The sequence below is a fragment of the Hibiscus syriacus genome, unplaced genomic scaffold, assembly GCF_006381635.1.
Source record: "Hibiscus syriacus cultivar Baekdansim isolate YM2019G1 unplaced genomic scaffold, ASM638163v2 tig00116961_pilon, whole genome shotgun sequence".
Classification (NCBI taxonomy): domain Eukaryota; kingdom Viridiplantae; phylum Streptophyta; class Magnoliopsida; order Malvales; family Malvaceae; genus Hibiscus; species Hibiscus syriacus.
In genome coordinates, this window is record NW_024063487.1 from 1,177,651 (window position 1) to 1,249,739 (window position 72,089).

At 33.6% G+C, this 72,089-nt stretch overlaps 1 protein-coding gene and 1 pseudogene across 2 annotated transcripts; one reads left to right on the top strand and one right to left on the bottom strand.

Moving 5' to 3' along the window:
* Positions 1–24,542: 24,542 nt before the first annotated feature.
* Positions 24,543–49,642, bottom strand: LOC120189925 (annotated as a pseudogene).
* A 9,442-nt stretch (positions 49,643–59,084) lies between these two features.
* On the top strand, positions 59,085–64,644 carry LOC120189916 (ADP-ribosylation factor GTPase-activating protein AGD1-like). 2 transcript variants are annotated; one of them, XM_039193049.1, is made up of 12 exons: positions 59,085–59,430; positions 60,081–60,122; positions 60,259–60,474; positions 60,553–60,684; positions 60,767–60,991; positions 61,110–61,196; positions 61,327–61,617; positions 61,730–61,869; positions 61,932–62,025; positions 62,116–62,281; positions 62,374–62,608; positions 64,380–64,644. In XM_039193049.1, exons 2-12 carry the CDS (start codon positions 60,102–60,104, stop codon positions 64,483–64,485), a joined length of 1,713 nt encoding a protein of 570 aa, XP_039048980.1. In that variant the 5' UTR covers positions 59,085–59,430; positions 60,081–60,101; the 3' UTR covers positions 64,486–64,644. The 2 variants fall into 2 exon arrangements, with proteins under 2 accessions (XP_039048980.1, XP_039048981.1); XM_039193050.1 differs by lacking the exon at positions 64,380–64,644 and adding an exon at positions 62,834–63,436.
* The last annotated feature ends 7,445 nt before the right edge of the window (positions 64,645–72,089 follow it).

A 72,089-nucleotide genomic window follows, 5' to 3' on the forward strand; every position in this document is an offset into this window, starting at 1 on the left:
CATCCATTTAAATTCATATTTTTTTTAAGTTTGAATTATTTTATATAACTGATTAACCTAGTTTTTCTTTTTTTCTTGTTTTGATTGGCTTGTTGATGTTTAGTGCTGGTAGATAACTGTCACTATTCATTTTTTCCTTATTTTTTATATCGTATATTTAATTTTCTTTTTTAATTTTTTAATAATTATTTCTTTATGACACGTTTTCTTATGTCTTTATGGTACATTTTCGTCTGTCATTTGACACGTTTCAGTCTTTTTATCGGTTGTTTAGCCAATCTCATTATTTTGTTTTCTTAGGGTTGGATTTGACATCGCCTCAACTGATCAAGATGACGCTTATTGTTATCTTCCTGATCTGTCATGCTTTGGACCGTCGGATGAATTTTGATATGTGATTTACGTTCGAAGATAGTTTTCTCAAGACTTTCAATTTTGATTCGTGATTGTCGGTTCCGTAGTTTGATTATATGTTATGGTTCGTTTGCTGATGCAATCAGATCTATTCGTATCTTTATTTTATTAGAGTTCTTTAGATTGATTTTTAATATTTTCCTTATATAATCCTTATAATATCCTAATTGGCTAGTTTTGTGTTAATGATTATAGGAAATGTATTAATTATGTGTTTAGTTTACAATTATAGTTGTAAATTATTATTGTTATTTTGAATTTTCTTTTTTTTAAAAAAACTAGCGTCTTCTATTTACATAAAAAATATTTTCTTTACTCACTGTCATCAACCATTTTATACGGGTGGTAACACGTGGCTTTTTTCACACTATATAGAATATATAATAATATAATGGTTTTTAGTAAAAATTTAAATGTTTTGCATATATAGTATATAGTTTTCATGTTAAATGGACATATATCATATAGCATATAGTATATAATTTTCATTAGATAGTACATAATTGCAATCATATAATTCATATTAAATAGTTGCATATTTTATAGTTCATATTAAATAGATTACATATTATATTCCATGTAATAGTTGCATATTATATAGTCCATTATATAGTTAGCATATTATAAATAATAGCCTATATTATATAGTCCATATTAGAATATCAGTCCATTTTATTTTTTTTTAAATAATAAAGATTCAAAATAGAAATTCATTCTATTAAATAAATAGGTCCATTACATTTTTCAAGGACCATTTTCTTTTAGCCCGTGTGTTTTTAACAAATATATACAAATAAGTAAATAAAAATCTTAATTTTCCTAAGCAAGTCGTCGGTTTTTGCCTTGGCGAGGGGAGTTGTTTTTGCTTTGAAATTTAAAATGAGATAATGCATTAATTAGGGTCCTACTTTTAAGGTGTACTAGATTATGACAATTTGTTCATCCTTGTGAAGAGAACAAAGCAATTTTGAACCATTGATAAGCTTTAGATCCAATGGACTAGATTTTTGACACATCATCTATTCGAGAAGAAAGCCCAAATCCTTTAGAGCTCTTGGTTGAGAAGCTAGATCCAAAGGCTCTCATTGAGCCACGTCACCCATCCAAGTGAAGAAGCACAAATGAATTTCAACTATTGGATCTAGATTTGATCCAATGGCTAAGATTGAGTTGTGTGCTACGAGTACTATTAAATTGTATGCAAATGATGTGCAAGTATACACAATCATAATAAGTAATATAATGATAACTGAGTATCGTCCTCTGGATTGGTGGAAATTATGAGTTTGACCACATCACTACACTAATTTATCTAATTATAGAAATGATATATAAACTAATGATGCTTCAGCAATGGTGATGTGAGGGTGAATGAAATGATTCTAAAGAAATGTGATCGTGTCATGGCAAGAAAATATTTTATAATGAGAAATGACGAAAATGCCACGGCAATGTCAAATGGTAAGAATAGAAAACAGATAAAATAGCTTGATAATCCTTACACGGGAAACTACTTCGGGAATGAATGGAGGGGAGTCACTTAAGGAGATGAAAACTTATCTCTATAGTTGATCTAGTCTTCTAATGCTTTACTTGTTCAGCGGAGTTTGCTAAAAATGTTCCCGCTATCTCTAGTATAAGAACCTAACATAATAGAATGCCACGGCATCTCCTCTTGGTCTCAACTATGGCAACCTACACTATTGAAGAAGCACTACCCCTCTTAGTCGTTAAAATCCTAGCTTAGTCTCTCTCAAGTACTAAGAGATTAGGTTATTATGATTAACTATACCTCATTGCTTATGTTAATTATGCTTAACTTTCTCTCAAATACTTAAGAATTAGTGACTAGAATTCTCTCAAAGATCTAGTCTTCATCTGAGAAATGGATATTGTCATGCCTCCTATAATCTTAGAAGATGAAGCACACACAAACAAAACAAGTAAAAACAAAAGATAAATATTCATCAACCATTACAATAAAGTTTCAAGAATGTATCGAATGAACCCCACCAAATATAGCTTAGTTCATGGTGGGGTTCGAACAAACCATGGAGTATACCCAATTGTTCATTCAACCTTAAAACCCAAATAAAGTTTTAAGCTTTAACAATAGAGCAAAGGTTGGAGAAGAAATCACTAGGTGTGAATGGTCAGTACTTCCCTCGAGCCACCACGAATGACTAGAGCGTGAGCTCCTCTCCGATGCTACGCCACTCCCCGAGCTTCACCAATGGAGAAACACCGATAAAAATTAAGGAAAAAGAAAAGAAAAAGTTATTGTGTGCATTAATGAAGGTGGAGAAAATGGATAAGATGATGATGGATTTCTTCATCCCCCCTTTTCTCTCTCTTATGTGGTGTCCTTTAAATAAAAAATATCTAAGGGTATTCTTGGAAATTTTGCACTCAAAATACCCATTATACCCCCAAATTCATTCCTTATGCGTGATGTTTATCTCAATAGGTGGTAGTGGACCCCATTCATACGGTTACCAGCAGCAGACACATGCTTTGACAGTAGTCCTCTTGTGAAAATATATATTTGTCTTTTTCTGCGCCAGAAATTCCAAGGCATTGTAGTCTGCTTCACCAACATATGATACCGCGACATTCTTGATAGCTTACCCTATGCTCCTTGTTTCTTGTGCATCACTAACCAACCACACATTTCCCATCATATAACACCCTAACAAAGTAAAATTAACACAACTACCACAAATGCAACTACATGCAACTATATGAATCTAAAATGACATATATTAGACAAATAATAACTTAAGCGAAAAAAGCCTTAAAAGTAGCCTTTTTACGGAGCTATCACACCCCTAAACTTAAGTTATTGATTATCCTCAAACAATGGATAGCAATTAACACTATCAAAATGTCATGGCAGTTTTCAACATTAAGACAACAAGACAAAAATTGAATTTCAACCCTCAGAAAGAATTGGCTTCACATGTTATATCAAGAAATCAAGTACTTTTCCATAGTTCAGGATTCTTTGTAGTTTTGTGTGCATGATTATATCTAATCTATACTTAAAGAATTTAGGCAATTTCTAATTGAGTTCCCTAGTTTTGCCACGACATTTACTCATTCATTAAGCACGTTTATACTTCCTTTTTACTTAATACACACATTTTTTTGGTTGCTACGAGGAAAGTCAGCCCATCACAACTATAGTCTACACTTATTGTGGCCGTCATTGATTGAAAAGCAGTATCTAGGCATTTCCTCAATATTGCTAACACTTAGAGTTATCTCATGACTACTTTCATTCATTCGTATGCGCGTGGCTTCAATTTTTTAAAGAGAATTCCAAACAATGCCACGATAAAGAGGAGTGTCCCTCCACAGCTATGCCGAAGCATTTATTCATGACTAAAGAAAATTCAGAAATAACGGAGTTCTTTAAATAGTGATTTATCATTTAAACACAATACCAAATTTTAATGCCAATTCTAACCAGTGTTCTTTCAAAAAATCTTCCTTAATTCATTAAGTACAAAGAACATACAAATCGTGTAAGATTAATTCACAAAGCATCAAGTCTTAGAGTCAGTTATATCATTCTCAATAATTATTTACATTTAATTTCTAGCCTAAAATAATTTCATCATCATCGGGTATCATCTAACTTTCCTACCACTTTTTGATGCCATGGCATAATGTTATGCTAATACTATCATGCACATGTTCTACAAATAACACTACCTCCCCCAAACTTGAGAAAAGCATTATCTTTAATGCTTAAGAGAACTAAGTAACTAATGAAACTAAATGCAATGTCATGCTATACAAAAATGCATGCAAAATGAGGTACCTCGATTCCCATGGTGGTGGCGGTATTGCGATGGAAGAACTGGCAATTCCCCTCCTGGTATGCTTTCTTAGTGGGGCGCGGCTGGATTCCAGAGATGTTGACTAATATAAGGTAATAGAGGTGGTAATGTGCACTGCTAAAGTCTTGATACGATGGCGATTCTACGTGTCGAATGAGGCTTTGGTCCTATATCTTGGTTGTGGGATGTATAGGATGGCTCATCAAGAGAAACATATGATGGGGACTGGGTTTTGGGGTCTTGGACGGGCTTAGCATCAGTGGAATCAACATTATCAAGCTTTGGGGTTGCCTCGACATCGTTAAATGATGGCAAAATTTCATCCAGGAAATCTTGGAATTTTTGTTCCACGTAAGGGATCATCTCTTAAAAGATTGAATCCACAACAACATTCCTTTGCTTGACATAGCCAAAGTAATTCTTTAAATAACATGTGAAAACACTCAAGTGAGTTCTTGTTTGTTGGACAGATTCTTCGAGGGCAAGCAATCTTGCCTCAGTATTGTGGGGTTTATCTTCCTCGGACTCCTCGGTGTTTGTTATCTTGGATTTTAGATTAATAAATCCTGACATAATGGGAAGCCATGCTCTCATGATACCCAACACTCTAGAAAAAATCTTGTCAAACCCACTTTCAACCACCTTATTTTTCGACACAATGTCGTGATAAGATTTGGGAACACCAACGCACTAGATTTATTTCTTAAAGACTCATGAACATGCTCAACAATTATACAACCAACATCAATTGAACGAGTGACCGTAATAGAGTGTAATAACATTAGACGAGTAAGGGTTACCTTCGTGTTATGGGTAATCGATATTAACTTGTGTTTCATTAAGTGGTTCCACAATTTCATGCGAGGTTGAAAACACTCCCGGTTGATGAAATAACTGATAGTTTGATGATTATTACAGTCGATGTTTGGAAAACACAAATCTTCGAGTGTACCATCATACGTTTCACTATCGGCTTCCTTTTCAAAATAAACATGTTTGATCAACGACGTCCTACAAGTGAAAATAATGGTTAATCGTCGACGGTGTAAAACGAATATATTAACCTCTAACAAAAATAGCATGTTGGTTTGATTTTGAGATGCTCACATAAAACTCTTAACCAACGAAGCATTGACGGTGTTGGGATGTCGCGTAAATTTTTCCATTTATGGGGCTCAACGATGTTGATGACATCTAGCCCAAAATCGTTGTCTTGATCTTCGGTGAAAATAAGCCCCAACTCAAAACAGAGTTTTCAATTTTTAAAGTTTTGGAATCGTTGCTTCGTAGCTTCATCCATGAATTGTTGAAGGATAGTTGCTTCGGTTCTTGAAGGTCATGTGTGCACCATTTTTATAGTGATTTATAAGAAGAAAGAAAAAAAGGTTGAGAGTTTATCTTGCTTACAACAATGGAGTCGGTGTAGAGGGAGAGAGAAGAAGAAAAGGATGAAAAATTAAAAAAAATAGTAAAAAAGAGAGAATTAGTGGATGGTTGAAAAGAGGTGAGTGGATGGGGTTAAATGGGTAGGTGAAAAAGTAAACAGTAAGCATTAAATGATGGATAAATGGACAAATCAATGAAGGAAATAAAAATAAAATAAAGGAATAAAGTGTAAAGAGAATACTTCCCTACTAATTTTTTCTTTTCTTCCATTGGTAATCGTTTCATTGTTTAGGCATGAGCTCTAGTGGGTCCATATAGTACAAAACAATTTGTAAATATCCATTAATAAGAAAAATGAAAAATTATAAAAAAAATGATTTATTTATGCACAAACAGAAAAATCCAATGACATGGCATTGAAATTTGGTTCATGGGGTATGCACACTCAAATGTCGTGCAGGTAAAGCAACGACTTGTCGCGCAAAGGAAGAGATTCATTGTAAACTTTTAAGCACTGACCATTGACTTTAAAGATCGTCCCATCGTCTATATTTTTATATCAATTGATCCATGAAGATATATGTGATGCACCTCAAATGGTCCTTACCATCTATATTTGATCTTTCCCGAGAATAACTTACTCCTTGAATTGTAAAGTAATACTTGTTAGCCAACATAAAAATGACATGGCATCAACATTTGGTCATGCCACTTTTTAGTCTTTTCTTTGTATAGCTTGGCATTCTAATATGTTGGCGACCTAAACTCTTTCATCTCATTAAGCTCAATCAATCTTTGCTCCTCAGCTAATTGAACATCAAAATTTAACCTTTTAATGCCCCAGTACGCCTTATGTTCTAGCTCAACAGGGAGGTGACAAGCATTTCCCATACACAAACTTGAGGGTCACATTCCTAGAGGAATCTTAAAAGTTCCTCTATATGCCCATAGTCCCTCATCTAACTTTGGTGACCAATCATTCTGCCTCGGGTTCGCCACTCTTTCTAAGATTTGTTTATCTCGCGGTTGGATATTTCAGCTTGGTTATTCATCTGTGAATGATATGCCATGGAAATCTTGTGATGCACTCCATATCTCCTCCATGCCTTGGAAATCAACTTGTTATCAAAGTGGGTTCCCTTGTCACTAATGATGGCTTAAGGCATTCTAAACCGAGTAAATATGTTCTTGTGTAAAAACTTAAGAACGGTTTTGGAATCATTCTTTGATGTTGTAATCGCCTTCACCCACTTGGATACATAATCCACAGCAAGCAAAATGTACAAATCACCACAAGAAGATAAGAATGGTCCCATGAATTCAATACCCCAAACATCAAACAACTCAATCTCCATAAAACCTTGCAATGGCATTTCATGTTGCCTGGATATTTCCCAGTGCATTGGCATCGATCACAGGACTTGTAAAATGCTTCAGCATCCTTGAACAATGTTAGTCAATAAAAGTCTGACTGTAGAACCTTGGCAGCGATCCTCACTCCTCTAAAATGGCCTCCACTTGGGGTCGTGTATCAATGGTATAGGATATCATGTTGCTCCTCTTTAGGTACACATCGTCTAATGATTTGGTATGTGCAATGCTTGAATAAATATGACTCATCCCAAAAGTATAACCTTGCATCGTGCTTGAACTTTTTCTTGTCCTGGTTGTTCAATTCAAAAGGCAGTATTCCATTCACAAGAAAATTAACATGGCTAGCGTACCACAGCATTGCCATGGCATATGAGATTTTCTCATCAGGGAATTCCTTTTGAATATCTAAGATATCATGGAAATCAGAATTTTTTTGTAGTCTAGATAAATAATCGCCAACTTGATTCTCAACACCTTTTCTATCTACAACCTCTAAGTTAAATTTTTGCAAAAGTAAGATCCACCTAATAAGTCTAGGCTTTGCATCCTTTTTGTTCACTAAGTATCTTATATCTGAGTGATGAGTGTGAACAATAACCTTAGTGCTTATTAGGTATGGTCTAATCTTATCAAATGTAAATACCACAACAAGTAATTTCTTCTCGGCGGTTGTGTAATATATTTGTACCTCATTCAAGGTACAACTAGCATAATATATAACATTAAAAATTTTACCTTGTCGTTGCCCCAAAACAGCTCCTATATCATAATCACTTACATCACACATCAACTCAAATGGTGATGTACAGTCGGGAGGAACTAAAATGGCACTGAGATCAATCATTGCTTCAGCTCGGTAAATACACCTAGGTAAAACTTATCGAACACAAAGGGTTGGTTTTGTTGAAGCAATGTACATAAGGGCTTAGAGATTTTGGAGAAATCCTTGATGAATCTTCTATAAAAATCAGCGTGTCCAATAAAACTCCTGATTCCCATGGCAGAGGTAGGTGGGGGAAAATTTTCAATCACTTCAATCTTAGCTTTATCCACCTCAATGCCCTTGTGGGATATCTTGTGCCCTAATACAATGCCCTCAGTCACCATGAAGTGACATCTCTCCCAGTTTGAAACCAAGTCAATCTCCTCACATCTTTTAAGAACTTTTTCCAAATTGTTAAGTCATCACTCGAAGTCATCTCCAGAAACGGAGAAATCATCCATGAATACTCAAGAAAGTCCTCAACAATATCAAAAAAGATGGCTTGCATGCAACACTGAAAAGTTGTCGGGGCATTATAGAGTCCAAAAGGCATCCTCCTAAAGTCAAAAGTGCCATAGGGACATGTGAACGTGGTCTTCTCTTGGTCCTCTAGTATGATGGAAATTTAATTGTACTAGAATACCTATCTAAGAAGCAATATAATGTTTTGCCTAACAATCGATCCAACATTTTCTCAATGAAGGGTAGAGGAAAATGGTCCTTATTTGTAGCTTTGTTGAGCTTATAATAGTCCATGTGCGCTTGAGACATGTGCACTTGAGATCGAGATAGAGGTTCTCAAGAAGGTGCTAGGCGTGACTAATCCATTAGACTTAGCCCAATCCGTGGAGAAACCTAAGGAGCACATTCACATTGAACATGAAAATATGAGAAGTGACATCATATCAGGAGATGATCACAAGAGCTTGGAAAATAGGGCAAGGGATGATATCATATCAAGGAGCATTGTGGACGAATCTTTCCATATCCAAGGAGATCTTCAATCAAAGGAAAAAATGGGAGTAATTAATTTTTTATGGATGTTAATTTGGTTGAGTTTCCTTAGATAGGAAGATTTGTAATTAATAGGGCTCATCTTAGCCATTGATCTAGATTGATCTCATACGTCCATTATAAGGGTATTCAAATATAAATAGAAGCCTTCCCCACCTAATTTGTACTCATTTCACTTTTCATTTCATTTGGTGGAATAAAAACAACATTCACCCAACTCTCTCTTATTTGTGTGAGTTATCTCCTTCCCAAGTTCTTTTGTGTTTTTGAGTTGTACAAAGCCTTCTAGCTTAGTGTATTTCAGGCTGGCTTTGGTGCAAAATACCAAGAGTGGTTCCAAAGCATCTAAGGTCACACATTCCTGAGTTTAAGGCTCTAAGTACATGACAATATCCTCTAATCAGTGACAGTGCATGTGAGCAATAGCTCATTATCTTCATTGGTAACCACAGTCATGCCACCTTTTTTGGGCACACTTTGGACAGGGCACATCGATGAGCTATTAGATATGGGGTAAATCACTCCATGGTCAAGCCATTTGATTATTTCTTTCATCACCACTTTGTTCATGACTGAGTTGAGTCTTCGTTGTGGTTCTATCAAGTTTTTATGGCATTCTTCTAGTAGGATCTTATACATGCAAATCGTGGGACTAATCCCCTTCAAATCAGCCATAGTCCATCCAAGTGCTTTCTTATGCTACGAAAAAACACTTAACAAACTTTGTTCTTGTCTAGTAGTAAGGCTAGAGGAAATAATCACAAGAAAAGTATTATCAATACCCAAGTAAGCATATTTAAGATGCCCTGGAAAAGGCTTTATCTCTAGGATAGGTGCATGCAATAATGATGGCTTAGGAGGAATAAATTCATCAAAATCAACGGGTTCAAAGTGCATACCTGATCTAGCTAGTAGTAAGATAGATTGCTCCACCCCAATGGTGATTTGTCATGTTCATCTATGCTTTCATCATCAATATACCATTCATAGTCTGCTAGCTGAATGAAATTGATTTAGCAAAGTTGTTCAGTTTTTTCTTCAATCAAGGAGTTCATTTCAAAAATGCCTTGGCATTCTTCGGAGTCATCAGAATACTTGAGAGTATGAAAAACATTGACAGTCACATATTAGTTGGCAACTCTCATAGTAAGTTCACCTTTTTCACAACCAATCAAAATATGACCAGTGGCTATGAAAGGCCTACCCAAGATGATGGGCACCTTGACATCAACTTCACAATCAAGGATAAGGAAGTCGACTGGTAACACAAATTTATCCACCTTCACTATGACATCCTCAACTCTCCCTTCAGGTCTAACATGGGATAGGTCCGCAAGTTGTAAAATCAAAGCGGTGGGTCTGGCATTTCCCATACCAAGATTCAAGAATATAGATTTTGGCATTAAGTTCACACTTGAACCAAGATCACATAGTGTCTTTCAAACGAAATTAGTTCATATAAAACATGGAATAATAAAGCTACCTGGATCATTTTACTTTGGCGACAACTTGCTCAATGCGGAGTAATATTATTTCATCACGGTAATTGTCTCAAACTTCTCAACTTTCCTCTTCTTTGTACAAATTTCCTTAAGAAATTTGGCATAAGTTGGTATTTGTTCAATGGCTTCCAAGAGAGGTACAATAATGTGGATTTGATCAAGAATGTCCATAAACCTTTTGAATTGAACTTCATCATTGTGCTTCTTCAATCTTTGCGGGAAGAGCATGGGGGTCTAACTTCCTCAACTGAGGGAGCAGGAATTGCTTTTGCCTTTACATTGGAATTTAGTTCTTTGGTAGGTTCACTAGTAGAACCCTCATATTTGTACTTTTTAGCAATGATATCATCATGTAATTCAGGTTCAACTTGTTTAGAAGTTGGGGTAGAATCATCATGTTGATTTCCCCCAAACTTGACTTATTGATTAATCTGAGTTCCACTCCAAAGAGTCAATACATTGCATTATTCTTTTCCATAATATTTAGTGATTTTAGTGCAATTTGGGAATCATCATTGTTGACGCTCTTGCAATACCAGTGTAATCTGACCAACTTGACCTTCCAAAGCTCTCAAAGACAATTATATCCAAAATAGCAAATGCCTCAATAAGTGATTTATCAAGCAATGTCCCATTTGTCGAGGCATCGAGCGTCATTCTTGTGTGGGCATTGACTCAATCATAAAACATAACTACTTGAGTACAATCTTGAAAACCATGATTAGAACATTTGGGAAACAAACTCTTGTAACGATCTCAACATTCATACATTGATTCGTCATCTCCTTACCGGAAAGATGCTATGTTATTCCTTATATAAGTGTTCATGTTTGGCGGATTATAGCGCAATAGAAAACTTTTACAAAGATATACCTATAATTCCATCGAACCAAATAGAACACCACTTAACCAAGCCCTCACTCGGACACGCAAAGAGTATGGAAATAGCTTTAATTTCAAGAGATTATCATCCACTCCTTATTGGCGAAAAGAATTACAAACTTTAAAAAAGTTGCAAATGTATTATCTTCATCTTCAATTGGCATGCCTCCAAATTATCACACCCCAAATTTAATTTAAAATAATAAAATAATAATTTTATGAAATTAGGTACCAAATTACAAGTTTTTAAAAATTGTAGCTTGTTTAAAAGCTGTAGGAAGTTCAATGACTTAACCCCAAATTTCCTCATTTTATGTTAACAAAGAAAAAAAACAAAAAAAGTTATTGGTCGCGAGGTTCAAACCCTTGAACGCAGGATAAGGTCACCTATGCCCTAAACATTTAAGCTAGGTTACTATTGATGATAATTTTATTAAGTATATAATATATTGGTTTAAAACGGGTTATATTACCCAAATCCCTAACATTCTAGATTGTACCCTGCCAGTCCTCCCCAAATCCACCACTGTCCGACCTCTATAGCTGCCACTGCCACCTCCATTTGAACCGCCACCTCACTCCAACCAAAAGCCCACTTACCCCTCACCGGAATCGTCCGTCAATCTTAATGAAAAAATCGAAGAAGATTCACTAGAGAAACCCCTCTCAATGCCTCGGTAATTACAAAATTCGATAGCCACCATCGTCATTTCAGCTCACCGCCATCGTAGCTCTGCTCGTCATCCCCGGGTGCTCGAAACCCAACGATGAGCCATCGTGTCTTCGTCATTTTCTACGCTAACCATTTTGGGTAAGTCTCGGTGTTGTTACAAAATATGTTGGCTTGGTTTGCGTCAATTTTGGGTTGAAATCTAATTAATTGGAGAGTGTAGATAATCCAGGGAAGATTGGTCGGTCAAAATGAGCTTCATCACATTCGTATGTGTCGCAATGTGGCGACATGTACATGGGGCTCCTCCACCGATCAAGGAGCATTCTATAACCGATCCAGTCAGACCGAACCAGGTCGAGCTGAGTCAACTCACTGAGTCAACCTGATCGAGTCAACTCAAGCAAATTCAACTCGTTGACAGTTGACCTGACCGCTGACTTTAACCAGAGTTGATCATTGACTTTGACCATTGACTTTGACAAAAAAAAGTCAAATTTTTCAAAAAGTTATATTTTATATTTTCGACGTCCTGAGTCTGAATCCAAAGTTTATTTTTCCAGATTCAATCCCGTAAGCAGTTTTTCAGCATTTTACCTCCCAATTCAATACAAATTTTCACGTTTAAGTTCTATTTCTAATGTAATTGGTTTTGCCTTGTATATGATACATTATGGGATGTGGAATAAAAGTTTGAGGGAGAAAAATGGATTTTAATTGGTTAACTGATGTGGCTCGAAAAATCGAGGTAATACATTGTTACCTTATGTATCCTTTGTGGAACATGTTGGTATTGGTTAAATGTGTATAGTTAAAATTTCTAAACTCGATCCGAATTGGATGTAAACTAATAAACTGAATAACACTCAGATTACACGTGTAAGATACTAGAATATTGATAAGAAATAATTTCAGGTTCAGTGATTAACTGATAAAGTAATCAACCTCAGAATCTTTAAATTCTAATTATTTTCGTTAAAAGTTGTAATATCGAAATCACATGGTTAAGAAATTATAGAAATACCCTTCTGAGGTAAAAATGGTACAGACTAACCCTGATAGTGAAAATACTCTAAGAATTCATTTTTATTCTAATAAACTACTAATTCACCTGTTAAATTCCTGATATGTTCGAAAAATCACAAATAATCATATCCTAACATCTGAGAAGGTACAAGACCTAGAACTATTGATTTATCAGCAAATAACTAAAGACTAAAACATCGAGAATATTATTTATGTTGAATTGTTCAGAAAATTGAATTAAATGGAAATAATGAATTGAAAGAAATGACTAAAATACCCCTAAAGTGTAAAATAGCCCAAAATACCTCCAAGCCCTGCAATGACTAAATACCCTCAAGCTCCGAAATGAATAAATCAACCTTTAATAAAAAATGACCTAAAATTTCTATTTCCTGAGCAAACACCCGGAGGCTAGATTAACGAAAGTACTTTACACGTCTGAATTACTCGAAATGACTATATTATATGAAAAAGTTGTCTTGAATGGAAGTATTGTATGTATACGAATCGTTGAAACGACTGAAATACTCTGGAAACTCTGAAATGACCGGGATAAACTTGAATACTACATGACCTAAGTATCATTTATGACCTAGAATTAAGTGGATGACTTGGATAAGTCCGAAAACGCTGATGAACTTATATGTTGGACCGTCCATAAGGGTTATAAACCCCGAATCTAGCACGTTGACATTTCTTGATACTGTTGCAATATAGAAATGAAATAAATACCATTGGACTATATGTTCATCTCCCTAAGATCCATTCAACGATGATTCTAAAGATGGTCAGTTCAACTAGAGCAATCGTTATTAACAAGTGAATAATGGTGAAGTACATTGATATGAATTATTGGCAAGTATCGCATTGTTGGGATTGGGTAGTTTAATTGGAATCAAAATCTTAATAATTCGATTTAAATTCTAAATAATATAAATTGTTGTTTCACTCTCATTGGGTTAAATTACTAAGAATTCTTCAATAAACCAAAATGTCTAAAATGCCTCCGATTTCATGAATAATGGAATCATTCCTTTTATATATGAAATCTCAAGTAACTCTGATGTAATAGATTCTGAATACCTTCATGATTACTTAGCGCCTCCGAAAAATATCTGAATATTTTGTGATTGTTTTATTATGACTCTATGTGAGTAGGCTGGAGTATGGAGGTTCAGCTTTGATCAAGATGGTAATTCCTTATGGACCTAAGGTATTCCTTGGGTAGACCCCAAGGCACTCCTTTAGTAGGGGGACTATATGTTGGAGTACGGATGGAGGGCATTCATGGGATTTAAATAACTAAATTATAATTTTTACAACATTCTATTGTATCATGATTTTGATAATAAAGTTAATGCCAAATCTGATTTCTACTGGATATTATATGTAACACCCACAACCCTATACGTGAACTAATACGAGTTATAGATGTCACATTAAAAATTCAAAACATTTCTTTAATTGAATTGAGTAAAATCATGTTTCATTCAAACATCTCAAGTTTCATAACTTGAACAATTATTATAAAATAATTATTTAGAGGAAAATCATAATATAATATTGTTGGTTACCAATTAAAAACTAGTTTCAAGTAGTGATAGACAGTTTTGTTATGTTTCATAAAATAAAAACGGTTGTCCACCACATTTGATTTAAAACCCAAATTAATTTTATTCAATCATAGTTTAATATCATAATATTTAATAATACTATTAATTATATTTAATACTAACTATATTAAGAAATTGCAAACATTTCAATCTCGTATACATGGCAGCTATAACTTTTAAAACATAGTAGGATGTCATCATTGCTACGTGTAAATATTTCCTTGGTGAATGATTCCAAGCTCAGCTCCTTATTCCTTTTCTTCCTTTTTCCTACGCATGAAAATCATCAAACGCTAAGTATACACTTAATGTGATCATTTTACCTTCATTCCAACCATGTTACCATAATTTAACATGATATAATCGGATATAAAGTTTCTTACCAATATACTTGTCATTTATCCCATAAGCCCGTAAGCTTATTTGCTTATTTATCATATATTAACCAATAAGCCATAGTCCAACTTAAACCCTGAAGACCCTTGCACCGAAATGCATTACACATAAGGTCGTGCCCACCATATGCACCGAAGTGCTTAATCGATATGCAGTTGCTACTAGACTCTATTGCATGCCAACTATACGAAGTCCCTCAATGACTTACTTTGGCATATAGTTTGTTTTTTTCATCCATGGCAAAGTATATTATCATAATTTAACATTGGGCATTTTATACCCGAAATATCATTCATAATAAATATCATATATGTTCATGATAAACATCATATGTAATGATTAGTGATCAATGCATTTTATATTCAACCTTTGACATATTTACAATATGTCAAATATATGATATGTGACATAAATATCATGCTAATATAAACAAGGTAGACTTATCATAAGTCCTACCCAATAATGTATAAAAAATCCATGTATAATGTTATGTATGCATTGCACTCACGTTGACATTATATAAAAGTCAAAATATAAGTCTCATTAAGCTTTAACTTTAAAAAATATTATTATATAATAATATACACACTGAAAAATTGTTCTGTTTATACCAACGGAAACTATACTTAAATACAAATCTATCCATATAAGGCACTCAATCTAGTTCAATTTGTACATTTTATGGTAAATTTTCAAAGTTGACTGACATAATCTATTTTGAGCAGAATTTGCTGCCCCATTTTCTGACCTATCCTAGGTTAAAAATTCATATCTTTTTGTATACACCTAGAAATTAGTTTCCATTTGTTCTAAACAAAACTAGAATGGTATACTAGTCCAAAGGTATAAAATGCATCCTCTAATAATTTTTTTAGAATTCATGGTGATTTTATAAACTTGTTATCCATAACATATATTCTAAGCAGGTTTCACCAATTTGCATTTTCAACTTGTTAACTGATTCTATTAGCTCATCAAATGCACATATATGCATGCATCACAAATCACATAACATTTTAGGAGTCACTCTTTACCATAGTAACTTCGTAACTGGCTCATCGCAATCCAATATTTGTTCGATTACATAAGTACAAATTAAATTTGCACTCACCTGGTGTCCTTAGCTTGCAAACTTCCCTTAAGATTTCACATTCCATCCTTAAGCTTTTCCTTAGCTTTGATATTGCTTGATCTTGATTTCAAATAAGCATCATTACTGAACATATACAAATTCAAACCAAATGTTAGAATGTTACTAACATAGGCATACTTTGGAAAATAAATTCCTAACAATTCTTTTCCTATACTTATTCAATATTATTTCCATGTCACAACATAAATATTTACCTTAATACTTCCAATTTACAATTTAAGTTCCTTTTTATCCTAGCTTCACATAACATTTTCACTTAAGCTCCCAACTTTTTCAAATTTGTGATTTAAACCTCAACTTTTACAAGCTTTCCAAAATAATCCAATTTCACATCCTAACTTCAATTTCAACACTCAAACATTAATTTTTAGCATAGTACATAAACTATTGAATAATTACATAATAACCCAAAACTTTTCCAAAATTATTGACTTGGTACCCTAACTTTTCAAAAATTACAAAATGGTCCCTAAATTTTCTAAGACTTATAGAATACTTCCTACATCATTTTCATCCCTTACATAATTTTTCCAAAATTTTTCTCATCCATTTAAGCTAAGGCTGAATACTTCAAAGTTCCGAGACTAGGGTTTTCATAATTTTGCTCAGTTTTAATTCGATTCAAGCATGAAATCAACTTCGATTCAACCTTATACAATATCTACAATCAAATCCCTAACTTAATTTCATCAAAACACATATTTCCCCTAAAGCTAGGGTTTCACCGAAACTTTATATGTTCATATGATCATGTACAAGTGATTTTAATCATCAATCATGCTTGGAAATTATTATACAACCTCAATAACATCAAAATCCTTCATCGATTTCATAAACCCTAATATGAACATAAACCCTAGAATTTGAGATATTTGAACACAAATCAAATTAGAGAACAATAATGGTATCAAATGATAGTGTTTTTCGAATAGAATAATTTTCTATTTCATGATATGATCCAAAATCCAAAGGAAATTGCTCAAAAATGAAAAATAAAACTTCTCTTACCTTGTTCATGGGGAAAACGAAATGTTGGCTGAAAATGGCTAAATTTTCATAAAATTTCTAATGAATTTCATGTTAATTTAACCTTTATTTAAGCTTAAATGAATAAAATATTCATTAAATGAGAAATGTCCATTTTGCGGTTAATGAAACTTGATATTTACAATAATACCAAGCCACATAACCTTATCATCTTTCCAAAGTCATAGATGAACAAAATATTTTACCCTTTTTCAATTTTCCAACAGTTTAAATTAAACATAGAAATAAATCTTCAAATCTAAGGATCCATATTATTTTTCATCATTTTAAAATGTGGAAATAGTATTTCTAAGCTTAATTTATCATCCTTCAAAATTTCCTGAAATTTCTATTCGATCCGTTTTATCGAATTTTTATCGGACTTTAACACTTTCTAGTTTTTAATATAATTTCCATATCAAGAATCTGATTTCAATAAAACCCACTCTCAAGAGCAAACTATCCATTTATTGAATAAAAAATCTTTTTGGGAAAATTACCACTTAGGTCCCTAAACTTTTCTAAAGTTTATACTTTGGCTATTTAACTTTTAAAATTTACATTTTGGTCACTAGCCAAAATTTTGGGGTATTACAATTCTCCCCTCTTAAGAAAATTCATCCTTGAAATTTCAATATGTACTTGATGTAAATAGATAAGGATATTATTTTTTCTTATCTTGTTCTTCTTTTTTCGATTAGCTTTTTCAACCTTTGATTTCTTTGTCGAAATATAATAAGTGATGGTTCTTTTTCATAAGTCAAATATGGATGAATCTCTAATTCCTCTAGGGTGATAATATGTGAATGATCTTATTGATACTTCTTGAGCGTCAACACATGAAAAGCATTATGATCTTGTACATCACCGGATGAAATTTAATTAGCTAATAGGTCACTAATCCAATTTTCTTTCCCTTTTTTTAATAATATTATAAGGTCCAATAAATCTCATACACAACTTCCCTTAGCATCTGAACTGCAATACTTTTTTTTCCATGGTGATAATTTAAGAAATATTTCTTTATCACCTTCCTGGTATTCAATTTCTTTTCCTTTCAAGTCTGCGCAAGACTTTTGTCAATCTTGAGATTATCTTAAATTATCTTTTACTATTACAAGGTCCATTGTAACTCGTTCCTACTCCCACTAAGGGATAGAAATCGGTTACAATAATTCAGAAGGCATTTGATACTTTACTTTAACTCACTGACATGTCAGCCATTTAGAAACAAGCTCGATGATAACTCTTTTCATACATGTTTCTAAACTCTTTCCTCGATAATATAAACATTCATAAGACTTAACCTTAAATTCTTTAGTTTCACCTTTTTCTACTTGTTCTATCTTTGACAAGCATGATAATTTTCGTCTTTTCTCTGATAATCCTTTATTCGATATAACAACATAGGCTTTAAATTTAATTCTACAATCAAAACATCATCTTTCTTTAAAGACAATCGTGTATTCAAAACTCTTAGAATAGAAATGTTTTTCATCTTTATCGTATCAGCCACCATATTAACCTTTCTTTCTTTCATTTGATAAGCATGTCATCATTCTTTAAGGAATTCAATCAATTTCCTCTCTTTTCATTCCTTCGAGCCAACACATACTTTTGAATTTTGAGATTCGTATATATATAGCATCACTCACCATGTAGATAGTGATGTTATATCAACAAAGTAAAAACGACTATTGGTAACTCGAGATCAAGAGTCAGATAATTTCTTTTATGATTCTGTAATTGCTTTAAAGCATAACCCAAAAATGTTCCTCTTGTACGAACATGCATCTCAATCCATTATGAGACGCTTTACTAAAATTCACATAATCTTTTCCAGAATCTAATTATAGTGACATTAGAGCTTATGTCAGTATTCTTTTTAACATCTCAAAGTTTTCATGGCACTTAAAAATCCAAACGAATAACATGTCTTTCCTCAATAACTTGGTCAGAGTGTTTATAATCATCGAAAAAATCTTTATAAACATTCGATAGTAACCAACAAATCCCAAGAAACTTTGAAATTTGAAAGCATTCTTTCGAATTTATCATTCGACTATATCTCGTGCTTCCTTGATATATATTATTATCCCTTTAGCTGAGTCCACATGGCCAAGGAATACAACCTTAGACAACCCACATTTACACTTGGTCAACTTAGCATGCAATTTTTCTCCCAAATAGTTGGAAGAGCTATATAAAAACAAACATTGTGTTCTTCCCTAGTCTTACAATATATCACAATAACATCAACGTACACTTCCACCAATTAATCCAAGTATAACTAAAATACTCGATTTATCTGATCCATAAGTGTAGCATGAACAATCGTTAAACCAAATGACATTATCGTAAACTCGTAGTGTTCATATTGAATTCTGAAAACTTCTTAGGAAGATCTTCTTCCACATCTTTAACTAATAATATCTCGATAGGAGATTTGACTTGGGAGACACCAATGCACCTTTTTGACTTATCAAAAGATTATCAATCCTCAAAATAATTTATTTGTTCTTCTTTGTTACCTTATATAATGGACGATAATCCATACATAATTGCAAAGACTCGTCTTTCTTTTTCACAATAACACTGGTGTATCCCAAATGACACGCTTAGTCTTGTAAATCCTTGGTCTTAACAATTCTACTACCCATGCCTTTAATTTTCTAAGCTCAGTCAGAGCCATTCAATACAACTATAAAAATAAATGCAATACATGATAACATCTCTATTTCAATTTCTACATCTTAATCTAGAGGTAATCCAGGTAACTTCTGCAGCTACACATTTGGATACCCTTGAACAGTTGGAATATCTTCCAACTTAACTAAGAAAGTTTGAGTATCCACCTCCTTTACTATGAAGGTTTAACAACCTAGTAGCAATAACTTTATAGCAATTGATTCTAAAATCACGTTAGAAAACAAATTTACTCTCTTTTCCTACCACAAATATCTTGAAATATTTTTAGTTATATAAAATTCAATCGCTCTTAGAGATAATTCATTGCAACATAATAGGGGTAATAATCTATTCCAAAAATTACCTTCGAAAGGTAATTCTATCAAGTCTATTATAAATTAACACATTGAATCCTTACCAGGCAATTATTGTCTACTAATACGATTTACCCTTGCACTCAAGCCAAAAAGGTTAATCGCACGCATATCACTTAGGACCAATTGTAGAAGAATGTTTCATTCTTTCATCAATACTCTAATAATGCATAAATGAGGGTTTTCCTTAATCCAACATTGGCACTTCTTATTGTGCCAATACATCATTTTACTGGACTAAACAATAGAATAATGGTTAACATCATTACTATCACTATTAGCTTATTTTTGAACCTCCTACTCGATCACTTACTTCAAACCCTCAAATTTACAAATATTTTTCATTCACTATATTTATTCATTTCTATAAGTAAGGAGTGGCATCAATCGAACCTTATAATCACCAAATCAGAAACAATGACATCTTAGTGGCATGTATACACTTTTTTAACTCAAAACAAGCTCGATTTAGTCCTAGAATCGGCTAAATCTGGCTCTGATACCAATAAATATAACACCCATAACTCATATACACGAACCAATATAAGTTACAGATGACACATCAGAAATTCAAAACATTTCTTTAATTGAACTGAGTAAAATTTTGTTTCATTCAAACATCTCAAATTTCATAACTTGAACAATTATTATAAAATAATTAACCAAAGAAAAATCATAATATAATATTATTGGTTATCAATTCAAAACTAGTTTCAAGCAAAGATAGACAGTTCTATTATGTTTCATAAAATAAATACGAATGTCCACCACGATTGATTTAAAACCCAAATTAATTTTATTTAAGCATAGTTTAAAATCATAATATTTATTCATATTATTAATTATATTTAATACATTATATTAAGAAATTCCAAACATTTCATTCTCGTATACATGCCAGCTATAACTTTTAGAACACATTAGGATGTCATCATTGTTACTTGTAAATATTTCCTTGGTGATTGATGCCAAGTTCAGCTCCTTACTCATTTTCTTCCTTTTTCCTACACATGAAAATCATCACACGCTAAGTATACACTTAGTGAGGTAATCATATAAATATTCAAAGCAATGCAACATATAAATATAAATGAGTAATAATATTCAATGCAATGTGATCACTTTACCTACATTCCAACCATGTTACCATAATTTAACATGTTATAACCTTATATAAAGTTTCTTACCAACATACTTACCATTTATCCCAAAAGCTCGTAAGCTTATTTTCCTGTTTATCATTTATTAACCAACAAACCATAGCCCAATGACCCTAGGTATTCGAGTCAAATATATGCACCATAGTGCTTACACATAATATCTTGCCCACCATATGCACTGAAGTGCATTACACATAAGGTCGTGCGCACAATATGCACTGAAGTGCATTACACATAAGGTTGTGCCCACCATATGCACTGAAGTGCTTAATCGATATGCAGCTACTGCTAGACTCTATGGCATGCCAACTATACCCTGTCCCTCAATGACTTACTTGGGTATATAGTATATTTTTTCCATCCATAGCAAAATATATTATCATAATTTAACATTGGGCAGTTCATACCCGAAATATCATTAATGATAAATATTATATATGTTCATGATAAACATCATATGTAATGATCATTGATCAATGCATTTTATATTCAACCTTTTACATATTTAGAATATGTCAAATATATGATATATGACATAAATTTCATGCCAATATAAACAAGGTAGACTTATCGCAAGGCTTACCCAATGATGTATAAAACATCCATGTATAATGTTATGTATACATTTGACTCACTTTGACATCATATAAAAGTCAAAATATAAGCCTCACTAATATTTAACTTGATCATTTGCTTCTAATTCGGGTTAAATCCAAAAAATTGTCATAAAATCATATTTTGGCAGTTTGCACTACCTTTAAAGAAATATTTTATGTATTAATATACACACTGAAAAAATATTCCATTTATACCAACGGAAACTAGACTCAAATATAAATCTATACAGATAAGGCACTCTTTCTATACACATATCCTCAGTTAAAAATTCATATATTTTTATACACCTATAAATCAGTTTTTGTTTGTTCTAAACAAAACTAGACTGATATACTAGTCCAAAGGTATTAAAATCATCCTCTAATCATTATTGTAGAATTTATGTTGATTTTCTAAACTTACTGTCCATAACATAAATTCTTAGCAGGTTTCACCAATTTGCATTTTCAACTTGTTCACTAATTCTATTAGCTCACCAAATGCACATATATGCATGCATCACAAATCACATAACATTTTAGGAGTCACTCTTTACAATAGTAACTATGTAACTGGCTCATCGCAAGCAATGTTTATTTGAGAACATAAGTACAAATTAGATTTGCACTCACCTGGTGTCCTTAGCTTGCAAACTTCCCTTAGGATTTCACATTCCATCCTTAAGCTTTTCCGTAGCTTTGACATTGCTTGATCTTGATTTTAAATCACAGTCTAAATAAACATCATTACCAAACACATAAAAATTCAAACCAAATGTTAGAATCTTACTAACATAGGCATACTTTGGAAAATAAATTCCTAACAATTGTTTTAGATGCTTATTCGATATAATTTCCATGTCACAACATAAATGTTGACCTTAATACTTCCAATTGACCATTCAAGTTCCTTTTTATCCCCAACTTCACATAACATTTTCACTTAAGCTCCCAACTTTTCCTTATTTGTGATTTAAACCTCAACTTTTACAAGCTTTCCAAAATAATCCAATTTCAAATCCTAACTTCAAATTTCAACACTCAAAAATTAATTTCTAGCATAGTACATCAACTACTAAACAATTACAAAACAACCCATAACCTTTCCAAAATTATTGTTTTGGTCCCCAACTTTTCAAAAATTACATAATGGTCCCCAAGTTTTATAAGGATTTTAGAATAATTCCTACATAATTTCCAGTCTTTACATAATTTTTCCAAATTTTTTCTCATCCATTTAAGCGAAGGTTGAATACTTCAAAGTTCTGAGACTAGGATTTTCTTGATTTTGCTCAGTTTTGAATCGATTCAAACGTGAAATCAACTTCGATTCAACCTTATACAATCTCTACAATCAAATCCCTAACTTAATTTCATCAAAACACATCTTTCCTCTAAAGCTAGGGTTTTGCTGAAACTTTATATGTTCATATGATCATGTAAAAGTGATTTTAATCATCAATCATGCTTGGAAATGATTCTACAACCTCAATAACATCAAAATCATTCATCGATTCCATAAACTCTAATGTGACCATAAACCCTAGAATTTGGGATCTTTGAACACAAAACAAATTAGCAAACAATAATGGTACGAAATTATAGCGTTTTTGGAATAGAACAATTTTCTATTTCACGGCATGATCCAAAATCCAAAGGAAATTGCACAAAAATGAAAATTAAAAATTCTCTTACCACTACAACAAAATAGAGTTTTAGCGGCGTTTTTTTAGTCTTATAGCGGCGTTTTTAAGCGCCGCTAAAAGTATTTGCGGCGATAGGAAAAACGCCGCAAGAAGCGCCGGCAATACCAGCGCCGCTAAAGTTAGTGGCGTTTTAGAACAAAAAACGCCGCAATAGGTCAATATCTATTACGGCATTTTTTGAACAAACGCCGCAAAAGGTCGATATCTATAGCGGTGTTTATTTCCATAAACGCCGCAAAAAGTTATGATATATAGCGGCGTTTATAGAAAAAACGCCGCAAAAAGTCAGATCTATAGCGACGGTTTTGGATACAAACGCCGCAAAAGATAAGACCTATACTGGCGTTTTTAGAACAAATGCCGTTATAGGTCTAACCTTTTGCGGCGTTTTTAGACACAAACGCCGCAAAAGGTTAGACTTATAACGGCGTTTTTGGATACAAACGCCGCTAATTACCTTTCTTTAGCTAATATTAATTGATTTTGCATATTTCATTTCTGCTATACATCACCTAATTTATATCTAGCTTTATCTAATTAACAACAACCATACATTTTAATTAAGACAAAAAACATAAAGAAAAACTTAACAACAAAATAAATTAAAGTTTTTTATGGAGAGAGAACCTTAAAAGACATTAAAGTACAAATGAGTTACAACTGAACCTCAAAGTGTAGATATACATGGATTTGTTGTTTGATACATCCTCAATTTCACTAGCGTCATCATCATAACCTCCATATTGCCTTCTAAAGCTACTTTGTTTCACACTTCATTGGAATTGTCATATTCATCGTCTTGACATCTTATTTGAAAGTATCATTTGAAGTGAATGATCTCCTCAATAGATTAAAAACAAATGGGAAACGCTGTGTCAGTCTATTGAAGAAGCCACTTTTTGTTGAAGTTTGTTCTTCAAGATTTAACATACACATGGATTATGAAAATGATAATCACTTGTCAATTTCACTCACAAGATATTGAAGGAATTTAAAATCTCCTACAATAATTGCGGTCCACTTCCCCAAATTCTGATTACAAGCAGGGACAAATCTCATTCTGCACAAAATAAGTTGAAAAAAAAAAACATTTAAAGGGATTCTCCTAGTTATGGTTGAAAAGAGCAGCACAAACCTCAAAAATGTTCCAGTGATCGAGTAAGATCGAAAAATCGGCATATTTAAGTTTACGGAATCCCTGCAAGTAATATGAAGGACTAAACTTCTCAATTTACATTCAGGTCAAATTGATAATAGATATTACAGACCACTGCTAACAAGTAAAAGAAGGACTAAACTTCTCAATTTTCATTCATATCAATTTATAACAAATATTAAGACAGCTGCTCATTGCAAATTTACATTCAGGTCAAATTGATAATAGATATTTACAGACCACTGCTAATTGCAAGTAAAATGAAGGACTAAACTTCTCAATTTTCATTCATATCAAATTTATAACAAATATTTAAGACAGCTGCTCATTGCAACATAATCTAATAGTATCTCAACTCTTCCAGGCATACAACACCGCCTCAAACAGAACTTAAGATATTTATGCAACCCCATCCTTCCTAATACTTTCAGACCATTGAGATTATATGTCAACCAGAACTTAACACCAAACAAGTTCATACCTTAACAAGAATACGGACTTTATAATCATGCAGTTTAAAACCTCTCAGTGATAAAGAAGAAAGATTAGGACGATTGTTCACGACATCCACACAAGTTTGCGACTTCAAGCTGTCATCCCTCCCTGCATTATCATATGAGCAGATATGTAAAGCAGTTAAAGAGACACTCAAGAAGAGAATATGTACCTGTTTTGGAAGACTCAAAGAATAAACGCTCTATCAAGTGACAATTGGAGCTCACTGACATCAAAGTTTGCCTCAACTCGACATGACTGCATCAATCGAAGGTTGATTGAACAATTTTAAGGTTAAACAAAAAACAGAATTATCTACTCTGCTAAAACCACATTGTTTGAGTACCACAAACAATTGCAAACCAAATTGTGTTAAAACTAACAAAACTCGATGATCAGACAATAATTGCTTTTTTAATTAATATAGAATGTTTTATTCAGTATTCATTCATTCGGATATTTATTAATATTAGTATACTAATTTATGTTAGTGCACGTAGAAAACGGATCTTTGTGAGCGTTGTTCTTTGATCAATCATTCCAAATTTTTCATATTTAGAAACAACTTTTAAGTTATAAGCTTCTACCGCTTGTTATATCATCCAGCTGCAACAGCTTAACGCATGCTCAAACCAACAGAAAAGAAAGGAAAGGGCAAATTGGTGGGTCAATAAATGTAAAACCAACTTAGATAGCGAAACTTACAGGCCGACAATTTCCAAATCAAGTAAAGAATGGCAGGCAGCTAATGCCACCCAAAGTGATGTATTGTCCATTCTTTCAATATGTAAATGCAACCTCCACAAAAGAGCCCTTACAATATGAAAATAGCAAATGATAAGACAAAAAGAATAACTTATCACATAAACCACATTCTAAACAAGGAGTCAATGTATTCAACCATACCCAGCGGTGCCATTGTCCCCACTTAATGGGTATAAGCAGGTCCTTGTAAGAATATATGATTCCTTCCATTGCCTGGTCTTTTTTTCATTCCATGAAAAGCTAGATACATCTACAGAATTCTAGATGGTATAAACCAATGGTTGACAGGAACCCGGAGAGGAAGTTGGGCCTGGTACTATTCCAAGCTTAAGCGATCTAAACAACCATTCAAAACATCGTAATTAACAAGAAAACATAACAACATAAACAACCACATGAAAATAAATGAACTAGCTGATACTAACCCATACTAATCCTTTTCTCTAATAGATAAAACATAAAGGAAACAACAAAAACACCTTCTGAGTTACTAATTAATGAAGTTTTCCAAGACTTAAGAGATCGATAAGCGGTAATAAGACTTTTAAAATGAAAAAGGAAACTTAAGTATCGGCTTAAGATAATGTATTTATTAGTTAAAAAGAAAGGCAAATTGTAATAGCGAAAAATGAAAGGAAATCTTACCGGAACGATTTCCCAGCTCGTTAGATCATGGTGGAGACAACGGCATTATTAACCTCGGGAACGACAGTGGTAAGGTCAATATTCTCGTAGCACAATGGATCCATAGCACACTTGTTAAACATCCAACAGGTTGTCGCGGCGTAGCAAAGACTCTGCGAATCTAACATAGAAAACACCTGCAATAAAATTAAAAAAACACGTCATCATCAAAACAATATTTAAAAACAAAATCAAAGGCCTTGATGAAAATGTAGAAGAATGGAGGTATTTACCTTGATGGTCAGATCAGGAGGGAGGGCCCAGGCGATGGAGTTATGAAGGGAAGCACGTTTACGAGCTGAGCGATTAGCGGCACGGAGGAGGAGGGAACCAATACTGTGAGCGCGATCGATGAGAAGAGCCTGATCGGCGTCGGAAGGAGTGGAATCGAGGAGGCGGTCGAAGGAAAGGTCGAGGGAAACATGAGGGGAGGAATCGGTGAGAGAGAGGAAAGAGATGAGGAGATGGTCCATCTGAGTGAAGCGAGAAGGGAGGTTAGGGTTTTCAAAGGAGGATTGGCAACGACACTATAGTACATGTGTATAACGGCGTTTGTATAAAAATGCCACTATAGTACATGTGTATAACAACGTTTGTATAAAAACGCCTCTAAAGTACAATTCTATAGCGGCGTTTGTATAAAAATGCCACTAAATTATGAGTCTTTAGCGGCGTTTGTATAAAAACGCCACTAAAGTACTACTCTTTTGCGACGTTTGTTGAAAAACGCCACTATCGATGAACCTATTGCGGCGTTTTTATAAAAACGCTGCTAACGTTACCATTTTGTGGCGTTTGCTATGTAAACGCCGCTATATGTTTAAAATTAGTGGCGTTTACTCCTAAAAATGCCGCTAAAAATACCGCTGTATAACAATTTTGCTGTAGTGTACCTTTTTCATGGGGAGCACGAAATGTTGGCTGAAAATGGCTAAGTTTTCATGAAATTTCTAATGAGATTCATGTTAATTTAACATTTATTTAAGCTTAAATGAATAAAATATTCATTTAATGAGAAATGTCCATTTTGCCATTAACGAAACTTGATATTTACAATAATATCAAGCCACGTGACCTAATCATCTTTCCAAAGTCAAAGATGAACAAAATATTTTACCTTTTTCTCAATTTTACGAAGCAACTTTCTAAAAATTGGAATCTTGCCACTTTGATCCAACGATCCAAACTAAACATGGAAATAAATCTTCAAATCCAATGATCCATATTATTTTCCATCATTTTAAAATGTGGAAATGATATTTATAAGCTTAATTTATCATCCTTCAAAATTTCCTGAAATTTCTATTTGATCCGTTTTACCTAATTTTTATCGGACTTTAACACTTTCCAGTTTTTAACACAATTTCCAGATCAAGAATATGATTTGAATAAAACCCCCACTCTCAAGAGTAAACTATCCATTTATGGAATAAAAATTCTTTTTGGGAGAATTACCACTTAGGTCATTAAACTTTTCTAAAGTTTATACTTTGCCATCTAACTTTCAAAATTTACATTTTGGTCTCTAACCAAAATTTTGGGATATTACACTATATGGGTATGATTATGGAGTATGGATGTTCATCTATTCTGGTAATTCCTTACGGACCTATGGAGACCCTTGGGTAGGCCCCAAGGTACTCCCTTAGGGTGGCTCCTTTATTGTATGCTTAGGGTAAGTACTTATGGATGTAGTTCTTCGGAAACTGCATATAAGTGTTCGGTTGGAGGGTATTACCGTGGTTTTAAAATATGTTTTAAACTACTAATGTTATTAAGGATTTGTACACATTTCTTCATTTCATTGGAACATATTAGACCACCCAATTTAATCTTTTGAATATGCCCTTCGTATCGTAAATTCCTATTTATAACTGAAGACTTAGCTAATAGAATCTGAATTTTTGCTAGAATCTAATGATGACTGTCCAGCTAAGGAATATATGATTTACCTTATACACGATGGCCTATTCCATTCATCTGGTAGTTTTGTATTATTGAGCTTCCCAAAGCTCACTCTGTTACTAACCATTTCAGGATAAAGAGTTTGATCTTGTGCTTTTATCGATATTAGTAAAAGAGTTCCATCGGCATTGCTTGCGGAGTACGGTGCATGTAATTAGGGGGCATGTAGGTTGAATTATATTTTTAATATATAAATGATTTTCTAAACTTGTATTTTATTTATAAATGGTTATATGATGTTACACGTTCTAACAAAAATTTAAATTTTCTTGAACTTTTACTGTGGGTCGCTCCGATTGCCCTAATGTGATACCTCAGATATAATCGGGTCACCCATATCAATCTGAAGGTGTTACACAAATTTCTGTAAAGAATTCAGCATAATGAACATCACAGGTTTGAGCTCGAAATGGGCTGCTTGAATTTTAGGTGGCACAATTATAGGATTCAAATCATCTAGCATAGGATTCAAATGATCACTAATAGCATGAGGCCTATCAGCAAGCCCAACATTGTGTAATGCCTCGGTATTCTGATTGACTTCCTCTTGACCAATGCCTTGGTTTCCAATTTGTTACATATTTTCTTAAGCACGACTTATATGAATAAAAAGTCTCTCAATCTCAGGTTCAATTTGGTCTGAATGCCTTCTGGTCATACACTATGTAAGCCTGAAAAAGAATAAATTAAAATAGCAAGTACACTATACAATAATAAAGAAGCAAAATAAAATGCTATAGCAAACTAATTAACTTCACGTTGCCAATCCCCGACAATGCACCAAAAACTTGTTGCGTGTTGTGAGTACTATAAAATTATACACAAATAATGTGCAAGTATACACAATCGCAATAATTAATAAAATAATATATGAGTATCTTCCTCTGGGATTGGTGGAAATTATGAGTTTAACCATAACACTATACTAATTTTTCTAAGTATATAAATTTTATATACACTGATGATGCTTCAACAATGGAGATGTGAGGGTGAATGGAATAATGGTAAAGATATGTGATTGTGTCGTCGCAAGAGAATAGTTTATAATGAGAAATGATGAAAATGCCATGGCAATGTAAAATGGTAAGAACAGCAAATAGATAAAATAGCTTGATAATCCTCATACGGGAAACTACTTTGGGAATGAATGGTGGGAAGTCACTTAAGGAGATAAAACTTATCTCTCTAGTTGATCTAGTCTTCTAATGCTTCACTTGTTCGACAGAGTTTGCTAAAAGTGTTCCCGCTATCTCTAGTCTAAGAACCTAACATAATAAGCTTATGTTAATCATACTTAAGTTTCTCTCAAATACTTAAGAATTAGTGACTAGATTTATCTCAAACATCTAGTCTTCATCTAAGAAATGGACACTCTCATGCCTCCTACAATCTTAAAAGATGAAGCACACGTAAATAAAACAAGTAAAAACAAAATATAAACACTAATTAACCATTAAAATAAAGTTTCAAGCATCCATCAAATGAACCCCACCAGATATAACTTAGTTCATGGTGGGGTTCAAACAAACCATTGAGTATACCCAATTTTTCATTCAACCTTACAACCCAAATAAAGTTTGAAGCTTTGACAATGGAGCAAAGGTTAGAGAAGAAAGCACTAGGTGTGCACGGTTGGCGCTTCCCTCAAACCACCATGAACGACTATAGTGCGAGCTCCTCTCAGATGCTACGCCACTCCCTTAAGCTTCACCAATAGAGGAACACCAATAAAAATGGAGGAAGAAGAAAAGAAAAAGATGTTGTGTGCGTTAATGGAGGTAGAGAAAATGGATAAGATGATGATGGATTTCTTCATACCCCTCTTCTCTTTTTTGTGATGTGTCCTTTAAATAAAAAAATATCTAAGGGTTTTCTAGGGAATTTTGCACTCAAAATATCCATTATACACCCAAATTCATTCATTGTGCATGAAGTTTATCTCCATAGATGGTAGTGGGCCCCATTCACTCTATTACCAGCAACAGACACGTGCTTTGACAGATGTCCTCTTGTGAAAATGTATCTATCTTTTTATAAGCTATAAATTCCAAGGCATTGCAATCTGCTTCAACAATATGTGATGCCACGACATTCTTCTCAACTTGCCCTATGCTCCTTGTTACCTGCGCATCACTAACCAACCACACATTTCCTATAATATAGCACCCTAACAAAGTAAAAATAACACAACCACCACAAATGCAGCTACATGCAACTATATCAATCGAAAATGACATATACGAACCCTTAGACAAACAATAACTTAAGTGAAAAAGGCCTTACAAGTAGCCTTTTTACGGAGTTATCTGATTGTATCATCCAAAGGAAGCCTCTACCCCCCAAAGGCGCATCCCTACTAGCCGGAGAGTTAGCCGACGCGTGAGCCACACACGCCATAAACTTTGTCTTCCTCACCACACCACCTCTTGCCGATCTAATTTTGAAGCATGAAAAATCACAAGAAAATCCCAAAAAAGTTAGTGAAGTAAATGAGAAGCTTCCAGCATCATCTCTAACTGATTTTGGGCGGGATTAATAACAAATATGAGTCATTTTTTAAGTATAAATAAGTGTTAATCATTGTATTAATCATGAACAACCAATCATCAAGATAATCACCAAATTGCATAAAGATTCGAAGAAAGCAAGGAGAAAAGGAAGAAAGCTCACCTTTCGTGGAGGAGTCGGTCATCGTAGATTAAATTTTTATTTAAAGGTGAGGTTTGTTCACCTTGTTTTTCTTTATATATATTTTTTGTTCGATCAAATGTGATGACCGACAAAAGTCACAGTGGTCGGTGCTCTTTATATATTTTTTGTTCGATCAAATGTGATGACCGACAAAAGTCACAGTGGTCGGTGCTCGATGTTTGTCCGGTAATGGTCAGAGTTTGATCGATTGAGTAGTCTTGGGTAGCTAAGTGGGGAAGAAAGGGGTTTTGTTCTTATGAACCAAGGTTCTTAGTTTTAGGATGAATAACACTTGGGATTTTTTTGGGATACGTTCTCATGTTCTTGGGCTTAGAAAAAGAAAGAATAAGGTGAAGGTTGTTTTGATTCGAAAAAATAAAGAATGGTTGAAGATTTAGTGTTGTTATGGATTAAAGATGGATTTTAAGGATGAACATGTTGGTGTTCTTGAGAAAGTTATTGGTTTTGATCTTGAAAACAAGTTTTGTTTATGTTTTGGTGTTTGTGGGGTATTAAAATGGCTTTTAAGATGAGTTTTTAAAGAACATGGGATGAACAATGATAAACATTTGAAAGAGTTTGGGAGTGATTTTCGGCCATGAGAGAATGTAGAGAGGAAGAGAAATTTTTTTTGGCAAAATGAGCTCTTGTTCTAAAATTTTATCTTTTATAGTATGTGAATTTTTGGGAAAATTTTTTCATTAAAGACCCCTACTTTTAGCATTTTTTTTCTTTATTATGTGCCTTTTGGTTTCTTTTATTTTAGTCACTAAATGTTTGTATATTTTTCCCCGAATTTTAATTCAGTTCAGTTTAGTCCCTATTTACATTTCAATTGCTTTTATTATTTTATTAAAGGTCTTTAATTATTACTATTGGATGATAATTCTTAATTCATTCAAAATAGTCACACATTTAAATCAAGATTAAAACCTTTATATTTTTAAATCATTTAATTTAGTCACTAATATTAAAATTAAACCTTTAGCTTTTTAATTAAAACTTTAGATTTTTTAATTCTTTAGTTTTAGTCACTAATTAATTATAGCCTTAGTTTAGCTCCTTTAATTAGAAATTAATTATATTTAGTAATATCCTTTTATGATTAGTTTCTTTAATAATTTTAATTAGAAATCAATTAATAAATTCATAATTTGATTAAAAATAGAATGTTTATTTATTTTTAGATATTGAAAAGAATGGTCTTAAAGTAACTAGACATTTATTTTTCAATATATTTAAATAAATAAATATTCCACCAGTGATCACTAAAAATAAAATAGGTCCATATTAATTTTGAAACAAAATGGTAGAGGTTTGTTCATACATTTAAACTACTAAGGACATGATGTTTGATTAACGTCAAAGGTTTGGCCTTCATTATTTAATTCAAGGAACATCCTTATTCATTTTAAGTAATAGTTTGATTAAATTGTCACTTTTAACCTGTTTTATTTAGGGTTTAATAATTGGTTAATTTTTTATTTTTTTAGAGAATGACAATATTTCATTGTTTTGATTAAAACAAAAGAAATAATTGTCTTAATTCTGATTAGGGGTATTTTGTAACATCCTCAATACTGGGTTAGTGATCAAATTGTAGAGTTTCAAAATTTGGTGACTAAAGTAGAAGAATGAAATAGGTCAATGATTTATTTTGAAATATTACTTGAAAGATGTTAGTAATTACAAGGTGAATTGAAGGGCAAAAGGGTCATTTGCAAGGAAAATATATTAAATATGGTTATAATATATTAAACACGTGGAAGGGAAGAGGAAACAAAGTGGTTTCCAGAATTCTCTTCATCTTTCTTCTTCCTTCACGCGTGAAAGCCAAGAGCCAAAGGTGAGTTTTCTGATTATTGAGTTCTTGGTTAAATTTATGATTGGGTTTTGATTATTAGATGATAATTAAGCTTAAAGAAAGCTTAAATCATCTTAAAAGCAAAGGATGGTGGAGTTAGGAGAGATTAAAGATTTAGAGTTTTCAAATGAAATCTTGGAATAGAGTTCATTACTCAAATTGGAAGATAAATTTGAATTGTCAAGGGTTAAATTAAGAGATATGAAGTGATAAAATGAGTTTTAAAATATGTTGAAAATCTGGTATAATTCTTGAAGTTAATAAAGAGGATAGGATATTAAGGTTCAAGACGAGATAAATGAATATAAATGAGATTGAATAGGAGTAAGTAAGTTAAGAATACAAAATGGAATGATATATGAAGTAATTAAGCTAAAAAGAGGGGATTTTTGGGCATAAATTGGATTTCTGGGCTATGTGCATCGATGCACATTCAATGTGTACCGATGCATCAAGGGTAAATTCCTAGAAATTGTTCATTGTGTATCGATGCACAGGAAGTGCATCGATGCAATACTTAAAAATGAAAACATTGAATGCAATTAATGCATCGATGCATAAGGAGTGCATCGAAGCACATGTTAAGGGATGCATCGATACACTGTAGAATGCATCGATGCACTTCAAGGGGAAATAGAAATAAACCTTTCTTTTGGTTTAAGAAATGATAGATTCTATCAATTGGATACTAATATGTATTAATGTATGATTATATAGATATCGAGCACGAACAAGTCCCGGAACGATTATCAAGTTATGATTCGATCGCAAGAGAGGAAATTATAAAAATGGATTGGAACTTAGTGAGGCCTAGGTGAGTGCATATTAATTCGTTTATGGTGCTAAATGGAAACAACACTTGTGACAAGTCTATTTCCTATGTTAGAATGCATGAATATATGATTATACGTATATGCATGACATGAATTGTATGTATGCATGATTATATGTGTTAACATGCTTTTGAATGTAATGATATGAGAAGTATGTGTTATGTGATGTATATATATGAGCCATAAGACAGGATATATGTGAACATGAGAAAACAAAGTATAAGATATAAGCTATGTAATCCTATGAGAATATGAAAAGAAGCTATGTGACTACATGTATATGTGAAAGAAGCTATGAGCTTATATGACATGTGATATGAAAGTGTACATGTGAATATGTGACATGATAGATTGCTAATGCCCATGTTATGTGTAAAGAGAGCTAGAGGTATAGTTGGCATGCCAAGAGTCGAGGGTTCTACGTGGTACTTCGGGACATATATGTATTCTTTGGAACATTTACAGGGTCTTATGAGACACATATGTGATCCATTGAAATATGTATATGGTTCTTAAGGAGTGGTCATTCGGGACAAATATAGTACATAGGTCCTTCGGGACAAAATTCATAGCCCCTAGTGGGACCCCATACGAGCTGTGGTGACAGCATAGTGCACAACCTCAATAGACTCACATATCTACAGTTCTCACAGATGTACATGGGCTAACAAATAGATAATAATAAAAATATATATTACATGTAAAGTATATGCTTTTGTGATATGAATTGTAATATATGATTGATATGATGATGTGTATATGTGTACATTTGATTACATGAAATGCTATATTGTTTTGTGTGATAGCATGATATGATATTTTCATGCATGATTAAGTAGTTAGAGTTACTTTAATGTGTTTAATGCCTCACTAAGTCATAGACTTAGCGTGTGAGTGTTTCACACGTAGGTTCTGGAAAGCAAGAAGAGAAGTTTAGAGGAGCAAGACATGTCAGATTCTCCTTTCCACAATTCAGATCAGAAATAGGTTTAAATTATGCATTTTGTCATATGAAATGTAGTTGGCATGTAAGATAAAAGATTTGTACTGGAATCGCTCTTATCAATTGGTAAAACCATACGTTTTATACAATAGAAATTATTTGGGTTTTATTGGAAACGTCTAACTGAATTTCATTGGATTTTGTCAAAGTAAACATTTTGAACGGTCAATGTGACACCTCGGACTCGTATTCGAGTCGGGTACGGGTTGGGGGTGTTACATACTTTCTTCCTTAATTGGAAATAGAAAATATTGTACATTCCTCCTAAATATCTTAATTAGGTTAAAATATCTATTTTATGGAATAAAAAGGACAATTATTTAAATAAATATTCGAACTTCTAAAATTTTCAATATAGAGACAAATTTGTAATTGAAGGTACCAATTTTAGGTATTCGTGAGGGTGTTAATCATTCCTCGATCGTAATTGACTCCCAAACCCAAAATCTCTAAAATCATATACTAAATTGCATCTTTTTAAGGTTTCATTTAAAATATTTTAAAAGGGTGTTTTCCTAGATTTTCGACCTACATGATCCCAAAGGTCGATGGTGACTCCAAACATTTCAAATCTTTTCTAAAATTGCAATTCTTAATTCCGACGTTTAAATTCATTCTAAATACGCTTCGGAAAAATTCATCATGACACTCACATTACCGCCTTGAACGCTTTATCTTTCAGAACAACATGCAAGACTTCCGATCCAAAACCAAACTAGAATCGGCCATCAGATCAAAATGAGATGAAAGGGAGAAGTGCTCTTGTGGGAACGCAAAAATTGTAAGATGCAAAGTGATAACCGTCGTTTTGTTATCAAAATAATTTCGGCTTCTTAATAAATAGAAAGTAAAAGGTAGTATAGAGAAGCAGGGTCGATCCACAGGGATTATGATTTTTGTGATTTAGTAAAACTCTTTGATTTAGAGGATGATAGAATTTTAGATGAAGTTGAAAAGATATAATAAAATAAATAATTATAATTCAAAAAGAAAAAATAATAAAATAAATAATAATAAATACAAAGGGAAAATAATAAAATAATAAATAATAGTAGTAAAGATAAAAAGGGGTTTTTAAAAGTTATTTTTAAAATTAAAGATAAAATTAATCAAAGAAAATAATTAAATAAATAATCTAAGATATTGAGATAAAGAGAACTTATAGTGAAAGCAGGCTCAGACTTCAGTTTTGCCTCAAATTCCTCGGATCATCAAAACAAATTTTTACTTCAAGATTCACGTCGGCTTACAAGGACAATTCTTCGCTGCCAACTCGGATTGTGTCGTTTCAACAATAACTGATTATGATCTCAGTTTCCTCTTAGCAAACAATTTTGCTAAATGTGTTCTTAGGAAGTCGAATGTGCTTCAATAAGCCAATCCTTCTTCAAATGTTAACCATAACAGCATCCAGACCATTTTCGAAATCGTTTTGATTTAAAAAGTAAGTTCAGAAAACAGAGAGAAAAATCCAAAGCGATTTAAGTACCTTACAATTCTCACGTTTGGAATTGAGTCTCCGCTTTAACCTTTGGCTTGAAAGAAATTAGCTAAGCATGACCAATGTCATACTTCGCATATTTGAAAACGAAATTCTAAAAGAAAATATAAGAAATATGCGAAAAATAGAGAGAAAGCTAGAGAGAAAAAGAAGATTTTATTCTCATATGAGAGAGATATTTTTCTAAGCTTACCTTGAAAGGGTATTTATAGTCTTCAAATTTTTAAAAACAAGCTAAAACATCTTAAATCTTAATTAAAATATTTAAAACTACTTAAACTAAAATATCTAAAACAAAAATAATATTTTAAATAATATTTTAAATCCTAATTTAAATACTAAAACCTATTTAAACTAAAATATCTAAAATAAAGATAAAATATAAAAATAATATCCTAAAACTTAATTAAAATATTAAAATCTATTTAAACTAACATACTTAAAACAAAGATAAAATATAATGTTTAAAATATTATCCTAAAAAAATATTATCCTAAAACTTGAGTTTAATCCAAATCCGAATACCAGAAACGTACGACCAATCCATTCGTGCTTCTAAAAATACTGATTAGATCTTCTAGAAGGTGTTGACGTCATCGTCTCGTCGAATGTTTCATGTCTGAATTCATGCTCATTAATCTAATTTTGATTCCAAAACTAAAAAAAAATTATAAAATTTTATCATTTTAATATAATTTTCAGAATCTGACGTCATTCATAAAAAATAATCAAAACGAATAAATAAACACGTTATATATTTGTTGTGTATTCCGATTTGCAAATCAGAAGATATGGAAATAAGTAGTGTTAAAAGTAATGCCATACAGCTTTAAAAACTCGTTTCTGGTGAGCTGGTATCGACTGACAGCTTTTGAGCATCGTACCTAATATTAAAAATACGGATGACAGGGTCTGCTGAGCCGGATGACAGGGTCTGACTGACAGCTTTTGAGCATCGTACCTAATATTAAAAATACGGATGACAGGGTCTGCTGAGCCGGATGACAGGGTCTGCTGAGCCAGATGAGAGGTATAAACCAGTTATTGAGAAAGTTAACAATAGGCTAGCAGGGTGGAAGTCATTTCCCTTTCTTTTGGTGGCAGAATTTCATTGAGTAAGTCGGTTCTGTCTAATCTTTCGCTTTATTTTTTGTCTCTGTTCAAATTGCTTGCTTCGGTAAATGAGAAACTAAATAGCATCTTCTCGAGATTCCTTTGGGGTGGTGCTCGAATAGGATGGTTATTCATTGGATTAGTTGGAGCGATGTCTATAATCCGATCGAGTGTGAAGGTCTAGGAATAGATGACTTGAAGCTGAAAAATAGTGGATTTCTTGGAAAATGGTGCTGGAGATTTGGCAATGAAACTTTAAGCCCATGGAAACAAGTCATCTCTGCCAAATATAATTTAGACTCCTCCTAGTTTCCAGCCACATGGAGTGTCGTGAATTTGGCGAGAAATCCTAAAGACTTTTATCGGTGACGAAGGGGATTTCAAACTAAATGATCATTTCCAAGCACAAGTTGGAGATGAAAGAAATATTAGCTTTTGGCAAGATGTTTGGATTAGCAATCGTCCTCTCAAAGATATTTTTCCGAGAATTTTAGCATTAGCTTTGAACAAAGACGGGTCGGTTGCTGATTTTGGTTCCAAAAATGAGTTGAGGTGGAGTCGGAATAATGAATTGAGGAGGAATGTGTTTGACTAGGAAAGATCACAATGGGATGAGCTGTTTTGGCTACTTAATAATTTTGTGGGTTCGACTTCAAATTCGGATTGGGTTAAATGGGTTCAGCAGGGTTTAACTGGAAGATCACCTCGCTGGAAATTGCTTCGTATAAAGTCGAGTCTTTCCCTTGGGCTTGTGCTGCATCGAAGAGTTCCAGTCAGAGTTGCGTAGGGCGTCGGAGATATCGCCAACAGAGGTCCAAGCGCAGCGCAACATACCGGGCGTTCGCCTTTCTCACCTTTCTGGTGCTTTAACCCAAGCGCTGGGCGCAGCGCTTTGTGCGCCTTTTGGGGGTTTGCTTTTAAAATAATTTTAATTAAAAATAATATATATTTGTTTTTATATTTATAAACCAAAAGTTAAAGGCGATTTTCTTGATATATTACCGGTGACCGGTAATATTATCGATCTAACACCGGTTAGATTATATTTCTTGATCTAACACCCTTAGCAGTAAAGCTTAGATAGACGCGGCAAGACAGATACAGATTGGCTGGTGAGGCATCATGGGTGGGTCGTGTTGTGGGAGGATCGACATCGGCGCCTTCCACGTAGATAGCCCATTTTTACTAACTTCTCTTGATGTATGTTGAGGATTATTCTGAGTGGTTCAACAGTAACGGGAAACCGTTTCTTCCCGAGGATGCACGAGGGCAGACATTTCCACGACGTCGACAGAGACGTTCACCGACACAGCACCATCGTCCCCCAACTCGTAGACGGAGAGCAGGTGCTTCCAGTTCATCCTCAACTGCACAAGCAGGACTTTCCCAACAGCCACCGCAGCCATATATGATGTCGCAGCCATATATGATGCCGTCATCGCCTTTCCATTACCATATGCTACCGCCACCTCCTTCACCTGGTCTTATGACCCCGCCACCGTCACAGATGACTCCTCTTGGAGGCTATTATGGGTCTATGTTTGCAGATCCGACATGGGGTTCATATACTGGATATTTGGCGGGTTCAGCCTCATCACCCATGGCCGTAGCACAGACACCGCCTCCTGTACAGTTTTCACACTCAGCGATTTCTGGGTTTTATGAGTTTTACCAGTTTTCGCAGGCTGGTGGGATAGTCAGTCATACACCTCTAGGGTCTTTATTCTACGGAGGTGCTTCATCGTCATCAGCTCCTCATGTACCTGCGCAAGATGACGACGACGACGACGACGATGGTGATGACGATGACAGCGAGGAGTCAGAACCAGTGATACGAAGAAATCCTCCTCGAGACCAATAGCCATCGCCCTGCGGAACACATTCGCATCGCAGGCATCGATAGATTTTATTTTTTATTATATTTGTATTTACTTTATTTTGTTAAATTGTAATTTTTTTTATTATTTCTCATTTAATACTTACTTTATTTTGTTAAATTTGTTGGACTTTTTTAATGTATTTCAGTTCCTTTTTTATTACCATTTAATATCAGTTATTGTAATATGGTTATCATTTACCATTTAATACTTATTGTTATTAGTTTGTTAAAATTTAATGATTGTGTTTGTTTTTTTAATCTTCATCGGTGATTATCAAATGACATTAACTTGAAGTAAATGCAAATTAAAGTAGAAGAATTATTATTTGATAATAAAATACATCATTTCCTCATCAATTGTTACTTGATGACAACAGAAGTGGACATGTTTTTCTAGTGTGTCCTGGGTTTCTACAATGCCCACATCTTCTGTCTTGTCTAGAACTTTATCTAATATCCATATCGCAATGAATTCGATTAGATTTTGGACGACCACGCTCCCTCAATAAACTCGGATTTGGTACAATAGGAAGCCAATCTTGAACCTCATCAGGGTCTTCTTCATTATCTATGGGAGGAACTCAAATTCGTATACCTTAAAAACTTTAGATAGTAGGTATACAGGATCCACAAAATGGTTATAGTCTTGACGTGTATGCGAGCAAGCTGCTATCACATGAGAGCATGGATACTTCAGAGCTTGAAAAAACCCGCAGTCGCACGTTATGTCCCTTAGATTTACTCTTAACGAAACAGCTTCAATCCCTTGAAGAGGTCGCGGCAAATCTGTGACACGAAACATTTCATGCCTTCTAGAGAAGCTATTTACAGACATTCCATTTGATGCATCAATTTTTTTCTGTAGATCTGCAACTAATTTAGGGTGATAGACATGACCGTCTTGCATTCAGGTTTGAGCTTGTCCCCCAAGCTTCGCAAAAAGCGCCCCCAAACGAAAATATGTTGTCTTTACCAAAGCCGCTACTGGTAAGTGACGTGCACCCTTTAAGGTTGAATTGATTGCCTCTGCCAAGTTGGTCGTCATGTGTCCATATCGATATCCACCATCATATGCGTTCGTCCACATTTCTTTATCGATGAGGCTGATGTAATCATATCCTTCCTCGTTCTTCGCCCGCAACTCTTGAAACATTAATTCAAACGTTCGAGGAAGTAGTTCGTAACCTGATCAAAAAATATATAACTTACTAACTTGTTGTCTTTGCAAAATTAAAACGATCGAAAGAAAACAAACTTGCTAAGTTTCACTTACCCATGCGCACAATTAATTGACGCTCATCATTCTTCTTGTACCTTCCATGGTAGTTCGCGGCAATGTGTCGAAGACAATACCTATGTTGGACAAAGGGTGGTTGCCACATTGGACCCAAAGACTCCATTGCTGCTTTGATCCCAGCTCCGCGATCTGAAATGACACAGATGTTTTCCCTCGTGATAACATGTGCCCGTAAATTTTGGAGGAAAAAAGCCCAAGAAGTTGTATCTTCTCCTTCGACAAGAGCAAAAGCAACTGGAAGAATGTTGCGATTACCATCTTGGATAACTGTCAATAATAAAACTTGCTTGTATTTTCCATACAAGAAAGTCCCGTCGATCTGGACCACAGGCTTGCAGTATTTGACAGCATTAACGCACTGTGAGTAACTCTAAAAAACCTAGTAGAATTGGCATCGATCGCAAAGAACTCGATCATTATGGTATGCATAGGAGGTTTTGATGTCCACAATTATCCCAGGATTCAACGTTCGCACCAGCCTAAACCAACCTGGAAGTTCGTTGTAAGATGCATCCCATTCGCCATGAAGTTTGACAATGGCATTTTGTTTTGCCAACCAAGCTTTTTTTATAGGAGACAGTGTACCCATACTGCGATTGTATAGCTGAAATCAACACTGCAACAGCTATATGAGAGCTTGCTTTGACCATGGGCATGATGGCTTGGCATATCACTTCAGAGTCCAAGTTGGGATGATCTTGGTTGACCCCTCCAGCACAACATGTGTGAGGACCGTTGTATACTGTTAGTTCCCATCTGTTATTTTTCCTCTTCCTCTTCGATATGCGAACCATCCAATTGCATCCGTTTTCGCGCTGGGCACAGTAGCATACATATTTTTCGGTCGTGGAGCGGTCTACTCTGGACTGAACAGAATTACGGATATTGTAATTTTTGATAGCCATCATCGCTTCTTCTTTTCTTGAAAACTCCATGCCTAAAGATAACTCACCATTATTTATTGATGAGTAATACCCATAGTCACAGAGATGAGGCATATCCATAAATTCTGGCCCATACATTGCACCATAATCAGCTTCATACATATGTGCATGAGGGTTAGTTTGTGCCACATTTCCTGGAACTTCATCATCATCGGAGTTGAATTGCGGTGATTCTGGGTCAATGAATAGTCCAGTCTTAGCACCATCCGCACCAGGCTCACGAAGCGGTTCTTCTGGTGGAGATGATGGTTCCTCCATGCTCTCCACATTTAGGTCGAAGAACCTACTACTTGCACGCATTCCCCTTGAACTGGAAGGCATATCGACATTGAGATCGAAAAAGCTCGCAGTCGAATACCTCCCCCTAGAGCTTGAAGCCATCGTGTCAAATGGAAACTACACAGATGGTTGCATCGATGGCATCTCCATATTAAGGTCAAAGGGATTTGCATATGAATGTATTCCCCTTGAACTAGACGTGATGTTGCCATACGGATTGTTCGTCGACCTACCTCGGTACATATCGTAAGGAGTTGCAGATGAATGTCTCCCCATTATGGCATTAAAATCATTACACATTACTGTCGTCGGGCTGTCAACTTGTTCAGTCAGCCCATAGTGGGAGCTTAATGATTGACCCCGAACAGCACGAACTTGAATAAAATGTGCATACATCTCAATAGCGGCGTCTGAATAATTACTTTGAGCTTCAACCATCATTTCAACATCATCATTGTTCGAAAGTTTGAACGCTGTATAAGTTAATGACAACAATGATGTTGGAAATCTATACTGCAACGACGACACTCTTCTACTACTTCCAACATGAATCTTCCTCGAAATCTTCGTTATCAGCTCCTTAAGAGTTATGTTTCTCTTGAATGATATTTTAACACGCTCATTTGATACGAAAACAACGCCGGTTTCATCTTCTCAAATTTCACCATCATAATAAACAATAGCTGAAAGTCGCGCCATTATTTGAGTTTAAAAGTGCGGCACTATTATATCTGCAAAAAAATGAAACAAACCTGATTTAATAAATTATATATGAACGAACATATAACACAATAAAATTTTTACACATCAACGTAAATAAATTAAATAATATAATTTAATATTATTACCTGCACCGCAAAACTATTTCGACGTATGCTCCCGCTTTCCAATTTTACAAACACAAAAATCAATTGAAAATAATTAGTATAATATTTTTTCAAATAATCATAATAAACAATAAATATAATAAAAAATTATAACAAAATTACCTTATAACAAAATATCGCACGAACTTCTAAATAAAATATGAGAAGATTGCCAGAATTATTGACTCGTTGACGGAATTGTTGTATTAATTTATAAGTTGAGATGAGAGATATGAGAAATTAACCGGTGGAGAATGGTATTTATAGCGAGGAAAGTTATACAAAATGCGGTACGTGCCTCGCGCTATATAAAATTATTCAGGACTAAAGGTATAGCGCGGTACCTGATCCGCACTATACCCCTACGTGGTGTATAGCGCGCTGCAGGGGCCGCGCTATACCCACGTGGCGCCAGCTCACCGTATAGCGCGGTGCAGGGGGCGCGCTATACCTCACGTGGCACCAAATCATCGTATAGCACGGTGCAGGGGGCGCGCTTTACTGCTAAGGGTGTTAGATCGAGAAATATAGTCTGACCGGTGTTAGATCGATAATATTACCGGTCACCGATGATATATCGGGAAAATCGCCAAAGTTAAAACCCAAAACGTCCAGCCCCTAATTTGAGAAATCAGATTTAAAAAAACCCTTAATCTGACACATAGCCTGCCCATCAGCTTCCACCACCACCAGCGAAGCACCACCATCAGCGTCGTCGTTGCAGTCTGCTGATCGCCAGGTGAGGTACGTCTTCTTCTCTCTCTTTTTTTCATTGCTGGCTTCTTCATTACCGTCTGCAGACTCTGCTTCATCCCGCACAATCTACCTTCACCGCTTCAAGTTTTTTTTTCTTCTAGTTTAATAAATTAATTCAAAGCTGTTTGGGTATTTGGGATATGAATTGTAAATTGTATTTGAATAAAAAGAATATTATTAGCGACGTATAAAAAGAATTTTTTAAACTTTATTCTAATATTATTTAACCTTTTGGTATGTCATTTAAATTGGTTCTATAATAATTTAAATTCGGCTCTAATGCACAGTCCACCATTTTCTTTGATTCCACAATGATATGCAAAATATATAAGCAATTATGCATATATATATATATATATATATATATATATATATATATATATATATATGAGAAAAATTATGTCAATGTTAAATATATATATGTGAAAAAATGGATGTCATTATCAATGTAACCCTAAATTTAGCTTATACGATATGATTAAATCTTGCGGATTACAATAAAATTTTCAAAATATTTTTTAATATTTTAAAATCATATAATAACTAAAAACAATATTAAAAATATAATATCGTAAAAATATGTAGAATACCAAATAACCAATAATAAATTGATCGAACTTCAGTAACTAAATAAAATACGTTATAAAACAAATATTTTAAAATATAGACACATGTCACCCAAAATAAAGACAATTCTGAAAATAAAAATATTATAACAAAATATACTATACGAAATATATCAAATCATCCAAGTGTCAAGTTTGGGGTGCCTATCCAAAAGTATTTAAAAGGGGAAAAAGTTTAGGGAAGTAAACTAGGGAGCTTAGTGTTCTAACAGTGCAAATAAAAATATGCGGATAAATTTCAAAGTCAATTCAATTTCATAGTATAAAACAACAGTAAAGATTTTAGTTAAAATACGTAATTACCCTCCAACTGTAAATCATATGCAGTTTCTCATAATTACATTTATAATGATTTACTCTAGGCCCAAAGGGCATATGAGGCAACCTAAAAAAGTATATTGAGTCCATAAGATCTTACCACGAAGCATAGGAGTTGTAACGCCCCAAATTTTTTTCAAATTAAAAACCCTAGAAATTGTGAAATTTTCATTTGAAACCCTAAAATTTATTTAGGACTAAATTGAAAATTGTAGAAATTTTAGTGACCATTCTATAAATCGGATAAAACGTTTAGCCATTTTGAAAACCCTAAGAAATACAAGAAATTATGAAGCGATTAGCCCTTTTTCTTTTATAAGACGATATCCTTTTAAGCAAACCCATCGAGCGCCGCTGCTTCATTTGCCTTTTTTTTCTCTTCTTCTTTCGCGTTTTGCTTCAGTCTCATCGCTGCTGCTCACTTCCTTCCCGCGCTGCTCAGTTCTTTTTGTCCTCTCTTGCCGTTTTCCTCGCTGGTTCAAAGTATCAACGTCGCTGGTGACATTTGTCTGTTGTCTCATCAGGTTTCCTTAACGTGGCCGCTCCGTCGTCGTAGTTTTTAGCCTCGTTAAGACTTGGTTTGTCACCTTCGTGCTTAAACACGGTTGTTTTGGACCTTGCGGTGGTCGACCGTTGTAAGGCAGTAGCTGACCGGCAACCCATTTACTATTTATGGAAGCTCTTATTCCAACCAAAAACCTACGCTGTCGACTTTTTATTCGAACCAGAAAAATTTATTAAAGTCTAAAAGTTGTTCGTTTAATCCGGATATTATGTATCGTAATCTGAAATTGGTCAATGTAATCTTGCAGGAGATATCAAACCAGAATCGGAATTACCGCCACCTTCGCCTTTACCCGTTGATTTGGAACCGATCCGTGTTACTCGAGTTAACCGTGAGTGATAGTTTGACATTTTTAGTGTGTTTAGTTATGTCAATTATTTTAGAATATTAACCGTGATTTGGAACCAGATTCGGGTCAATCTATTGTTCGAGCTGATCGTGTAAAACGTTATTATCGTTGTTAGCTATTTGTCGAGGTATGTATATATCTGGTGCTATATTTATTCAATGTTAATTGTTTGATTGGTTGGAAGTTGATTAAAATTATGATTATTCTGTGATATGGTTGCATTAAAAATAATTTGGATAAGTATGTTATTTGGAAGTTGAATTCAAACATGAATGTTCTATGATATTGTTGTATTAAATACAGTTCGGATGAGTATGTCATGTGATGCATTTTATTTATCAGTTTCAGATTTTATGCTATGCATTCGAACTTTGAAATTATGTAAATATATTTATATTCGGATCAAATCGAAATTCGGATATTTATACTTTGATGTCTTGACACATTGGGATGGCATTGATAGGGGAAGTTAAGTGTGTTTACCCAATGGGATGAATTTCACTTTGGATTCAGTGACCTCTGTCTTTTTGGTAGACCCCACTTAAGATGATGTTAGTAGTTAGACTAGTTCTGGGGAACCTACTCTTAGGACGGTGTAAGACATATGGGTGTATATTCATTTGCATAATATTCGAAATTTGATTATTACTGTTTGAATTGAACTGTGAATATTTTTGTTAAATTGGATCATGTTTTGAGTTGTAATGTGAGACTTGTGACTGGTGAAGTTTAGAGATACACTAAGCTTAATAGCTTACACCCCTACGGTTTTATTTCATATACTCAAATTTAGGTGAACCAGTACTTGGAGGGTTCGTCATTTATTTCAGATAAATTAATATTTCAGTATGAATTTTATTTCCTTCATCAAACTTTTGTTTATAATTTGGAATTATTATATTTGTAAATAGGACTTTGGACACTATTATTATTATTATTATTATTATTATTATTATTATTATTATTATTATTATTATTATTATTATTATTATATTATTATGAATTGTTTCAAACATTCATTTACTTATATTTATTTACTTTATTACTTAGAACAATTTTAGTATTTGATATTAATAAAGTATAAAGTTTTTAATATTTTTAAGTTTTTATAAAAATGATATTTTTTAATATTTAATTCAAACAAGAATTTCATGAGGGACAAGTTTCAACATGACTCTATATCTGACCTATTTCTTGTAGGTCGTATTAAGAGGGTTATAGGAGCTCATATGAGGGGAGAGCCCTCAGGCCCCATAAGGACTTACCTTTTATACAAAGTAGAGGAGCCACCCTAAAGATGTGTCTTAGGGTCCATAAGGTCTTACCACTAGGCCCATTAGGCCTAGGAGCCCACCTTAGGTCCATAAGAAATTACCAGCTTGATCGGAGTTGAACCTCCAGAGACTTCATACCAGATCCCAGAGTTCCCTGAGTAATAAGAATTTTAGAAAGCAAACAGTAGTATCAAGAAAATCATAGTTCAGACATATTTATTTTTCAATAAAAATAGTAACCATAGAACATGTATCAGACAAGCATGCTTTAAAATTTAGTAAATCAGAAATCAGATAAATCATATGTAAGTCAAATCAGATCAGACAATGCATTTCAAATCAGAGAAAACAATCAAGTGCACATTGTATTTCAAACAGGTATTTTAAAAGGAATTAGTCCTGAATATATATCGAGTACCGTCTTCACTACGCTCTTCAACAGTACGCGAACCTTGGTCATAACAATACATAGTTATTATCAGAGTAATATACTAAACTGAGTATTTAACAGGGTTATAAAACCATACTGATAATCAGAGGCTCACTCAGATGAACGATAACATAAATCACTCTTCGTCCTTAATTTAAATGCACTTAATTAAATTACTTAAATAAATATGCATATTCTGGTTTAAGGGGAAATTTGGAGGCTTTCGAGTTAGAATTTGGCAAAACGAACTCCATGTTCAGACTTAGGACGTCAAAAAACATAAAATATGACTTCTAAATTTTTTTAACTTTATGGTCAAAGTCAACGGTCAAACTGGACAAAGTTAAAGTCAAAGTCAACGGTTATGTCAAACTCAACGATTCGATCAAGGTTAACGGGTCAGACCGGTCCAAGTTAACTTGATTCGGTCTGAGTTGACTCAGACCAGATCAAGTTAACTCGTACCAGTTTTAGAAGGTTTTATGATCAGTAGGACTACCCCACGTACAGGGACGACTCGTGGTGGCATGTGGTGCGTGTGTGGTGGGGACAAAGGTAGATGAGGATAGTCAAACATTCTACGGGTATCGATTTCTCAAAAATAATCCCAAATCAACGACGATGGAGCATCGAAACCATTTGGCTTTTGATCGCACGGAGACTAAATTTATGGCTGATAAGGCGAAAAGATGGCACAGAAAACATCGGAAAGCTTAGGGTTTTTTGACGAAAGTTTGAAGGTTTCTCCACAGCAATCTGGGTAATCTCGATGAATGGTCGATGGGATTGTGATCACAACGACCATGCGCTCCTGATAGGTGTGTCGGTGACAACCATCGGTGGACGGTAGCAGAGATCGACAATAAAGTAAACGAACGATCTTTTCCTTTCTTCACGACAAACGGTGGTAGATTTTGGTGGTTTGACGGTCGGGGTAAGGTCGCGAGAGGCCACTGATGATGATGATGACGATGGCGGTGCACGTCACTGTTGCCACAGAAAATTGAACGATGATGAGTGACATTGAGGTTAAAATGTTTAGGGATTGAGGATTTAATTGATAATCTTGTTTTTGAATTTTGATTTGGGAAGATAATTTTGGGTATTTACCTTCAAAACCATATAAATTAAAAGATACTTTAATTAATTATATTATAAATAGTGGCCTAGCTTAGATGGCTAAGGCATGGGTGGTTGTTGCCATAAAATCATGGGTTTAAGCCACCATAGCCATATATTTACTTTTTTTTCTCTTTACTGAACAATGATGGGAAAATCCCCTTAAAACATTTCGTCCTCGAAATTCATCTAATTCGAACAGGAACTAAATTTCTAATGGTTCTTTCAAAAGAAAAGGCCTAAATACTCTATTGATAATAACAAAATGTCTCGCTAGACTTAGAATGGGAACAATGATCTTGATATCCTAAATCGAAATTCTAACGGTCTCAAGATACGAAACTTGAATATAGAAAAAGTGGTATTAGAAATGCATGGTAAGAAACACAAATAACAGTAAATATACTTGAACAAGTCTCTGGCTCAACTCGATCATCAAAATGTTTGGTAGCGTAGACAAAAGCAGGTTGTCTAACATAAAAAACAATTGGTCTTCTACCTTGTGATCGGGCTCTACTATCGGTCCTAGAAACAGATCCAAAAGTCTTTTATTGGTTGTGACTTCTAGCAGGAGTCTGAATAGAATCCTGTGAACGTGCAAGAGTTTGAGTGCGTGTCCGTGCAAGAGTTTGAGTGTGTGTCCGATCGATGGAGGTTGGATGCAGAAAATTCCTCAGAAAGTGCTCGTTGGATCCGCAAAAATAACATGTACCTATTTTCTTTCGACACTCTCCCCCGTGTCGGTTTTAAAAATATCGACAACTCGGCATAGGAGAGAAACGTGTATAATAGCCTGAAAACCTACTGGAGGTGGAGGTGGAGGTGATGCAGGCCTTGAACCAAATTACTCTTTTGATGTGTAGTAGTACTAGTCCTCTTATCAGGACGTGAAGAAGATTCAGACAGACCCAAATGCCTCTTAGGCCACTCTCGATCTACTATGTCTCTATCAGGAGCTGAAGCCTCAACTTCCTCAGCACCCTTTGCTCTCCTACTACAACATCAAACACCTCATCCTGATTAGTAATCACCTATAAGCGCAACTCGTATCTGAGTCCTTGAGCAAACTTGCAACACTTATCCCTCTCGGTGGGTACCAAGCTAGAACCATACTTCAGAAACTCTATCTCATACTAAGAAACGATCATATCACCTTGAACATGCCACACCCGTCCTTTGGGTGGGTCCGAAATTGGGCTTTGACTTAAATAAATGTGTTAGAGTCACCACCGATCATTAGTTTGATCAGACACCTTAATTTACCATCTTACCTGATTTGCATTTTACTAGAAATAAATTGGATTCGGGAGTCGATTACAGTCAATGAAGGATTAGCACCCTTGTACTACCCTTTCGGTACCAATTTAATTTCATGGTTCTCTTAATTACGAAAGTTAAAAGTTAAATTAAAATTTAAAATTCGATCCAAATTACTTACCTTTATTCAATTAAAATTCCCCTAAAACAAGTCAAAAAAATGTTAGACCGTAAAATAAAATAAATCAATGTTAAATAAATCAAAGATAAAATTTTAAAAAAATATTAAATTAAGAAATAAAAATAAAGATAAGATAAAAAGAAAAAATAATAAATTAAAATAATATTAAAAAAGAAATAAATAAAAATGAAGAAAATGTTAAATTTTAAAATAAATTTTAAATAAATAAATAAATAAGAAAATATTAATTTTTAAAATAAATAAAAATAAAATAAAATAAAAAGAGAAAGAAATGTTAAATTTTAGAAGAAATAAAAATAATAAAAAAATTTAAAAAAATGAAGAAAGTGTTAAAGGATCAAATTGGAACAAATTAAAATTTATGGATCAAATGGATGCTAAAAATGAGTTGCAAGAGAAAAACAAATTGTAAGGGGACTAAATTGTGAAATATAAAAATTTAAACAGGGATTAAATTGAATAAATTCAAAATTCAAGGGTAAATTCACAATATGAGACCAAGATGAATTACGCATCAAAACTGCAGGGACTACGAAAAAATTTAAGAATTTCATAATTACACTAAGGCCTCTCTATAATAGCTCCTAAAACAAAAAAATCATTTTCAACCTAACTCCAAAAAAACTCCCTTCTTCAAAAAAACCTCTCAAATCAAGCCAACCGGTAGAATGACCGGCCACCGCTCCTAGACACGCACCGTCGCCCAGCCACCGTCAGTGGTGGCCAAAAAAATAAACTCACTTTCCGGTCTCCGCTCGAACCCGTAGACCCGAATCCACCCTAAAAATAAAAATAAACGCCTAGATCGAAGTAGATCTAGATCCCATGGTTTCAACTTTTACCTTGTTTTCAGACGAGATCCTTTGTTCTCCAGTGATCCTCAACCTCCCGACGTAGACTTTATGTTTTCCCGTAGCTTTCGGTGAAGGCTTTGATTTTTTTTCTATATTCGAATGGTTTCTTTATCTAGTTTTCTTGGTATTTTGCTATTTGGTTTGCTCGATCTTCTCTCAGTGATTTTTTCCCCTTGTGTTGCTCCACTGGTGGCCTTTTATAGCCTCTAGAAACGAGTTGCAATCCCGATTTCATCAGGATTTGGGTGTGGCTAATTCTCTCGACATGTTGTTCATGGTTGTTTGTTGGTTGGCCCTAAATCCCCAGGATAGTGCAGTCTCGGGTTGTTCGGCCGAAAATCATGGTCGGTTTTACTGTTGTAGCCGGTGGTGCTCATTGCTTGACTATTGATCTCCATTGGCTAAGCATGAAACCTTAACATATGGATTTGGGCAAGGTCAAGCCCCCTAACAAGGCCTGCTTTATTGGGTCATGCTGGCATGGCTCGGTTGGGCTCTTTGTAGGACCCGAATTTGGACCTGGACCAAAACAAAAACAAAAAATAATAAGATAAATAAATATATAATATAAATAATAAATATATATAAATACAAATAATAATAAATAATATTAATATAATATATAATATTATAAATAATAATATATATAAAATAAATAATATGAATAAAATATATAATAAAAACTATATAATATTATATTTTCAAAAAAAATATGTTTTCAAAAATTATATATTATATATGCTTCCAAAAGATCGGTTTTGAAAAACTATATATATATATATATATATATATATATATATATATATATATATATATATATGTTTTCAAAACTATATTATATACGTTTTCAAAAACGTGTTTTCAAAACTATATAATATATGTTTTTGAAATGTATTTTTAAAATCATATTATATATTTTCAAAAACCAATTTTTTAAAAACTATATATTATATTTTTTTAAAAAAAGCGTCTTCTAAAACTATATATTATATGTTTTAAAAAAATATTTTCAAAAATTATATTATTATATATATACTAAATAATCCTCGGAAGAAAATGAGTGACTGTAGAACCAGGTCCTGAAACTGCTGTCGCCTCTGTGTCAGATAATGCTATCCCAGGAAACGATTCCTAAAATGCTCCCTAAAGAAATCCCATGTCAGACGATCAGTCGGTACACTACTCACTACAGACTCCCAACAGGTGTGGACATTCCCATCCAACATAGAGACAACTCTCAAATATCTCTGTTGTGAATCTAAACTTAACTGATTCATACATAGCTCGGTATCAGAAAACCAATCCTCAACGTCAGTCGGAGCTCCACCAGTAGGGCCTCCAAAAGTCCTAACTCCATTAGCTATAAGGGTTTGAGAAATAGGAACTTCATGTGCAACTCTAGTTGCCCCCTTAATCAGTTGGAGAAACCTCCTACCGAGATTCTTATCTAACACAACCCTTACAGGCTCGGTCTCAGAAACGATCGCTTCTCTAAGCGGGGTAGTCAAACCAATATTAGGGGCAGGTGGTAGATTTATCGGGGTTGTAGGGGAAGAAGAATCTACTGGAAGTGGGGGATCTTAATGCGTCTCATCTATCAAATCAACTAATATAGTCGCTTGACCTCACCCAGGGCCAGGTCAACGACCACGTCTGGCACTTATCTTGAAGAATTTCGTGGTTCACTACGAAAAGGTAAAACATAAGATTGGATTTGACACTTAGAGTCCAACATATAGCTAAAGTCATAAAAACTTGGTGACATAGCCTTCGTAATTGATTTTGTAAAACATTTTAAAATCATATTTTTATTTTTGACTCCTCCATAGTACGAGTTTTAAAAATCAAAATCTCTTATACCAACTAAATGTAATTCACTAGACCCAACCTATACAATATGACCAGATCTAACATATTTAAATAAAAGTTTTCAAAACATTTTTCAATATTTTAAAACTATATAATAACCAAAACCAGTATTAAAAATATAATATCGCAAAAATATGCAAAATTCCAAATAACTAATACTAAATTGATCGAACATCAGTAACAAATAAAATACGTCATAAAACATGTATTTCAAAATATAGGCACATCTAACCTAAAATAAAGGCAATTCAGAAAATGAGAACATTACAACAAAATATGCTATACAAAATGTGTCGATCCTCCAAGTGCCAGGTCTGGGGTGCCTATACCAACCCACCAACGGGTTGGTTTAAATGGTAAGCAATTTGATATCATTTAAGTAGGTTTCGAGTTTGAGGCATTATGTATGTAGAAAATCACCTCTGGTAGATTCACCCATCAAAATCAAGTGTGTGACACAGGTCGATACATATTAGTCAAAACAAAGCCCTGAAAAACTAGGAGTCAACCAAAATAAAAAAATTACACCAACCCGACCATTTAACCAAAATTTAGTCTATCCAATTTAAATTAATTTTTTCAATTAGTTAAACTTAGTGATGGACACGAGACTTGAATCTAACGGGTTTCGACCTGACCCAATTCTATTGGATCAGATTTTTAAAAAAAATTTGGGTTTAGGTTGGATTGGGTTCGGATTTAGGTTGAAAAATATCCGACTCGATCCGACCCAAAAAATGTAATTTTACTTTATATATTTAGAGATAATTGTAAAAATAACTCTTTATTTATATTATTTTTTCAATTAAATCTCTATTATTATTGAATAAAAGTAATATTTTTATAAATATATTATTTCGGGTCGGGTCAGGTCGGGTCGGGTCGGGTCGGATTGGGTTCGAGTTTCATCTTAAAAAGGCAGGTTGAGTTTGGGTCGAATGAAAGGTGTATATTTTTCGGGTCAGATTCAGGTCAAGTGAAGGTGTATAATTTTCTGGTCAACCCGACCTAACCTGACTCATGGTCATCCTTAGTTAAACTGGTCGAAATTATATCAGCGAACCTAAAAGAAAGAAAGTAAAACTAATTGAGGGAAAGTGTTAAGTACATGGGCCAAATGAGTAGTTATGCCATTTTAAATCAAAAGACAAATTATCTCTTGTAGGAGAGGGAGAGAAAATCAGAGGGAGAGGCAGAAAAGGCGGGTTATGTTTCTGTTAAAAAAGAATAGTGAGAGAGCCATGAAAGTTCACGGCGGATGTTCTCCGTTTGCGCCCTTCTCTCAAAGCCTCCCGTCCCAAACACTAAACACAAATCAAATAAAATAAAATCGATTCTTCACTCTCATTTATCAAATTTATTTTCGTTTACGTAAAGAAGAGAAAGGAAAACATCTGCTCAAATTCTGCGTTTCACCAATGATGCATTTCTCCAAACTCGAAGATACGCCAATGTTTCGGCAAGAGGTTCGTTTTCTTCTTCTTCTTCTTGTTTATACACACATATCACAGTGCTGCATTTTTTTCGTTTGCGTAATGTTGTTCTTTTAATAACAGTTTAATAATGCAACTATTTCCCGCTAATTAGTTTATTTTAGAGAAAAAGAAAATGAAATTTTCGTTTAGATCGCTTGCGGGATTAAAATTTTAAGAGAAATAGAAGCAGAGAATAAGGTGTTTTTTTTATGTGATTATGTTACTATCAACGATTTAATTGTGATCACAACCACATTTTCGGTCACGTTGATTTAATCGCAATTATAGAAATAACAGATGATATTTTGGTCATTTCGATTATATTAGTCAATGGATTTTTTTAAATGAGTTGATTTTTTAATAAAAAAATTAAAATAGTGGAATAGCAGTCCGCTATTGTTGTGATTAGTCACTATCTATTAAATTGCGGTCACGATCCACCGTTATTGATGTGATCCCGCTTCACGTCGCTATTTTTCACTATAGTGATTTCAGATGTCGTTTCAACTGTGATATAACCGCTGCTATTTTGTTATCCGATTGCAATTTGAATCCTTGATTACAATCTGTCTCTCAACAAGAAAGGAACAAAATCTGAACTCGTTAACAAAAACCACAATGTTTGTGGTTTTTGTTATATTAAGTTCGATAACATAAACCAATGATCCACCGGCGCTGCCCAAATAAACTATTTATGTTATTTATTGCAGCCTCCCAATTCCAATGCTTTTTTTTTCTGGAACTAAAAAAGATAATGAATTATGCATAACATTAATCATCCAAATAAAATAAATCTCAATAAACATATTTGACAAAATAAAAAGGTCTTTGTTTTTATTTTTTTATAATTATTTTAAACTTTTAAAAAGTTTTTTTAGAATTTTTATGTTTTTTTTTAGATTTTTATTTAAATTTTTAGAATCATGATCAAACCGATAGAATTTGTAAATATGAAAGATTAAATTTGTTGACTTATTTTCATTGGGATCAATTTTTTAAATGTTGAAGGTTAAATATGTTATTATACCAATCATCATCCATTGATGACTGAAACAAACAAGAAACATTGACTAACAATGTAGTTTACCCTTAAAATTTTTACTGGAAGGTTCATCCATTTAATCCAATTGTCTTTTTAAGATCTAAGTTGGATGTTAACATAATGATTAAGATATAAAAAATTTGATTCTAAAATCTAAAAAAAAATATCATATCTTACTCAATAGGTTAACATCGAGATCAGAATATTGTCAATTTTTAACGGAAAATGATGAGTTTGGAACATACTAAATAGTGGAGTGACCATTTTATAACTTTTAATAGTCGGAAGAGTCAACAAAATAATATCTTATAGTTGAAGGATATTTTGTAACTTTTAATAGTCAAGGGACTCAACAAAGAATCACGTTATAGTTGAGGGACTATTTGTATATTTTACCTAAATTTTTACTGGTAAGTTCATCCATTTAATCCGATTGTCTTCTAAGTGAATGGTATTTTCCTGCGATTGCGATGGATTTATTTTGTTTTTGCGAAACATTTTCATGATGCGCTTTAAGTGGAATCTTGTGCGTCTTTAAAGCCGAGTAATTAAAGTGGCAAGCACAGTAGTACTTCATTTTTTTTGCTAGTATTAGCAATTTTGCATTTTGTTTAGGTTAGTTTGTGTTAGATATTGGTAATAACTGTAGTATTGGTTGCTGAAACAGATACAATGCGTGGAAGAGAATGCTGAGTTGATGCGAGGAAGATGCTTAAAGTTTTATAAAGGATGTCGAAAATATACGTAGGTCTACATTTTTGTTACTGTTTCAATCGTTTGCGCACACCCTTTCTAAAGAGGAAACACTTTTCATTTACTAGCAATCTGACATGGTCTATCCTTGAAAATACCAGAGAGGGGCTTCAAGAGGCGCATGCTGGTGACTTTGCTTTTGTGAGTGCCCTTGAAACTTTTGAAGGGGATCAAAATGATCCCACATGTGTTGCTTTTGGAGGTACACGTCCTACTTTTCTATACCCTTTCAGATTTTTTAGTGGATAATTAGATTTGAAAGGTCTGGAAATGCAATAAAATTCTCAACATATTAGTGTTATTAATGATGAAGTCCAGGCCCAGTCATGACACAGTTCACTGTTGCACTGAAAAAATTGCCTCATACAAGGAAGTTCTTCGCTCAGAGGTAGTGACTTTATGATATATTTTTTCTTAAAGTGTAAAAACTGTTCTTTGTTAAGATTTGTAGTTGTAGATCCAGTTTCATCTTGAGCAATTTCAGTGTAAATTATAAATAATTACAAACAAAAAGGATACTGCAGATTTTCTGCTACAGGCCATTCTCTAGAAATATGCCTGAGCTCTTCTGCTACAATAAGTTGTTTCATCCTCGCAAAGTAGTTTAAGAGAATGGGTGAAAGATTTTGAATTAATTTTCCCTCTTCTGACACTTGTATTTTACTTTTTTCAGATAGAACGCATGCTAAATGATAGGTTGCTTCAGTGTGTCAATGTTGATCTGCAAGAAATTAAGGTGCTCTTTATCATATGATATATGTTTAATGTAAGTTCCAGTCATCTTAATCAAGGGAGTTGTACGTTTTAGGGACATTAGCTTTATATTTTCTTAGTTATCACTAGTTTCGGCTCTGTAGTTAGAGTTTTTTCTTTGTTATGAAGCAAGAATATGATATCATTTAGAATTTCTCCGTTCTTCTGGATTTATTTTCACATGATTTAATGTAAAAATACTGGGAGAGATTAGTGCTAACTTCTATTTTAACAGAATGTATCTCTTTGTTGCTGTTGGAAAGGAGAAAGTCTCGGTGATGTTGGCTTCTCTCATATTTTCTGACCCATTGTTAAACCATTGTTTCAGGATGCCCGAAAACCTTTTGACAAGGCTTCACTTGCATATGATCAGGTGAATTTCAAATTTTCTTTTCACCTTCATCATGATTTCCAGTTCTACTGCATTAAGGATGCCTTTAATCTATAAGCATCATGATTGCTAATTTAATTTATTGATAAACAATCTGTAGAAAAAATTCAGAGATTTTGTTGCAAATAGAAAATACCATGTTACCAACCATATTCTGATAGGTTATTCGACATTCTAGAATCTCATTTCTAAACTTTCCTGATGTTGATTATTGATGATGCACTAAAAAACCAGATGTTAGGACAAGGGCCATGCGACATGTCTTATAGTTGATTCTAGATTCTTATACAGTGTGAAAATCTTTCCCAACAAAATGGTATTGTATTATCATAAAGGCCTCTGTTTGGTTGTTTCCTTTGCTACTTGCTAAAAAGGCATGTTTGTGTAATCAATAATTACAAATTAAAAAACAAAGGTTTAAAATAAAAGAATGGATGGATGTTTTCTAAGAAGTAATTACATTTGATTTCGGCATACAAGCACGGGAGAAGTTTATGTCTTTAAGGAAATGCACCAAGACTGATGTAGCTGCAGCCATAGAGGAGGTATATACAATATTACTTTTTTCTTGACCCAAAGACTTATCCTACAAGTGCAGAAACTGTTGAACATTTTGTCATGGTTAACCATTATCTTTCAAAATCTAATTTGGTAGAGAGACATTCCAGGAATTGCTTGCTGCTAAAACCTCATTTGAGCTAGCCCGCTTCAATCTGGTGAGGTGCTTTTGCCAACAAAGGAATTCATTTGTTTAATTGAAGCTGTAAATGTGCATGTTCTGCCACCTCCAGGTTAGTGCTCTATCCAAGTTTGAAGCCAAAAGGAGGTTTGAATTTGTGGAGGCTGTTAGTGGGATGATGGGTGCTCACCTACGATTCTTCAAACAGGTTTGGAACATTTAATATGTGTCGTAACCGTTTTTCGGCGGGACAATCGTTTAATTGTTTAAAAACAGTTACGACTTTTATTTTGGAAAATGGGTGATTTTGAATTAATTTGTTTAAATCGGATAGAGTCGCCATCAACCTTTGGGTTAGGTAGGTCGAATACCTAGAAATGTCTTTTTTTAAAAACAATTTTAAGAAAAATCGTTTTTTAAGACAAAAGTTTATATGCGTTTACCAAAGATTCGATTAAAACGGGTTCGGGAGTCGGTTACGCGTGGAGAAGGATTAGCACCCTTACTGCGCCCAAAATTGGTACTGTGTCATTTACATGTTGTCGTAATGATAGAAATCCAAGAATTTAAATACGAATTTAATTTATGATCCTATTATTCCAGATTCAATTGCATAATTGTAATTTAGGAAAATTCTAAGGAAAAAATAGAAAATATTCTAATATTTCCAATCGAAAGAAAAAATAATCTCTAAAATGCTTTAGGATGAATATTTCTCTTTCCGACTGAAATAATAAGAATATAATAATTTTTCCCAAGAAATAATTAAAATAATTTGATTTAACTAAACTATATATATTTGATTTTCAAGTTCTATAAATAGGGTATTTATTTATTTTAAAATATCAGAATATGACAGACATCTTTATACAAAAATTATATACATCTTTTATAACTATACATTATAACTTTTATATATATATTAATGTGTAAAAACATACCACATCCAACTTCAAAAATTTTAAAAAAAATTATACAAATTAAAATATTGACTAAATAACTTACTATTTTAAATACAAACCAGATAATAACTAAGGTCAAAATATCAGAATTATAATAAAAATGAAACTAAAACACAACACCATTATAAAGGACTAACATCGAAATAAACCCTAAACAAGAGCATGACTAAAAAATAACATTTAAAAAATGTAAAAGTTGAATGTCTAAATACAGCAAAAATTAAATATACTATTATTTAGGACTAAAATAGAAAATACGAAACTTAAAGATCAAAAACTTGAAATAATGTAAATAACAGACACTGGAGACCGAAATGGAATGCACCTAAAATTAAAAACCAAATTAAAAATTACAGAACTTCGAAGCGAGGACCGAATCACAACAATTTCAAATTAAAAGGAACCTTACGTGATTAAACCCCACACCCCTACTCTAGCCTTAAACACCGCCGTTTTATCCCAAATTAATTAAAACCTATCATTTAACCTAAAAACAAAATATCATTCATCCTAAACTTATTCCCAAAGCTCCGTTCTTCTCCACTTCTCTACCCCATTCCTTTCTTTTTCTTCCCACGACCGAGACCCAAAGCCGAACCAAACCAATAAGACCCGACGCGATTCCGATCTCCAAACGCCGACTACGACGACCGATGAGACTAAATCCCCCCTAAATCGACCTTAAATCTTCAAAGGATCTCTCCTACCTCTCGGTTTTCCAGTTTTCAGAGACTTGAACCGCCAACTACCCCCTAAGATCAACCAAACGAGACCCTAACCGATAACCTCCCTGTTGACTAGCTCCTAACCGGCGAGAAGAAAAGACAACTAAGGTAACTAAAACCCCTTCCCTCTCTTATATTCTGCTTTGTATGATTTAATCTGAAATTAAAGGAATAAATGAAGCCAAAAACGTAAAATAATGAAAGAAGAATGTTCACTGCTCTTTCTTTTCGTATTAATTTCTTGAAAATGGGAAGTGATTACAACAAATTTATTCCAGTCCCTTTCCCCGAAAATGTTCTCTGTATTCTCGAAATGTTTCTGATTTTCCTGTTCTAATAGCCTCCAGAACGTTTTTTTGTTCGAATCAGAACCCCCTGTTCGTGAGTTCTCCTCTTTTCTCCGTGATCCTTCTCTCCATTTTATGGTTGCATGTGTAGTGGATTTTCCACTAATGTTTATTTAATGGAGGATTAGGTTTGTTTATTTTAAGGCTTAGTGGTAGATAATGGTTGATTTGTGGATGGTGGACGTGTTGATGTTTATTTAGTGGTAGGGTATAGCAACCAATTTTCTGGTATTTGTTTTTGGTTTAGTGGATTTAATGGTTTAGGTAAAGTTTGAGTGGGGGTTGTTTGCAAGTGGGTGAGTGGAAAGGTGGAGCACGGGTAGTGTAAAAAAATGATGCTGACAATATGCTTCCACTTGTATCGTTTTAATATTTTCAACCTCTGGAGTCTGTATCCTTTCTTCTTTGCAGGGATATGAACTCTTACATAATATGAAACCCTTTGTTAACCAGGTTTGTGACCTTATTTCCCGAGGAAATACGTCTTTTTGTCTCAAGTTTTCTGCCCCTGAAACTTGTTTCTACTATCTTTGAATTTCCATATCTCTTAATCCGGAGGATTTCAGAAACTAGTATATGTGGGTTACAGGTCTTAGCTTATGCACAACAGTATAGGGAATGTTCAAATTATGAACTGGAATCTCTAAGTGAAAGGATGCAGGAACATATCAGGCAGATTGATCGAGAGAGTAAACAGTCCTTAAAGGGCTATACTGGTCCTACTGTTGCCGATGGTATGCAACCTATCACAAGGGGATCCCAAAAAGCTATTGAGGTGGTTATGCAATCTATAGCAAAGGGAAAGGTGATATCTCATCTTGAGATTCTTAATCTTGGTTTGAATTTAAATGGTTTTGTATTCTTAATGAGTTTATTCACATAGGTCCAAACCATACGACAAGGTTATCTTTCAAAACGTTCCTCAAACCTGAGAGGTGATTGGAAGAGAAGGTTTTTTGTTCTTGACAGTCGAGGGATGCTGTACTACTATCGTAAACCGTTTGTCTGGTCTTCTGTAAGTCACTAAACGGGGATCACTGGGCTGTAAATTTTTCCTCTCTTTTCTCCGTAGTACATACTAAATGTTACTTTTTCAGGCAGGTAGAAGTCAGTGTACAGTACAAAGGACTAGTTATGAAAATGGTCCTGGGCTGCTGAGTCGATGGCTTTCTAACCATTACCATAGTGCTATACATGATGAAAAATCTGTTACACGTCACACAGTAAACTTGTTGACATCAACAATCAAAGTTGACGCAGATCAGTCAGATTTAATGTTCTGTTTCAGAATTATCTCACCAACCAAAATCTATACATTGCAGGTATTTGTTTAATATTTCAATTTCACTTCTCACTCGAGACTTCTTTTTTTGGGTAATGTTTTGTGTTTATAAGTTTGGGAAAGAACAGACTATTGAAAGGACTAGGTTGGCAATGCAGGCAGAAAATGCACTAGACCAGAGGGATTGGATTGAAAAAATAACTGGGGTGATTACATCATTATTGAGTTCCCAAACACCTGAAAAGGTAAATTGATTAAATTTTCTTTTTAAGAAAATGGGGGGGGGAAGCTTTGAACTGTGCTTTCTTAAACACAAAATGAGTTTTCTTCATGATCTTTTTTTCCATGGAATTGACCATACAACGTTTAATTTAGAGTGATAGTTCACAAGTGGAGTCCCCTGATGCTTATCACACAGCAACTGGACAACATATACCTAAGGTTCCCTCCACTGGAAGTCTCCTAGATATGCCTAAAAGTTCGCAGCATCAAGAATATTCTGCAAAAAGTGAAAAGCCAATTGATTTATTAAGAAAAGTTGCCGAGAATGATAAATGTGTCGATTGTGGTGCACCTGAGACAGACTGGGCATCGTTAAACCTTGGTCTACTCATATGCATTGAATGTTCTGGAGTTCACCGCAATCTTGGCGTACATGTATCCAAGGTATGTCATAGAAATTCTATAATATTTTCTTAACAGAAATCTTTCATTTCTGTTATAATTTTGTTTTCTTCGATCACCTATTCATGAATCTTTTGTATAACCTCTTACTCAGGTAAGATCTCTGACACTTGATGTTAAAGTGTGGGAACCGTCTGTCTTGGCTTTGTTACAATCACTGGGAAATATCTATGTGAACTCAATCTGGGAGGAGTTGCTGCAGTCAGGACATACAAGAACTGTCATACCTATGGGGTAAGTAAACTATTCGATTCCATGGGGGTACTCATTCTATAATGATATCGTTTTCCTTGTAGTTCTTCGAAGCCTGAAGGACAAAAGCAGCTTCTCAAACCGAAACCTACTCGGGATGACCCAATTTCAGTGAATGAGTTGTTCATTAATGCAAAGGCAATTTCCTATTGTTTCCTTCTTTTTGAAATAAGACTGCATCGATGTTGTCTGCAAAAGTAGTAATCTTTTAGGTTGCGATTATTTCAGTATGCAGAGAAAGCTTTTGTTTCTAAGATAACGGATAATCTGAGCCCCCTTTCGGTAGCTGAAGAGGTGTGGGAAAGTGTTCTTTCTAATAACTCAAAGGCTCTATACCGCCACATTGTTTGCTATGGAGCAGATGTCAATACAATTTCTGGGCATGCATCATATTGTACATCCTCTCCCCCTGCCCCTTACTCCAAGATTAATGTACTGGGAAAAAGTAAAGAAACCTTTTAAATCACCATTTTGATTGCGTTGCAGTTTACTCTCTGCATCAGTCCTCGAGATCCTTGAGCTCGACAAATGAAAGTAAAGAGGAGCATTCCGACGGTTGTTCGTTGCTTCATCTCGCCTGCTTAAACACGAATATTAGCATGGTGGAGCTACTGCTTCAGTACGGCGCAAATGTAAATGCATCCGATTCAAGAGGCCGAGCGCCGCTCCATCTTTGTATCATTGGCAGGAATTTTGCAATAGCAAAGTTTCTTATTGCAAGGTGATTTTTCTTTTTCTTATCCTACTTTTTATCATGCATACACGTACATTTGTTCACACTAGTTATTAGGGCTGTTCATGGATGGTTAACTGATCGTTTTAAAAATAACACATACATTTGTTCACAATGGTTATTAGGGCTGTTCATAGACGGTTAACTTATTATAATTATTTTTCAAAAATAACACAACATGAACGTTTTAAAGTTTCATAATTCATACCATAGTTGTAAAAAGCGCGCCTGAGGCACAAAAGCGTAGAGGCTCACTGAACGGGGCTTTTTCAACACTGAAGCGAGGCACGTAGCCTAGGCGTACCTAAGCTCAGCGAGGCGTAGCAAGGCTCTGAGGCGCGAGGCTCAGTCGAGGCGTGATGTGGGCTTAAAACCTTGTGTTCCTTCATCGAAATCCCCACCGGGGTTTGCAAATCGGGCCTCGACTCGAAGAACTCGATGATTTTCTCTTGTGTTTCCTTATTTTTCCCTCTCATGTAGCTCTTCAGGGAGGCTTTGTCGACCTCGAGTTTATTGGTCGACTTGGCGTACGTTAGCATGTTGAGTTGGGGTGAAGGTTGGAGCGGTGGAAGTGGGGTCAGGTGAAGGGACAGCCACTGGATACGGCGGTTCACGGCAGCGATGGATGGGTGTTGTTCGTCCTCCGCTGTCTTATTTGGGTTCATTTTCTACAAAGAACAAAAAGGTCGGTGAGGGGGATTTTGAACGGTGGTTTGTCTTCGTACGAATAAGAAAGTGAAGAAAAGGAGGAAGTGACTAGTGAGTAATTTTAAACACAAAAGCTATAGTAACATGTCGTATTTTGATTGGCGGGAAGACAAATCTTTAGTTGTCGCAGGTACTTGTGGGGAATGGATAAAGTCATGACGTGGAACATTTTGTGACCGGTTGATGTGGATATTTGTTTATATTAATTTAATCGTAATTAAAATTTACGTCTAACAACATTTCTATATTTTACCTTTTCTAAATAATGATTAATATAAAATTAAATGTCTAAATCATATTTAAAATTAATTTTTGATGTTTAAATTTTTTTATTAAAAATAAGTGTATAATGTTTCTTCCGTTACACTTTTAGGTTTCTACTGTTAATAAAAACGTGAGTGACATGTGTCACGTTTGATGTTTGATGATGATTATCAGTGACTTTATTTGATGTTTTGTTTATGCATGTTGGATGCTTTTGTTAAACTTAGTACTTGATTATGCTTGTTGATAGTTTTTATGACGTTAGGTTGGTATTTAAGTTTGAAAATAAACTCTATTGAAGCCTAATATTGGTATCTATGATATTTGAGTTTGATTATATTAATATATACATTTATTACAATTTTTTGGATATCATGCGCCTCGCCTTTGTGAATCTCGCGCCTTTTATTCACTTCGCGCCTCAAGGCTTTAGGAAACTTTGCACCTCGATGCGCCTTGAGCCTTTGATAACTTTGATTCATACTACAAAAAATGTAACACTTAACACATACCTATACTGGTGTCATTATGTACATCTCTCAATATAATTATAAATTTAATTTATTAATGGTTAACCGTTTATCAAAATTTGTAACCGTAACATTAACTTTTAACCATCATTTTTTAGCAGTTCGATTAACCTAAACCATTTAGCATCAACGGTTAAGTTAATTAACCTGTTAAATATATTGGTTATACTGATTAATGAATACGGGGTTTTTTGAACAACCTTACTTGTTATCTTTCTCGGTACTATGAATGAAACAGAGTGGTCCTAAAATTGCAGGGGAGCAGACCCACATGCTGTAGATGGAGAAGGTAAAATTCCTCTTCAGCTTGCATTGGACTCAGGTATCAATGAAAATGAGGCTTTGGCACTCTTAACAGATTGATAGTATAGTATAGTGTTCAGAATCCCAAAAGAGAACACCAATATTTTGGCCTTCCACTCTGAAAAATCAGGCTTATTCGTATACAAAGTTTGGCTTGCCAAGGTTTCTTCAAGTGTGTAGCTCTTCCTGCCATCTTAGTAGTTCTGCTCTGTCATATTATACGACTTGTATAAAAAATAAGTAGATAAAGTTTATCATCTTTTTCATTTGAGTACTTAAAAGTATCTCTTATCAAAATAAATATTTTAACTTATCTTTTTTTTATCAAAATAAGTACTTAAAGTATTTAATTTTTTTCATCTAAGTACCTAAAGATATTTAATTAATGTTTTTAGAACTTAGATAAAAAAATCAAATACTTTGGGTATTTATTTTGATCAAAAATACTTTAGGTATATATTTTGACCAAAAAGATAAGTTTAAATCCTTATTTTGACCAAAAATATTTTAAATACTTAGATAAAAAGAAGTATACTTTATATACTTATTTGTAATATATGCCTATATGTATTGTAGTATGTAAATTTTACTCGAGGATTGGGTAGCTTAAGCTAAATTGCAAGACAGAATGTGACATTAAAACACATGCTCGTGCACTTTTGAGCTAGTTATACGTGGAAATGTTTTTTTTTTTCCTTTTTTTCTTTCTGAATTTGGAAAGAAAATGATAATGTAAGGAGAGAATTGAGAAGTTATGATATGTATTTATCTACTTAAATTGTTTTTTCTATTTAAATTATTTTGTTTCACAATAATACTTTGGTTTAAGGATTTACAATATTAATATATAAAAATAAAAAATTTAGTGAATGTTACTCTGTTGTACGATATACATTTTTTATATTTCTACGTAAAATAAAATAAAGGCAAAAAGGTACGTAAGACCCTTGTATTTTTTAAAGAAATTAATGTAGTCTTTGAATTATTTTTGTATTTAATGTGACTTTTTAAATCATAAAATAAACTCAATGTAGTCTTTTGACTAATATTTTTCGTTGTTGATGTGGCGATTCACGGTGTTGATATAGCGGTCTATGACGATTAATGACGTGACATATGACATGATGAACGAGTTAACTTGATTTTTTTGTCTTGTTTGAGGTTAAATTAATTTTTAAAAGTTTTAAGGGTTTATTGTTAAAAGTTATTTTAATTTTTAAATATAAAAATATCAAATATTCAAAAAAATAAAATAAAAAACATTGAAAATAAAATCTAAATTAAAAAAAATTAAATATATTAAAAATACTAAAAACACTATGAAAATTAATATATATATATATATATATATATATATATATATATATATATATATATATATATTAAGCTATAAATTGATAGCTTATAAATTATTAAAATTAAAAAATATTAAAAAAATGTATAGTATACATAATATATACATGTAATATATGGACATATCATCAACACTTATACAAAGTATTTGTAACACTCACAAACCGATGCGGGTGATCCGATCCGATCCGAGGTGTCACATTAGAGTCACCGGAACGACCCATCGTAATAATCTAGAAAAACTTAAAATTTCTGTTAAAACGCGTAATACCATAAACCAATTTATATATTAAAAGTAGAATTTAACAATATCCAAAAATAAAACTGATTTCAAATTCATATTCTGATATAAAAACAAAATACAACCTACATGCCCCCTAATCATATGCACCATACTCCGCAAGGAACGACGGTGGAACTCTTTTACTGATATCGATAACTGCACTGGTTTGATTCTTTTAACCTGAATAGTGAGTAAAAGAGTGAGCTTTAGTAAGCTCAGTAATACAGAACTACCAAGTGATGCTGAAGGACATATAGATAAATGGAAAAGCATAAATTTTCCTTGTTGATTCAAACGTCTACATATTTTTGTGAGGAGCTGAAGTTCCATTGATAATTCTTCAAGTGAAAGATAGTAAATTTTCAGTTCAGAGAAAAAATTCAGCGTACCAAGTTTTCAGGAGATCGAAATAGGATGTCTAGTGTGTTCCAACTAAAACCAGTGAATAGATACATATCTTTTTAAAGTAGTAACAATTTAAAACATATTTTTAAAACCATAATAGAATCCTCCAACCGAAAACCTTTATGCAGTTCCCCAGAACTACATCCATAAGGACTTCCCTAAGCACACAACAAATGAGCAACCCTAAGAGAATACCTTGGGGCCTATGGGCCTACCCAAGGGTCTCCTTAGGCCCGTAAGGATTTACTAGCTTGATCAGAGTTGAACCTTCATACTCTAGAATCCTACTCATGTAGTATCCAGTGGAAACCAGATTTAATAGTAAACAGTAATATCAACATTGTGATCCACTAAAATCTTGTAAGTGTGACAATGAAATAAACCATATAACTGCCCTCCACCTGTACACCATATACAATTCTTTGATTTACTCAAGGGAGTGCCTTGGGGCCTGAGAGCCTACCCAAGAAAGTTTCTTGAGGCCTCGGAGCCTACCCAAGGGTCACCTTAGGTCTGTAAGGATTTACCAGTTTGATCAGAGCTGGACCTCCATACTCCAGCCTACCTAGATAATATCCCAATAAAACAATTCAAGTAGTAACCAATATATTCTATGATCCATAAATCAGGAGTGATCATATTTTCCAGTGAAACAAGAAACCAGATAACACATTTCAAGTAACCATAGTTCATAAACTAGTAGATTCCATGATCCATAAATCAGGAACGATTATATTTTCCAGTGAAAACAAGAAATCAGAGAACACATGTCATTTGTCCATAGTTCATTAACAGTAAATTAAAACATCAGTGAATCCTTAATTTTGGAAAATCACGTTTTAAAACATGTAAAACAATTACATGTCACATTGGGAACATACTAGAGGATCCAATTATTCTTTGGAGGTACTTGGTATTTATCAGATAGATAACCATGAAACTTTTGTAAATTGATAGGATTTTAGAATCAATATCCCTATAAAAAGGGGTTTGATAATTGACAAATTCATCAATCATTCGGTTATTTTTCGGAGGTAATTGATCTTTACCAGGACGGATAAATGAATAACTTCTGTAGATTTGAAGGAATTCATATTCGAGGCCCCTATAAAAAAAGGTTCGTTCATTAGCATATCTAGTCAACATTTGAAAATTGATGTTTCAAGAATCATTTAAGAATTCGAGTGTATTAAAAAGGAACTCATGAACCTTTACATCAGAATTTTTGAAGATCTAGATATAACATGATCGTTTCCATTATTCAGGCAAATAGGGATAATTCAGACATTTTAATTTCTGATGGATTCTTAGTAGCTTAATCCAATAAGGGTGAAACAATTATTCATGGTATTTAAGATTCACGTCGATTTATCAATATATTGATTCATCTCGAACCTAACAAATCCCAACACTGTGATATATGTCAACCAGTCAAATCGATGTGCTTCAAGGATCTTCACACTTTAATATTGACAACTCTTGTAGAAATGATTATTTTCAAAATCATCGTTGAATGGATCTTAGGGACGAACATGTATTCCAAGGGTATTTATTTCATTTCTATATTACAATGGTATCACGAAATGTCGACATGATGGATTCGTGATTCAAAACCCTTATGGACGGTACAACATATAAGTTCATCATCATTTCCAAACTTATACAAGTCATTCACTTAATTCTATGTCATTAAGGGTACTTAGGTCATTTAGTAATCATGTTTATCCCGATTACTTCAGAGTTTCCAGAGTAATTCGGTCGTATCAACGATTTAGATACGTATAATACTTCCATTCAGTTCAACCTTGTCATATAATATAATCATTTTACACTTCAAGGGTATTTTGGTCATTTTACACATCAGGGTACATTTTGTATTTTCATAATCATGTAGTTTCGATATTAAATTTTTATGCAGAAACTACATGAACTATTTCACAATTATTCCTTTTTTATAAGCCTAAAACTTGCATTCGAATAAAAATGAGTAAATTACCTAATCAATCCAGAATCATATTAAAAAAAATTAAATCATCACTACACATGACTAACTGTAAAAACACGCTAAACACAGAGGGATTAAAACGCAAATAACCCTAAAAATATATAACATGCACAAAAGTGGGTAAATAGCCAATTCAGTCCCTACAGGTGACTCACATGCAAAAACACGCTAAAGTTAGGGGATTAAACATCAAACGTTAATATTATCCTTAGTCAATTTATTTCGATTCGAGTCAAGAAATGTAACGAGATAAATAGATCTACTTAATACTCGACTCGAAAAGCTCGCGAGCTACTTGAAAAAATGTTATATTATAATTTTAGATTTTTTAAAATTACATTATTAAAAATATATTAAAAATACGTTATTGATAATTATAACTTTTAAAAATATATTTTTAAATGTAATATAAGATTTTTGTAGGTTCAAATTCGAGTTTGAGTTCGAGCTTCAATCGAGCTTGAGTCTCGAGCTTCAATCGAGCTCCTTAAATTTTTTTGAGTTCGAGCCTTTTCGAGTTCGAGTCAAGTTTCAATATTATATTTCAAGTTCGAGCTGAGCTTGATAATTTTTATCTCGCGAGTTTTCGAGTCGAGTTTCAATATTATATTTCGAGTTCGAGCTGAGTTTGATAATTTTTAGCTCGCAAGTTTTCGAGTCGAGTCGAGCCTAATTTTAAACTCTTCGAGATCGCGTTGAGCTCAACAATACTCGAGCTCGACTCAGATCATTTACAACGCTATCACTAACTTTAAATTTAAAGTATATCAATTTAAAATTATTTTTTACGAGTTATTTGTTTTTGTTTTAATTTTTTTAATAGTCTAAGATGATTATAATATAATATTTGTTTATAATTTTTTAATATATTATTCACGTGTACACATTTTGCATATATCACTATTTGAACTTAAGATCTCTAAGAATATCAATATTCTTTTTTCTCTTGATTAATATGAAGTGAATATAAAATAATATACGTTTAAGTATTATCTTTTAATATTAAGATCACTTAATTACATAAATAATAATAATAAATTAATATAACTACAGTAGGCGGCCCGCTTGAGAAGTCATGGACGCTGAAGCATCTTGGGAAACGGGAGATGAAATGAAAAGTATAACAAATTTTTAATGATGAAGTCATTTAATGATATAATGGTTAATGAGGCAATTATTTTTTGGTCACCCAACTTTGCTCATGTTTCTATTTTACTCATTGAATTTTAAAAAATTTCAGATTCATCACTTCTGGATTTGGTATGTATATTAAATAAATGTAATAGAATATATAAGTATTGAGTACTAAATATATAATTATACTACTTTTATTAATTGTCACATTAACAATTTCGTCAACTGTTAGCGACAGGTGACTTAATGAAATATATTTATATAGTTAAGTGGTCTGATTGATAAAATTAAAATATCAATAGTAAAAATAAAAGGACTATATAGTTAAGTGATCAATTATAATTTACCCTTAAATAATTTACTTTTAAATTTTTAACTAATTCATAATTATGTGTTAAGTCCTTTAAAATTTAAAATTTTTAATTTTTACAAATTAAATTAATACTAAATTCAATAGAATTTAAAACGATGGCTGCAATCAGGATTTAACTTCCATTTATTTCAATTATAATTGCTAATATTAAGGTAAATGGAATTTAAAACCATTTAATTCTCGATTGGCGCGGAATACTTACCGATTTAGGTAAAATCTGCCGCGCATTTTCTCTCAACTAATAGCCTTTCGTCTACACACTAAAACCCTTTAAAATTCTGGCGTGCATTTTCTCTCAACAAAAACCCTTTCCGATATCCACCGTTCCCTTTCGTGAACCCATCAAAATATTTCGGAATTCTTACCGCTGCCGCCAGTCGTTCACCACCTTTATACGCCGGTTAGTTTTCTTTCTTTTCTTTTTTTCTCTCAACTTTGAGGGGTTTATACACCGATATTCCGATTTTCTTGAAATTGCATTATGGCTTGGTACTGAAATGTTCATGATGGTCCTGAAATGTTCTTTTACTAAATTTGGTACTGTTTTTGGTTTGCTGTTGATTTTAAGTGAAAACAATGGCAACTAAGACAATATATGACTTTGCCCACAATTTGCTGCCAAACAAGTTTTATTTCCACTCTGTGATAACTATTTTTTAAATGGAACAATAATTTATTGTTTAAAAACGGTTACAACTTTTAATTTTGAAAAATATATGATTTTGAATTAAATTGAATAAAATTGGATAAAGTTGTTATCAATCTTTAGGTTAGATAGGCCGAATACCTAAAAACATTTTTTAAAAATAATTTTAAAAAAAATCGTTTCTTAAGACAAAAGTTGTCTGCGTTTACTAGAGATTAAATTAAAACAGTTTCGGAAGTCGATTACGTGTAAGGAAGTATTAATACCCCACAACGCTTAAAATTAATACTGTGTCCCTTACATGTTGTCGTAATGACAAAAATTGCAAATCAAATATAAAATTAAAATACGATCCGCTTATTAAAGTGTGATTAATTTACTTTGAATTTATTATTTAAAAGTATTCTTGAAATATATTCGAATAAATAACATCTAAATTAATAAAATGATGTTTGCTAAAAAATTAGAATAATAAAATATATACGTATGAATACATAAGATTTTGGAAATATAATAAGTAACAAATAAACCGATCTATATAATAAATTAAATAACATTAAAGTTTTTATAATATATAAACTTATTAAGTAAATACAATTGAAACTATTTTATATGTTTAGAACATAAATTGTTAGTTTTGGTGTTCGGCGTACTACGTATGCCACAGGCGGAGCACTCATAGGAAGGCTAAACTTGGTAAATCTAGGATCCTTTGGAATAACTTATATAGAGCTACACTTGATGACTTTAAGAGTAAGATTATGTCAAATATAGGTTTTGGAACTACAAACTCTAATAATGCAGATATGTTATGGAAAAATATGGCAAATTCCATCAGAGAGGTGGGCAAAAACACCCTTGGGTTGTCGACAGGGAAGGTCAAGGAACATAAAGAATCGTGGTGGTGGAACGATGAAGTCCAAACTAAGGTGAAGGCAAAGCAAACTTGCTTCAAGGAGTTTCTACAATGCAATGACAACGAATATAGATCGAGAGCTAAACAAAGATACAAGAAGGCAAAGTGGGAAGCCAAGAAAATGGTGGCTAAAGCAAAGGATAAGGCATACGAGGAAATATACAAAAGATTAGACACCAAGGAAGGACAAAACGGCATCTTCAGGCTTGCAAAATCCAGGAAGAATAGGAAAAATGATCTAGGTGACATTAGGTTTATTAAGGACAACAATATTGTTCTTTTAGTGAAAGATCATGATATTAAAAGGGTTTGGGTAGTTACTTCTTTGGCTTATTTAATGACGATGCCTCTCCCGGTAGAGATAGTTCCGTTGATGGGTCAGCCAACCATCATACTACGGCCAAAATACGAGCTTTTAGTTCTCCACTCTTCATTTTATTTGTTTCATCAGAAATGAGAGAGAGAGAAAGCTGAAAATTCTCTCAACTTTCCCTTCGTCGGGAAAGGAAACCGCGACGGAGCTTGCGGTAGTGCACGACGGTTCTGGCG

Coding starts and splice junctions, on each gene's coding strand:
- LOC120189916 (XM_039193049.1), top strand. CDS start 60,102: ATGAAACCCTTTGTTAACCAG. Junction 60,123..60,258: donor TGAAACCCTTTGTTAACCAG/GTTTGTGACCTT, acceptor TGTGGGTTACAG/GTCTTAGCTTATGCACAACA. Junction 62,609..64,379: donor GCAAAGTTTCTTATTGCAAG/GTGATTTTTCTT, acceptor CTAAAATTGCAG/GGGAGCAGACCCACATGCTG.